The sequence below is a fragment of the Oncorhynchus gorbuscha genome, linkage group LG13 (genome assembly GCF_021184085.1).
Source record: "Oncorhynchus gorbuscha isolate QuinsamMale2020 ecotype Even-year linkage group LG13, OgorEven_v1.0, whole genome shotgun sequence".
Lineage (NCBI taxonomy): Eukaryota > Metazoa > Chordata > Actinopteri > Salmoniformes > Salmonidae > Oncorhynchus > Oncorhynchus gorbuscha.
This window is the reverse complement of record NC_060185.1, coordinates 45,372,664-45,439,540: the sequence shown is the minus strand read 5'-3', so window position 1 is coordinate 45,439,540 and position 66,877 is coordinate 45,372,664. Positions and strand designations below refer to the sequence as shown.

General features: G+C 45.6%; 3 protein-coding genes across 3 annotated transcripts; 2 read left to right on the top strand and 1 right to left on the bottom strand.

Annotated features, from left to right (window-relative positions):
* The first annotated feature begins 19,261 nt into the window (after positions 1–19,261).
* On the top strand, positions 19,262–45,948 carry LOC123993977 (smoothelin-like protein 2). Its single transcript, XM_046296463.1, has 10 exons — positions 19,262–19,400; positions 19,788–20,658; positions 40,176–40,257; positions 40,367–40,609; positions 40,751–40,813; positions 40,925–40,991; positions 41,146–41,289; positions 41,952–42,075; positions 43,695–43,846; positions 44,952–45,948. Exons 2-10 carry the CDS (start codon positions 20,116–20,118, stop codon positions 45,076–45,078), a joined length of 1,545 nt encoding a protein of 514 aa, XP_046152419.1. The 5' UTR covers positions 19,262–19,400; positions 19,788–20,115; the 3' UTR covers positions 45,079–45,948.
* Positions 45,949–48,570: 2,622 nt separating this feature from the next.
* On the top strand, positions 48,571–49,711 carry LOC123993059 (homeobox protein SEBOX-like). The gene is made up of 2 exons (XM_046294814.1): positions 48,571–48,759; positions 48,866–49,711. Exon 2 carries the CDS (start codon positions 49,010–49,012, stop codon positions 49,484–49,486), a length of 477 nt encoding a protein of 158 aa, XP_046150770.1. The 5' UTR covers positions 48,571–48,759; positions 48,866–49,009; the 3' UTR covers positions 49,487–49,711.
* A 6,258-nt stretch (positions 49,712–55,969) lies between these two features.
* LOC123993976 (transmembrane protein 199-like) lies at positions 55,970–58,202 on the bottom strand. Its single transcript, XM_046296462.1, has 6 exons — positions 57,597–58,202; positions 57,443–57,516; positions 57,257–57,346; positions 57,080–57,122; positions 56,822–56,934; positions 55,970–56,572 (listed from the first exon to the last, which is right to left on the bottom strand). The coding sequence occupies exons 1-6, from the start codon at positions 57,778–57,780 to the stop codon at positions 56,477–56,479; spliced, it is 600 nt and encodes a 199-aa protein (XP_046152418.1). The 5' UTR covers positions 57,781–58,202; the 3' UTR covers positions 55,970–56,476.
* Between the last annotated feature and the right edge of the window lie 8,675 nt (positions 58,203–66,877).

The window sequence follows — 66,877 nt, the reverse complement described above, 5'->3', positions numbered from 1 at the left end:
CAGGCAAACGACTATGTAAAATGAATACATATTGAAGGATGATTTAAGCGACGAGGGACAGAAGTTGGAAAACCTCATGATGTCGTCACATCAGACATCACTCTCAGACTCGCTGGAACTGTAATTGAGATAGAGTTGAGGTTCAATTGTATTACTTGTATATAGATAGATAGGATGGAAAACATTATTAACCCCCAAAGGACAAATTTATTTAATTTGTTAAGGGCCAATGTGGGGGTCACAGATCAGGATCAGACCACCTCCCCTAAAAGCATGACACGGGAAAGGTCAGGGGGGGCAGATTCCCAGCCAGTAAAACACCCTGAGTGGAAATGTGTGTGTGTGTGTTCTCCTCTCCTCTACCACTCAACGGATTACTGTCTATCCATCCTCTGGCTGCAGCAACAGGAAGTGAGGCCATGCAGACAGTGTTTTATCAGGCCTTCTGGGAGCCAGTTAATCAGTTCTGTCTGTCTGTGTGTGCGCGTGTGCGTGCGTACGTGTGCGTGTGTGTGCGTGCGCAGTCAGGTCATACAGTGCATGACCCCAAAAGATACATTGTGTACTCTGTGTGTGTACTCTCTGTGTGAGTGTGGGCCTCTCCTAGCAGCAGAGATCTATCAGTTATGCGGGAGTATGTGGGAGTCCTCTGCAGTGAATTATCTTGGCACCTCAGCAAATAAGACACAACTCATCATCGTCACCCAAAGAACCAGCAGTTTCCCCTTCTCTTTCCTCTCTGTTTGTTTTTCCCTCCATTGTCTTCACTCTTCTTTCTTTAAGAGCTTAATAAATCTGTGAAGAATCCTAGCACCACTAGGACTGCGTTCCAGAGCTAGGCATGTCCAGTTGCGCTCTATCCCTTTTGACTGGTACTGTAAATAGGTCAAGCAAGTCACTTTCTCTTATTGCTGTCCTTTAGTAGTGGTTTCTTTGCAGTAATTCGACCATGAAGGCCTGACTCACACAGTCCCCTCTGAACAGATGTTGAGATGTGTCTGTTACTTGAACTCTGTGAAGCATTTATTTGGGCTGCAATTTCTAAGGCTAATAAACTTATCCTCTGCAGCAGAGGTAACTCTGGGTCTTCCTTTCCTGTGGCTGTCCTCGTGAGAACCAGTTTCATCATAGCGCTTGATGGTTTTTGTGACTGCATTTGAAGAAACTTTCAAAATTCTCGACATTGTCTGTATTGACTGACCATGTCTTAAAGTAATGATGGACTGTCATTTCACTTTGCTTATTTGAGCTGTTTTTGCCATAATATGGCCTTGACCTGTAAACCACCCTTACCTTGTCACAACACAACTGATTGGCTCAAACGCATTAAGAAGGAAAGAAATTCCACAAATTAACATTTAACAAGGCACACCTGTTATTTGAAATGCATTCCAGGTGACTACCTCATTTAAGCTGGTTGAGAGAATGCCAAGAGTGTGCAACACTGTCATCAAGGCAAATAGTGGCTACTTTGAAGAATCTCAAATATAAAATATATTTGTTTAACATATTTGTTTAACACGTTTTTGGTTACTACATGAATCCGTATGTGTTATTCCATAGTTTTGATGTCTTCACTATTATTCTACAATGTAGAAAATAGTCCAAATACTTAAAAAACCTTGAATGAGTAGGTGTGTCCAAACTTTTGACTAAGAAGCATACTTAGAGGCTGCTCAGAAGCTGGTTGGGTTTCTTCCCCATCCCAAGGCTGGTATAGCTCTACCAGTGTTGCCAAATTCTACTGACACTTTCTAGCACAATTGGAACCAAAATCCTGCCCAATCCACTCAAAAGTAGCCACATCTGAACAGTTTGCTCTGTGAGCTGGGTGTGAGGGGTTTGTGTGTTTTCTTGCATTCCATTTTTTTGGGGGTCTGGCAACACCCGAGCTCTACCTCCAGGACCACCAGTGGTAGTGAGGGTCTGGGGGAGGGGATAGTAGGGAGGGGCCTGGGGTGGACACGGAGGGGAGGAAGCAGAGGTCGTTGTGGTTACTGGTGCTTCTTCATTTGAACAGAGGTGTGTTCTCCTTGATGGCTTTCTCACACTCCTCTCTCTGGACTGTTGAAGCACATTAGGCCCTGATCTCTCGCCCTGCCTTTCTTTTCACTCCTCCTCTCAGACCAACAGCCCTTCACCTCTGTGTTGGTCTTCAGCTGTGACAGACGCACAGAAGGGTGTCTCCCCTCCTCTAAAAGCTCAGACACACGGGTAGGATTGTCAAACGTTTGCCTGCCGACAGTACTTAGCACCTCTGTTACAGAGTGTTGGCAGTCTATCTCTTATGTGTTCACACTGCAAAGCCCTTCAGCTACTCAGCCTTGCTAAAATACTCCAAACCAGAAGGTGGCAGTAGCGTTGTTTGGCAATGCATATATGTGCGTATTGCTCATGGTCTACGTTACAACGTTATCTGCGCTAATGTTGCTATTTTGTAGAAAGCCCTTGTTGATACGAGCCAGATGGTCTCAGCTAAATAACTACCTAGCAGGATAAAGAAGAAACCATTTAAGTCACTCTTCATGGTCCATCGCCTACATTGCATATGAAGTGTGAATGGCTCATCTGTGGATGTACGCAGAAAATGCCATCTTTATAGTATATATATTTTGTTGGCTCACCCATATGGGGGTTTGTGCTCTCTGACTGGCTCAAAGTATTGGCCACTGACGAGCATTGCTATTTGACAAGTAGAATCGGTAGGTTCGTTGCTACTGAGTCGGCACGCAGCAGGCACCGTTTTCGTTCTAGCTAGAGAAGGAACGGCCTCCCACTGTCATGGCCCAGTACTAAATGAATTTGTGGAGTGGTGTGATGAATCACACTTGGTCCTCAATACCAACAAGACCAATGAAATGTGCATAGACTTCAGGAAGCGAACAACACCTACCTCTGCAACATCTATCAGAGGTCATAACATAGAGGTTGTAGAGGAACACAAAGATCTGAGTGTCCTCTTGGACAATAAGCTTGAGTAGAGTAAATGTACATACCTGATCTACAACAATAGTCAAGCAGAGACTGTACTTTCTCAAAAAGATGGGATCTTTTAATGTTGACTGTACTATACAGACTCTTTTTTTACATATCTTTCATTGAGATTATTTAAACGTTTTGCATTGTTTGTTGGTTTGGCAATGCCACTGTCAATCAGAGAAACATGCTGAGAAGGATTATCACCACAGCAAGCAAAGTGATGAGATCTTTAAGTTCAGGGCCCTCAGCAAGGCTCACAAAACCTTTTAGACTCAAGCCAAACCAGCGAACAATGCAAAAAGGGAAAATACTCTCAATAAAAATGTGTAAAACAAAGTCACTATAGTACCTTAACTTTGAACTACTCCCCTCTGGGTGCAGGTATAGGGCCCCCCCCCCCCCCCCCAGCAGGAAAAACAGAACTAGACAATCATTTGTGCCAGGTGTGATATCCCTCCTAAACAGCTTGGGCTAACGTTCCTGTCCACCAGTAAGGCCAGCAGGCTAGTCCCTTTCATTGGTATATACTGTATGTAGCTGTTATTACATTTACATTACATTTAAGTCATTTAGCAGACGCTCTTATCCAGAGCGACTTACAAATTGGATTAATTTTGTATTGTCAATTTGTTGTCTACTGTATTTAAACGCCACTTTAAAAATGTACATGATACTGCAACAAAATGCTCCCATGGGGACAATGAAAGTAAAGTAAAGTAAGTACCTATCGGCAGTATGTCGGCAGTGAGATTCTCAGTGTGTTTCATGCTTAACAGCCCCACCACGGTGTCAACAACACTGTCTGACCACAGTGCTTCATCTCTGTAGGAACCTCATTCAGACCTAAGGCCTCTATAAATGTAGAAAGCTCAGTGATGTGGCAGTAAGACACATTCCTGTATTTCATTACAAACTGTAGTTTATTGTCAAATTTCAGATGAGTTTTTTCTAGTCAGGCTGGGCTAGATCCTGGAGCTCTCATCTGTGCCACAGGCAGATGTCATGTGTTCATCATACCCCACTCCCCCCCCCCCCACCACACACACACACACACACACACAAACACACAGGTGAGCTGAGGCACATCTGTCTCAGAGTTATCACTCTCCTCCTCAGTAACGCATTCATTAGGAGTTGGCAGGGGCAGCCTGCTTCGTGTGCACACACACACACACACACACACACACACACACACACACACACACACACACACACACACACACACACACACACACACACACACACACACACACACACACACACACACACACACACCACTGGATCCACAGCAGCTCAAAAGCCTTTTCTGGGAGTGTGAGTGAGGAGGGATCTTTGGGTTGTCCGACACTCCTAGCAGCCTGTCATTCATCACTCAAGCTGTTTTTTAACTCTGCTTCATGCGTTGCCAAAAGAAGTCGCTCTGTTTGTGCTCAGACAATCCAACATTTCACACACGCACACGCACACATACACACACACACATACAAACACACACACACGCACACATACACACACACACACATACAAACACACACACACGCACACGCACACATACACACACACACGCACACGCACGCATACACACACACACATTCACCTGCATTGCACAAGCCCCAGAAGCACTGAGAATAGTGGGCCTCATTTGGCTCTCTGTCACTGCAGCAAATAGCTGACGCCATAATGAAAGGCTTTTGATATGAGTAGCTGTTTTCCCCTGACGTGTCTTCGTCGAACTGTGGAAGTTTATTTAGTGGTGAAAGTCACGCTCAATCATTTTAACGTTCAACTGTCTCGGTAATTAGCAGGTTCACTGCAGCGGAGGGGTGTTTTGGAATGACACCGTCCATTATATGGTGTGCAAGGACTGAACACCCGATGCTGCGCAACAGAATGTACAGAGATAGAGAGAGAGATTTTGGAGGTCTTTCTGCCAACAAGGGCTCCCGAGTGGGTCAGCGGTATAAAGCACTGCATATCAGTGCTAGGGGCGTCACTACAGACCCTGGTTCGATTCCAGGCTGTATCACAACCGGCCGTGATTGGGAGTCCCATAGGGCGGAGCACAATTGGCCCGGCATCGTCCGGGTTAAGGTTTGGCCCGGGGTAGGCCGTCCTTGTAAATAAAAATTTGTTTTTAACTGACTTGCCTAGTTAAATAAAGGTCAATAAAAAAATGTAAGGTGTGATTCCAGAGTTTCTATAGTGTTAAGTAGCCTTAAGTAGGTTATTTTAAGGACCTATCTTGTGCATCCTCGCCACAGTGCTCCTATGCCCTCAAGCAACTCAGAGAGAGAGGGAGAAGCTGAAGGGTTTTTAAAGTGGACAAATTCAATGAAAACTATTCTCTTTTTACATGAGTGTTCCGGAGGACAGACCTTCATTGCCAGGACAAATAGTGATGTTGTTTCCAAACCACACTTCAGGGTCTTTAAGTGAAAAATGTTAGGTTTGACAGACAGACAACCTTTATTGTCCTGTTGATGTGTGTGTGTGTGTGTGTGTGTGTGTGTGTGTGTGTGTGTGTGTGTGTGTGTGTGTGTGTGTGTGTGTGTGTGTGTGTGTGTGTGTGTGTGTGTGTGTGTGTGTGTGTGTGTGTGTGTGTGTGTGTGTGTGTGTGTGTGTGTGTGTGTGGATGATGTCATGCTGAATCAGGGATCGTCTGGTTGCCAGAGGAGGGAGGCCTGGGAGAAGGTTGTGAGGTTTCGATATAGGAGAGCAGATTGTGGGGAACAATTGATGGATACGACAGAGATGTGTTTTGGCTCGGCCTGGGAGTATGACATCAGCACTGCTCACTTCCTTGAGAATCCATCATCACTGAAGTATCAGTTTTTGTTGAAGCTGCACACAGACTGATAGTTCTTGGCACATGGGAAAGTTTCAGCGTGTCTGTGCGCGCGCATGTGTTCTTGTGCGTGTGTCACAATCTTTCACATGCACTCCAGCTGTGAGGAGTGCATGTGGGGTTAGTCTGTTTCCCACCTTCCTCCTAGTGCAGGCCCAAGGAGGTGACTCATCTCTCATTCATAATTTGCCACTTTCCACAGAGCCAGTGTGTGTCTGGTCATTGTCTTTTCAATGTAATTTCCTGTCTCTGAGGATATCTTAAACGTGGTGTATGAGGATGACAGAGCTACACGACGTGTGTGTGTGTGTGTGTGTGTGTGTGTGTGTGTGTGTGTGTGTGTGTGTGTGTGTGTGTGTGTGTGTGTGTGTGTGTGTGTGTGTGTGTGTGTGTGTGTGTGTGTGTGTGTGTGTGTGTGTGTGTGTGTGTGTGTGTGTGTGTGTGTAACAGACGTCTTGCTGCCTGGTTAGCGCTTACCACTTCCTCCATTCAGCTCACATCGAGGCTCGAACCCCGTACCTCTGCTTTGCTAGCACACGTGACCGCCCTCCAAAAGCATCTTACCAGTCAATGCAACCGAAAAGTGAACAATTCAACTGTGCAAGTGGCCACACTTCATGCTGAGGAGAAAGTTTCACACATTCCCATGCGCTACATGTGCGTGTGTCTCTGCTTGTGTGTTTGCTTGCATGTCAAATATAATAAAATTGTATTTGTCAAATGTGCCGAAAACAACAGAGTGTGTTTGCACGAATGTGTGTGTGTGTGTGTGTGTGTGTGTGTGTGTGTGTGTGTGTGTGTGTGTGTGTGTGTGTGTGTGTGTGTGTGTGTGTGTGTGTGTGTGTGTGTGTGTGTGTGTGTGTGTGTGTGTGTGTGTGTGTGTGTGTGTGTGTGTGTGTGTGTGTGTGTGTGTGTGTGTGTGTGTGTGTGTGTGTGTGAGGACATGGGCCCAGCCCATCCCGACTCTGGGAGCTGGGGGGAGCAGGGCTGTAATTATCCAGAGCCAGTGATCTCAGTAGGTTAGCTGGGGTTTGGGGAATGTACCCCCTCCCCCTCTCCACTCTCCTCCCATCCTCCTCTCCCCCCTCTCCTCCACTCCTCCATCACTCCTTCTACTTTCTCTCTGCTAGCTATAATACAATACTAGCCCACTTGTCTTTGGGCTATGTATGGCAGATATGTGACAGTATTTTTCAGTTTAGATTAAGTTAAACTCTCCTATAGGGTGCATCAGCGTGCACTCTGGGAAGTCAGCGGAGAGTGGAAAGGCAGCTTGCCAGTAACAGCAGCGTGTTCTCTGAACGATAACGAAGAGGTAACGTTAATCGAGAAGCCTGACCACGGAGACGGGGGTGAGAAGGTGATGAAGCGTACTTCATGAGCTGCAACCGAAAAACAACTGTCATTTGGAAAGTTTGAGGCGACGGAGAAAGTGTGGTGGAACAAGAATGGTTGATGCATTGTTAAGAATCTTGCCAGCTGGATCGAATTCTCCGTTAGCTAGCCAGAGAAATGTTGAGCAACATGAGCCAATTTCTCTGATCAAAATTAGCTGTCTAATAAAGTCAGACAGCTACAACATCAGATGAGCTAACATTAGTAACCAATTCGCAATAGTATTAACTGGTATACGACTCCTTGCGGTTCCTTAGGTTATAACGCGTTAGTTGCTTACTGGACCCTGGCAACCTGTGTGAAATGTTAACCAGTCAACTAGCTAACGAACCTACCACTATCTGTGAAAGAATTTTCCCTCTACAGTGTGGGGTTAGTTTTCAGAATGAGAGAATTAGGTGTAAATGAGGCGTTGCTTGTTAAACAAGTGTGGCTGGAGCTGGGCCTGGCTTTAGCTGGATGCCACTACAGAGGTGAAAGGAACACCACACACTATCCCTCTGTCATACTTTTTCAATACAGTGGAGAAAAAGGGGGTATGCCAGGTGTACTCTATACCTGAAAGAGATCAATTATGCCAACAAGGGGTATCATGCTCTGCTGGGCACACTGTAGAACAGATGTCCACAGGCAGAAAGTGACTTTCACCACTAAATAAACTTCCACAGTTCGACGAAGACACGTCAGGGGAAAACAGCTACTCATATCAAAAGCCTTTCATTATGGCGTTAGCTATTTGCTCTAGTGACAGAGAGCCAAATGAGGCCCACTATTCTCAGTGCTTCTGGGGCTTGTGCAATGTGTGTGTGAGTGTGTGTGTGTGTGTGTGTGTGTGTGTGTGTGTGTGTGTGTGTGTGTGTGTGTGTGTGTGTGTGTGTGTGTGTGTGTGTGTGTGTGTGTGTGTGTGTGTGTGTGTGTGTGTGTGTGTGTGTGTGTGTGTGTGTGTGTGTGTGTGAGGGGGATTATTACATGTTTTACTCAGTGAACGTTATTTTTGCACATGTAGCCTTGTGCACTTGATCAATGTCTACTATAGTGGCCACTATAATAGAGCAAAAATAGAATGTCTGTTTGTTTCATTCTATTTCTACTTTAAGATGTTTTTTCCCCCAAGTGCAATATTTACACATGTGTGGTCACAAGTGTTCTGTTATAAAGGCTGTCATGGCCAACTGCAATATTAGTGCATTGTTTTATCTCAAGACTGTCATTTGCAGTAAAGTCTAGGCAACAATAGCTTTCTTTACGTTTTTAGCTGTGAGTTAGGTTCACATGAACCATGTTTTCTTTTACAGAAAGAGACTGATCATGTAGATCATATTATTTGTTGTTTAATGCAGTTAGAACCTGCATTTCCCCTTAGCAGGGATTTTTTGCATGTTTCAGTGCAAAAAAATAAATAAAGTTTCACCTTTTTGGGCCCTCACCAGTTTGCATCCCTGGTACGTTCAGTGTAGATAGTGTTTTGCAGGGTTGGATTTATGCAACCCCTGCCGTAAAATGGTAATTATCAGCCTTCTCACCTTGAGCAAACCTCTCAATCCACCTCATCACGGGATGTCTCTGCACGTACCTCAGAAACCGTGCCAAAAACGCTAGTAACAAATACATTTTATTAGCATACTTCACTCTCTCTCTCTCTCTCTCTCTCTCTCTCTCTCTCTCTCTCTCTCTCTCTCTCTCTCTCTCTCTCTCTCTCTCTCTCTCTCTCTCTCTCTCTTCTCTACACTCTCTTATAATAAAAGGGTTTCAAATGGGTTCTTCGGCTGTCCTAATAGGAGAACACTTTTTGGTTCCAGGTAGAACCCTACCTGGAAACAAAAGGGTTCTACCTGGAACCAAAAATGGTTCTCCTATGGGAACAGCCGAAGAACTCTCTCTCTCTCTCACACAGTCTTGGCTCCATGTGCACTTCATTAAATTGACTTTGAAGTGACGATGACATCATCAGCTGCCTGTTATTTTTTGGGGGGCTGCAGGGTTTCCATGGAAACATTGATGTCATCACATCCATGCAGGCTTGTTTTTGGGGAAACCACAGCGCAGTCGACATGTGGTAAAGAGAGAGAAATGGGCCTTTGTTTTGGAAGGATCAGCAGGTTTGTCAACGGGCTGTCTCGGTGGGCGAAAGCCAGCAGGTATTCTATCTTTTCCCAGGAGACAGGAGAGACAGCCGAGGCATTCCTTCACTCTCTTCCTCCCTCCTAGTGAGAGTGTTCTGTCCATCCCTCAATCAGACGTCTGGGGCACGTTCAGTAGGCAAACGTTATGGAACATTGCCGATGGAAATATCATGAATAGAGCTGGCGTGAGCCCTTACGTATCAGAGAGCCATGTTTGTTCATATATACTATTTTGGTCTGAACGTTCCACAATGTTGTGCCCTGCTAAGTGTATGCAGCTCTGGGCCTGTATTCACACAGCATCTCAGAGTAGGAATGTTGATCTAGGATCTGTTTTTTCTTGTAAATTATAATGAATAAGATGGGAGAGGGGGGGGGGCTGATCCTAAATCAGCACTCCTACTCTGAGATGCTTCGTAAAGACAAAGAGGTGTTTGCATGGCACTTGCTCTGGCTGAGGAGTGCTTGTTTAGTACAGAGACTAGTGCTGGCCTCCACGTGAACACTGGGAGTTTTAATGGGAGGTTGAGTGCAGGGAGAGAGAGAGAGAGAGAGAGAGAGAGAGAGAGAGAGAGAGAGAGAGAGAGAGAGAGAGAGAGAGAGAGAGAGAGAGAGAGAGAGAGAGAGAGAGAGAGAGAGAGAGAGAGAGAGAGAGAGAGAGAGAGAGAGAGAGAGAGTGGACAGACATGTTTGTGTACAGTTTTAATAGTGTAGTGACGCAGCCCTGCTCTGTGGGCGAGCTTCAGGGCTCCTTGTTAATGTACACAGCTCAAAACCATTAGTTGGAGGAGAAATTACAGGGGACATAGGAATGGGGTTTAGTCTGGCACCCTCTGAAGAGATGAATAATGTTGACCCTACATGCAGATTACTATACTTACTAACTTCAACGTATTAATGGGCAGACTACGTAAACATAAATGGTACGGTAGATCTGTCTTTATACGATGGACACTGATAGCTAAACGAGCAGCAATAGTTCCGGTGCTTGGGTTTTTCTGTCACTGGTTATTTGTACAAATCACGGCTTCGCTTGTGTTAGCATCTTTCGAATTTCAGAAAGGGGCAGGGACATTCGGCCCCTAGACTTACCCGCAGAAAGAGAGAGGTGGTGGAGCTCCTCATTACAGTTCCGCTCCTGGTTCTAGCATCTCTTCTCTTAACACGTATGGGCCCCGAACTTCATTTAGCAGCTGACTAATTACGCAAGACTTTAGTTCTGGGTTAACAAAGGTTATTACTAACTTAACGAATCAACAGTTTTGATCATCTGTTGACTGATATATTGACGTGTTGAAGTCAAGAATAGAATAGCAAAGGTACTGTAGCAACTGACCTGCTTCCAGTACTCTGAGGTCAGAGGTCACCATACTTTACCCCTCACAACACACAACCTCTTTCCTCTGTCTTCTCTTACTGATCCCCAGACTGACATGGAATCGGAATCTTGACTATTTCTGCTCCTGCTACTGAATCCATGCAACATTTCACTATTGTTTCACTAATAGTGTGGACTCGGGTTTGGATTCCAAAGCTAACTGAAATTCTGTGTGAAGACCTGGTGTAGCACTTAGAGTAGCTCTGGATCCCACTATCTGTATAGCATCAACGAGAGTTGGTGTCATCATGTCATGTGCGGCCCAACACAATTCCCTGAAATGAAGCCAGAGTAGAGTGTAGGAACAGGCGTGTGACTATGCGTGCGTCATGCTTTTTTTATCTCTTTGACTTCCTGCTTTTGTGTCACTACTACTTGATTGCGCAATACATAACTTATCGCTATCATGGATCTCAGTTTTACATCAAAAGAGCCCTTTCTTCAGCAGCCCGTTGAGGTCCAGAGCTGGACCACGAACCACAAACATCCGTGAGTTCATTTCGTCACGCGTCATTAGCCACTCTTCACAGCAGACTAGAGTGTTAGACGGTTAGGGATTCAATTACAATAACAAACACTTGTTGTAGATAGGCAGAGCACAACAAAGTCTGTGTACTCCCCTGGTTCGTCCCACTAATCATGTCCGACATTTACAAGTGTCGAGTGGTGCAACATGGCTGACGTCACCCCAGGAGCTCAATCATATTTATTCATTATGAAAACACTGAAAGAAACAGCTGCTCTTGGCCCAGCGACTCAGGGAGTGAGAGACATTGTTTGGAGGATGGCAAGTGGATTTAGCTCATTACCAGCCCACAAATACAATTTTAAGTATCGGTGAAGTAAATGTATTTGCCATGATTTATCCAGATATTCAATTAACACACATTGACAGGATAGGAGTTGTTGTGAGTTCTCTTCCTTCTCACCCCTGTAGATCTAGCCTGGTTAAAGCAGTCTGAATGCTGCTTTAACACTGAAGCATGCATGAGAGAACCAGCTGTTCCGGACATCTGTGTGATCACGCTCTTCGCAGCCGATGTGAGTAAGACCTTTAAACAGGTCAACATTCACAAGGCCACTGGGCCAGACGGATTACCAGGACGCGTACTCCGAGCATGCGCTGACCAATTGGCAAGTGTCTTCACTGACATTTTCAACCTCTCCCTGTCTGAGTCTGTAATACCTACATGTTTCAAGCAGACCATCATAGTCCCTGTGTCCATGAAAGTGAAGGTAACCTGCCTAAATAACAACCGCCCGTAGCACTCACGTCGGAAGCTATGATGTGCTTTGAAAGGCTGGTCATGGCTCACATCAGCACCATCATCCCGGAAACCCTGGACCCACTCCAACTCGCATACCGCACCAACAGATCCTCAGATGACGCAATCTCAATCACACTCCACACTGCCCTTTCCCACCTGTACAAAAGGAGCACATATGTGAGAATGCTGTTCATTGACTACAGCTCAGCGTTAAACACCATAGTGCCCACAAAGCTCATCACTAAGCTAAGGATCCTGGGACTAAACACCTCCCTCTGCACCTGGATCCTGGACATCCTGACGGGCTGCCCCCAGGTGGTAAGGGTAGGCAACAACACATCTGCCATGCTGATCCTCAACACAGGGGCCACTCAGGGGTGCATGCTTAGTCCCCTCCTGTACTCCCTGTTCATCCACGACTGTGTGGCCAAGCACGACTCCAACACCATCATTAAGTTTTCTGACAACACAACGGTGGTAGTAGGCCTGATCACCGACAACGATGAGACAGCCTATAGGGAGGAGTTCAGAGACCTGTGTCAGAGGAAGGCCCCAAAAATGGTCAAAGACTCCAGTCACCCAAGTCATAGACTGTTCTCTCTGCTACCACATGGCTTCTACCCCCAAGCCATAAGACTGCTGAACAATTAATCAAATGGCCACCCAAACTATTTACATTGACCCCCCTTTGTTTTTAAACTGCTGCTACTCGCTGTTTATTATCTATGCATAGTCACTTTACCCCTACCTACATGTACAAATTCCCTCAACTAACCTGTACCCCCGCACATTGACTCGGTACTGGTACCCCCTGTATATAGCCTCATTATTGCTATTTTTTTTTTTTTTTTTTTTACTTTAGTTTATTAGGTAATTACATTTACATTTACATTTAAGTCATTTAGCAGACACTCTTATCCAGAGCGACTTACAAATTTGTGCATTCACCTTATGACATCCAGTGGAACAGTCACTTTACAATAGTGCATCTAGATCTTAAAGGGGGGGGTGAGAAGGATTACGTATCCTATCCTAGGTATTCCTTAAAGAGGTGGGGTTTCAGGTGTCTCCGGAAGGTGGTGATTGACTCCGCTGTCCTGGCGTCGTGAGGGAGTTTGTTCCACCATTGGGGGGCCAGAGCAGCGAACAGTTTTGACTGGGCTGAGCGGGAACTGTACTTCCTCAGTGGTAGGGAGGCGAGCAGGCCAGAGGTGGATGAACGCAGTGCCCTTGTTTGGGTGTAGGGCCTGATCAGAGCCTGGAGGTACTGAGGTGCCGTTCCCCTCACAGCTCCGTAGGCAAGCACCATGGTCTTGTAGCGGATGCGAGCTTCAACTGGAAGCCAGTGGAGAGAGCGGAGGAGCGGAGTGACGTGAGAGAACTTGGGAAGGTTGAACACCAGACGGGCTGCGGCATTCTGGATGAGTTGTAGGGGTTTAATGGCACAGGCAGGGAGCCCAGCCAACAGTGAGTTGCAGTAATCCAGACGGGAGATGACAAGTGCCTGGATTAGGACCTGCGCCGCTTCCTGTGTGAGGCAGGGTCGTACTCTGCGGATGTTGTAGAGCATGAACCTACAGGAACGGGCCACCGCCTTGATGTTAGTTGAGAACGACAGGGTGTTGTCCAGGATCACGCCAAGTTTCTTAGCGCTCTGGGAGGAGGACACAATGGAGTTGTCAACCGTGATGGCGAGATCATGGAACGGGCAGTCCTTCCCCGGGAGGAAGAGCAGCTCCGTCTTGCCGAGGTTCAGCTTGAGGTGGTGATCCGTCATCCACACTGATATGTCTGCCAGACATGCAGAGATGCGATTCGCCACCTGGTCATCAGAAGGGGGAAAGGAGAAGATTAATTGTGTGTCGTCTGCATAGCAATGATAGGAGAGACCATGTGAGGTTATGACAGAGCCAAGTGACTTGGTGTATAGCGAGAATAGGAGAGGGCCTAGAACAGAGCCCTGGGGGACACCAGTGGTGATAGCGTGTGGTGAGGAGACAGATTCTCGCCACGCCACCTGGTAGGAGCGACCTGTCAAGTAGGACGCAATCCAAGCGTGGGCCGCGCCGGAGATGCCCAACTCGGAGAGGGTGGAGAGGAGGATCTGATGGTTCACAGTATCGAAGGCAGCCGATAGGTCTAGAAGGATGAGAGCAGAGGAGAGAGAGTTAGCTTTAGCAGTGCGGAGCGCCTCCGTGATACAGAGAAGAGCAGTCTCAGTTGAATGACTAGTCTTGAAACCTGACTGATTTGGATCAGGAAGGTCATTCAGAGAGAGATAGCGGGAGAGCTGGCCAAGGACGGCACGTTCAAGAGTTTTGGAGAGAAAAGAAAGAAGGGATACTGGTCTGTAGTTGTTGACATCGGAGGGATCGAGTGTAGGTTTTTCCAGAAGGGGTGCAACTCTCGCTCTCTTGAAGACGGAAGGGACGTAGCCAGCGGTCAGGGATGAGTTGATGAGCGAGGTGAGGTAAGGGAGGTCTCCGGAAATGGTCTGGAGAAGAGAGGAGGGGATAGGGTCAAGCGGGCAGGTTGTTGGGCGGCCGGCCGTCACAAGACGCAAGATTACATCTGGAGAGAGAGGGGAGAAAGAGGTCAGAGCACAGGGTAGGGCAGTGTGAGCAGAACCAGCGGTGTCGTTTGACTTAGCAAACGAGGATCGGATGTCGTCGACCTTCTTTTCAAAATGGTTGACGAAGTCATCTGCAGAGAGGGAGGAGGGGGGGGAGGATTCAGGAGGGAGGAGAAGGTGGCAAAGAGCTTCCTAGGGTTAGAGTCAGATGCTTGGAATTTAGAGTGGTAGAAAGTGGCTTTAGCAGCAGAGACAGAGGAGGAAAATGTAGAGAGGAGGGAGTGAAAGGATGCCAGGTCCGCAGAGAGGCGAGTTTTCCTCCATTTCCGCTCGGCTGCCCGGAGCCCTGTTCTGTGAGCTCGCAATGAGTCGTCGAGCCACGGAGCGGGAGGGGAGGACCGAGCCGGCCTGGAGGATAGGGGACATAGAGAGTCAAAGGATGCAGAAAGGGAGGAGAGGAGGGTTGAGGAGGCAGAATCAGGAGATAGGTTGGAGAAGGTTTGAGCAGAGGGAAGAGATGATAGGATGGAAGAGGAGAGAGTAGCGGGGGAGAGAGAGCGAAGGTTGGGACGGCGCGATACCATCCGAGTAGGGGCAGTGTGGGAAGTGTTGGATGAGAGCGAGAGGGAAAAGGATACAAGGTAGTGGTCGGAGACTTGGAGGGGAGTTGCAATGAGGTTAGTGGAAGAACAGCATCTAGTAAAGATGAGGTCGAGCATATTGCCTGCCTTGTGAGTAGGGGGGGAAGGTGAGAGGGTGAGGTCAAAAGAGGAGAGGAGTGGAAAGGAGGCAGAGAGGAATGAGTCAAAGGTAGACGTGGGGAGGTTAAAGTCGCCCAGAACTGTGAGAGGTGAGCCGTCCTCAGGAAAGGAGCTTATCAAGGCATCAAGCTCATTGATGAACTCTCCGAGGGAACCTGGAGGGCGATAAATGATAAGGATGTTAAGCTTGAAAGGGCTGGTAACTGTGACAGCATGGAATTCAAAGGAGGCGATAGACAGATGGGTAAGGGGAGAAAGAGAGAATGACCACTTGGGAGAGATGAGGATCCCGGTGCCACCACCCCGCTGACCAGAAACTCTCGGGGTGTGCGAGAACACGTGGGCGGACGAAGAGAGAGCAGTAGGAGTAGCAGTGTTGTCTGTGGTGATCCATGTTTCCGTCAGTGCCAAGAAGTCGAGGGACTGGAGGGAGGCATAGGCTGAGATGAACTCTGCCTTGTTGGCCGCAGATCGGCAGTTCCAGAGGCTACCGGAGACCTGGAACTCCACGTGGGTCGTGCGCGCTGGGACCACCAGATTAGGGTGGCCGCGGCCACGCGGTGTGGAGCGTTTGTATGGTCTGTGCAGAGAGGAAAGAACAGGGATAGACAGACACATAGTTGACAGGCTACAGAAGAGGCTACGCTAATGCAAAGGAGATTGGAATGACAATCCAATCTCCTTTGGATACGTCTCGAATGTTCAGAAAGTTAAGCTTACGTAGCAAGAATCTTATTGACTAAAATGATTAAAATGATACAGTACTGCTGAAGTAGGCTAGCTGGCAGTGGCTGCGTTGTTGACTTTGTAGGCTAGCTGGCAGTGGCTGCGTTGTTGACACTACACTAATCAAGTCGTTCCGTTGAGTGTAATAGTTTCTACAGTGCTGCTATTCGGGGGCTAGCTGGCTAGCTAGCAGTGTTGATTACGTTACGTTGCGTTAAAAGAACGACAATAGCTGGCTAGCTAACCTAGAAAATCGCTCTAGACTACACAATTATCTTTGATACAAAGACGGCTATGTAGCTAGCTATGTAGCTAGCTATGATCAAACAAATCAAACCGTTGTACTGTAATGAAATGAAATGAAAATGTGATACTACCTGTGAATGCGACCGGGGTGTTGAGTCCTATTCGGAAGACGTTGGCTAGCTGTTGGCTAGCTAGCAGAGTCTCCTACGTTAAGGACGACAAATAGCTGGCTAGCTAACCTCGGTAAATTAAGATAATCACTCTAAGACTACACACTCTAAACTACACAATTATCTTGGATATGAAGACAGCAAAGACAGCTATGTAGCTAGCTAACACTACACTAATCAAGTCGTTCAGTTGAGTGTAATAGTTTCTACAGTGCTGCTAATCGGTGGACGTTTGCTAGCTGGCTAACTGCTGGGCAGAGCAGTGAAGACTACGTTAGGACGACGAAATACGATAATTACGCAATTATCTTTGATACAAAGACGGCTATGTAGCTAGCTAAGAAGAAATTGCTAAGATTAGACTAATCAAACCGTTGTACTATAATGAAATGTAATAAAATGTAATGAAAAAGTTATACTACCTGCGGAGCGAAGTGCCGATGCGACCGCTCGCTCCAACCCGGAAGTAATTATTTTCTTAACTCTATTTATTGAACTGCATTGTTGGTTAAGGGCTTGTAAGTAATGATTTCACAGTTACCTGTTGTATTCGGCGCATGTGACAAATAAAATGTGATTTGATTTGAATTGAAACATTGGTGAGCACAGCATTCTGTCTGGTTTAACCAGGCTACTGTAGACTGTGGTCCCTGTGGTAGCTGGCTGTCTCAGCCAGGTAGACTTACATAAGGCCTGGGGTATGAAGGGGGGAGGGAATTAGGGATGGAGGGAGGGAGGGAGGTACAGTCTATATGCCATCACATATCCCCCCCCCCAAACCCCCCTGTGTTTACAGTAAACAGTGGGGTGGAATGTAAAGGTATTTGTGTCTGTCCGTCTGCTCTCATCGTGATGGTGGTGCAGGGCAGTATTGGTCTGTCAAGCACTGTGCCCCCCCCAACCCAGCCAGACCCCCACTCACTCACTCTCCAATCTGATATGGAATGTTTGTTCTGCTAGGGTCCTGTTACGCGGGGGAGGGGAAGAGAAGAGGGGTGCAGCCCTTCACCCTTCACTCACCAGGCTCAAACCCAGCTTTTATCGCTACCCACTTTGACAATACAATTTGGTCAATAGTTGTTCACGTCACAATACAACTATACAATGGAATTCTCACAGAGACGGCCCTTTTCCACTACTTGAATGTACTGAATTTCACAGATTTGTTCACAGATTACCCGAAGCCAGTCATTATCTTGCCTGTAAATCTCTCTCTCATTAAAAGTAATCTCACAAGTTTATTTGTCCGGTCTTATCTCTCTTATCTTGTTAGCCCACCTATAATAATACCATTAGAGAAAGAGAGAGGGAGGGAAAAGAGAGAGGTATGGGGGGGGGAGAAAGCATCCGTTTCCCCCCTGATGTATGACAGCACGGCTAAAAGAGGGAGGCAGCCAGTGTGATTGACAAGACTTGGAACCAAGAGAAATGAGATCAGAGAGAGAAAGACGGAGAGAGAAAGAATGTCTTTATTCTTTTGGAACTTTTGTGAGTGTAAATGTTAACTGTAAATTTGTATCGTTTATTTCACTTTTGTTTATTATCTAGTTCGAGAGAGAGAGAGAGAAAGAGAGAGAGAGAGAGAGAGAGAGAGAGAGAGAGAGAGAGAGAGAGAGAGAGAGAGAGAGAGAGAGAGAGAGAGAGAGAGAGAGAGAGAGAAGAGAGAGAGAGAGAGAGAGAGAGAGAGAGAGAGAGAGAGAGAGAGAGAGAGAGAGATTGAATGTCCTGCTGTTAGAAGTTCCCTTGGTGAGAGAGTGACACAAATACACTAGGAGGAGAAGGAAAGGAAAGGGGGGACACCTTCAACTGAAATGTACCTTCCGCATTTAACCCAGCCCGTCTGAATCAGAGAGGTGCGGGGAGATGTGGAAAGGGGAAAGGCAACATGAACACAGATGATTCCTTTCAACAGAGTGCTGGGAGGGCTCTGTTCACAAACAAACCCAGCAGAGCCACAGAACAGCAACACAATTAGACCCAACTAAATCACGAGAAAACAAAAAGATAATTACTTCACACATTGGAAAGAATCAACAACAAAAAAACAGAGCAAACTAGAATGCTATTTGGCCCTAAACAGAGAGTAGACAGTGGCAGAATACCCGACCCAAACTTAAGGAAAGCTTTGACTATGTACAGACTCAGTGAGCATAGCCTTGCTATTGAAAAGGCCACCGTATGCAGACCTGACTCTCAAGAGAAGACAGGCTATGTGCTCACTGCCCACAAAATGAGGTGGAAACTGAGCTGCACTTCCTAAACTGCCAAATGTATGACCATATTAGAGATAGATTTTTCCCTCCGGTTACACAGATCCACGAAGAATTTGAAAACAAATCCAATTTTGATAAACTTCCATATCTATTGGGTGAAATACTACAGTGTGCATCACAGCAGCAAGACTTGTGACCTGTTGTCGCAAGAGAAGGGCAACCAGTGAAGAACAAACATACAAACCATATTTATGTTTATTTATTTTCCCTTTTGTACTTTAACTATTTGTACATAATATGACATTTGTAATGTCTTTATTCTTTAGGAACTTTTTTGTCAGTTTAATGTTTTCTCTGTCAATTATTTATTGTTTATTTAACTTCTGTTTATTATCTATTTCACTTGCTATGGCAATGTAAACATGTGTTTCCCATGCCAAGAAGGCCCTTTGAATTGAATTGAACTAATGAGGAAATCTAGCCTGCCTCTCTCTCTCTCTCTCTCTCTCTCTCTCTCTCTCTCTCTCTCTCTCTCTCTCTCTCTCTCTCCCACTGTATCCCTGCTCCCTCCCCCTGACCAGTAGAGAAGAAGGAGATTAACCTGAGTGAGTGTGTGAGAGAGAGGAGTGTTTTAAAGCAGTGTGCCGGGCAGAGCAGAGCAGACACTCATAGCTGTCCAGCGCTGAGGGGGAATACTATACCGGAGCTCCAGAGGTGAACTTAGGTATGGGTTCCTACTATCTCTCTCTGTCTCTCTCTCTGACACACACACACACACACACACACACACACACACACACACACACACACACACACACACACACACACACACACACACACACACACACACACACACACACACACACACACACACACACACACACACACACACACACACACACACACTGTACACTCGCTGAAACTAAGTTACAATTACCTCACTGGTTTAATTCACAACAGCCTTGTCACATGCCTGGCTTCAACACAGATTGTCATTTTACTTATCTACTGATTCACTTCACTTATTTTAGAGTCTGTCATGTTTGCTTTTCGATAGACCTCAGTACTGTCATTCGGAGCAGGCTTGTAAAAGTGTGCTTTCACTCTGCAGGATAGAGGACACCCTGAGGGATTTCCTGGGACAGATGGGATCTGAAAGGTTCGGCTGCAGCTGACAAGACTGACTTCTCCCAAATCTCCATTCAAAGTGGATGTGTCTGAGACACTCAGACAGGAGGAGTAGTGTGGAAGGAGCAGCCCCAGACAGAGCAGAGAAGACCCAGTGAGAGCAGAGAAAGACACAGTGAGAGCAGAGAAGACCTAGTGAGAGCAGAGAAGACCCAGTGAGAGCAGAGAAGCCCCAGTGAGAGCAGAGAAGACCCAGTGATAGCAGAGAAGACCCAGTGAGGAACACAGGGACTGGAGGCAGTGGAGCAGAGATGGACACAGGTCCTCTGACAGCCGAGGGAGAGGGCTCCTCTCCGAAGGGCGAGACGGTGTGCGCTGCGCTCGCCCGCTACGAGGCCACACTGAGAGATGCCGTGTGTGAGATCCACGTGGACATGAGCGCCTTCAAGCAGGGTGTGGAGCGTCGTCTGGAGGAGGCGACAGCCCACCCCAGCGAGGGCCCCCTAGGCCGGGCTGTGGTGCAGCTGCAGCAGGAGAACCGGCAGCTCCGGAGCCAGTTGGAGGCCCTTACCCGACAGGTAGAGCTCCTCACTGGGACAGTGTGCGACAGAGGCGCCCTGATGACAAACAACAACAACAACCACCACCAGCACCAGCTAGCATCCATCCAGGCCCAGACATACAGCAGCAGCCAGGAGAGGGCGAGCCCCCGGTCCCCCTCCACCTCCCCTACCAGCCCTGCTGGTGGCCCCAGCATGGGAGCAATGACCGGGTCAGCCTCGGGCTCAGCCTCCAGCCCCACTGCCGCCCGCTTCTCCAGCCGAGCTACCTTCGCTGTGTCCAGCAAGACTAACGTGAGTAGCCTTATACAGTGGGGAGACTGGGTTGGGGTCATGGCGAACATAGATACATTAGAGCAGTAGACTATGTCATGAACCTCCAAAACTCTAGAAGGGGATGAGAATGGCAGCCATCTTGGTCAGGGATAAATGAAAGTGTTTTATTTGATTCTGTGATGGTGACTGTATGTGGATCTGAGAGACTGTCAAGATTGTGCAATGATTCATCCAGAGTGTGTCTGAACTAAATCATGATATGGGGGTTGAATAGACTTTCTTGAACATGTCACAGGGATGATGTCAGAGCTTTCACAGCGGTGGGGAAACTCGGGTCATATTCAACTTAATATTTAGACACGTGAGCAGAGTAGATACCAGATGAAAGCAATCAGGATCATTTCCTATCGCTGAACATTTTTGGGAGAAGTAATTGCTTATTTTAATGTCCGTCCAGCCTCTGCAGTCTGAGAAAGAAGCTGTTCTCCTGGCATTGGACCACTCTTTCCTGAGTGTGATAGATCATGTGAAGAGTCTCTCTTTCTCTCTCTCTCCCTTTTTCTCTCTCTGCGGTGAATGGTTCTTTTGCACTCATATACTGCTATCCAGTGCTGGAAAAAGTACTCAATTGTCATACTTGAGTAAAAGTGAAGATACCTTAATACAAACTTACTCAAGTAAGTAAGTGAAATTTACCCAGTAAAATCCTACTTGTCTAAAAGTATTTGGTTTTAAATACACTTAAGTAAAAATATAAATAATTGAAAATGCCTTAAGCGAACCAAGTGTTGTCTTGTTTTTTACATTTACGGATAGCTATGGGGCACGCTCCAACACTCAGACATCAATTACAAACGAAGCGTTTGTGTTTAGTGAGTCCCGCCAGATCAGTGCCAGTAGGCACGACCAAGTTCTCTTGATATCTGTGTGAATTAGACCATTTTCCTGACCCGCTAAGCATTCAAAATGTAACGAGTACTTTTGGGTGTCGGGGAAAATGTAAGGAGTAGAAAGTACATTATTTTCTTCAGGGATGTAAGTGAAGTAAATGTAAAAGTTGTAAAAAATGCCTGTAAAATACAGATACCCCCCAAAAACGACTTAAGTAGTACATTCAACTATTTTTACTTAAGCACTTTTACACCACAGCTGCTGTCATGTTGCTGACAACTTGTTGCTCATGAATCTTCTCCCACTATACTCTTTGTTGAGTGGCACCACAGCTTGCGCAACATTTTAGAATGGATTCAATCATGTTCTTCAGGTTTACCAGTAACAAATATAAACACAGTACATTGTTTCTTACTTATCTCTATCCGGACTGTCATTGGGACATTTGACTAACAAGCGAGGGACTGAAAGACAAACACGTGTACTTTGGTACAGCTGATGAGAAGCTAATGCTGTGGTAGTTGGTCAGTTCTAAGGTCCAGTACAGTTTGACACTTGTCGATGAGGTTATCATCTCATCTCAGTTCTTGGTGTATTGTAAACCACAGTACTGTCTGTTTGAAAAGACCAGAGGTTTCTCTTGACTGTATCCCAACACAAGGCCCTTATGGCTACGCTGCTATGGAAACTACAACGGTTACTTTCATCTTTCATAAGGTCTATAATTCCGATTGTCACTTTATTTGATTCTCAGTCTTTCCTCTCAACACTGAGATCCTTTGCTGTGTATTTGGTTGTAAACTCACAGCTGCTTTCTGTAGCAAACTGACCCTTGATAGTCTGGCACGGATGTTGACTGTTAACTGTGACTGCTCACACACAGCCATAGACGCAACAAACGCACACACACACATACGCAGGTGCACACACACACACACAAACCCAAAAACACGTATGCAAATGAGTGATGTCATACGCCTCATCTTAACAAAGTATGTTGTAAAGCATCTGAGGATTCTTATCTGATGTAAATATGTCGGTTAGTATGAAACAGAAGTCCTTTGTTTCTCATAATACATTGCTGGAGATCCCCTTTTCGTAGCCAAAACTTTTTTCTCCACATTCTCCAAATTTCCGAACAACCAGACAGAGATTGGATCATAATACTGTAGAAAACTAATGTGAGTTCCTCATCTATTGATCCAACGCAAATCTATTCATTGGTGTGTGTGTGCTTGTGTGTGTAAATCGAATCTAATCCGGGAACAGGGAAACGCTATCCTATTCAGATTTCCCTTACTGCCACATCTACACCTTTCAGCCTCAATGGCCATGTCTACACTTGACACTTACATCGGACTTCTGCTATCAGAGTACGAAGATCACATTGAAAAGACAAGTGTAGACGCACAAAGTTCGCTTTGTGGCCTGATTGTGTTCAATCAGGAGGTGGTCAGGGACTGATTGTTTGTGGATGCAATCAGGCTACCAAAGCGCATACAGTGGGCGACGTCATCAGCTCTCTGACCACAAGTCTCTAGAAAAAGTGTGTTATGGGAGTGAAAGGCAACGTTTTTCACTAAACGTTGGATGAAATACATTCCTAGTGTGTGAGGAACGGGTTTGCTGACCTCATAAATGCTAGCTAGCTAGCTTATTTAAAAGGGGGAAAAATGGCTTGGCAAGAGTTATGCTAACATGTTAGCAAACGCTCTAGCTTTGCTAGATAGCTTGCTGGTTAGTTTCAGAGGTTAGCTGGCTAGTTAGCTTCTGTAGTTGGCTACCGCCATCAAGTTGTTGTCGTTGTGTTATCAGATTTAGCCTGTTCCACCGTTTGCAGAATGCATACTACATTTAAATATAGTGCGGGAAAAGGGAATCCGGACATAGACACATTTAAATGTAGGCCTAGACGTGTTCGGATTTCCATGACCAGAACTCCATGACCAGAACTCCATGACCAGAACTCAATTACCAGAACTTCATGACCAGAACTCCATGACCAGAACTTCATGACCAGAACTCCATGACCAGAACTCAATTACCAGAACTTCATGACCAGAACTTCATGACCAGAACTCCATGACCAGAACTTCATGACCAGAACTCCATGACCAGAACTCCATGACCAGAACTTCATGACCAGAACTCCATGACCAGAACTTCATGACCAGAACTTCATGACCAGAACTCCATGACCAGAACTTCATGACCAGAACTCCATGACCAGAACTTCATGACCAGAACTTCATGACCAGAACTCCATGACCAGAACTTCATGACCAGAACTCCATGACCAGAACTCCATGACCAGAACTTCATGACCAGAACTCCATGACCAGAACTTCATGACCAGAACTCCATGACCAGAACTCCATGACCAGAATACAAAATCTACATGAACTGTCAAGTCGAGACACAGCCAACGAGAGATAGAGAGAGACTGTACAGAGACTGTATGCTGACCTCATAAAGTCAGATGGGGCTGTTTCAGCAGGTCTGAGGGAGGTAGCTGATTATGCTGGGGACCTCCAGGCACATCTGAAGATGGTTTTGCAGCCCTGGAGTTAAGCGTCACCGTACTGAAAGAGCACAGCCAATTGGGATGTGTGCGGGCCTGCCCTGGGTCTGCACTTTCACTATAGGGTTGCTTACAGTACATCTCCACCTGTGCTCGACTGTGCCTGGGACACCTGACACTCTGATGCAGATATGAGTCTCTCTCTCTCTCTCTTTCTCTCTCTTTCTCTCTCTCTCTTTATCTCTCTCTTTCTCTCTCTCTCTCTCTCTCTCTCTCTCTCTCTCTCTCTCTCTCTCTCTCTCTCTCTCTCTCTCTCTCTCTCTCTCTCTCTCTCTCTCTCTCTCTCTCTCTCTCATGTGCAGAGCCTCTATAGAGCCCTCTGGTCCTAACTGGGCCCTGTTTTTATTGAGTCTTACTTGGCTGAGCACAGTTCATCACAAGTTCCCCTCAGTCCCTTCTAGCACACACCAGCTCTCCCAGAGCCTGAGGAGGACAGGCAGTGGGTTTCACTGGGCTTTTTGATACTCAAATCAAATGTATTTATAGAGCCCTTCTTACATCAGCTGATATCTCAAAGTGCTGTTCAGAAACCCAGCCTAAAACCCCAAACAGCAAGCAATGCAGGTGTAGAAGCACGGTGGCTAGGAAAAACTCCCTTGACAGGAATCCTCCTCCTCCCCCATCCTACACCTCCTACCCCCCCCTCCTTCTCCTCCTCCTCCTCCTCCTCTTCCTCCAACCTCCTCCTCCCTACTTTTCCCTATTCCTCCCCCTCCTTTCCTTCTCCTCTTCCTCCTCCTCCGTCCTCCTTCTCATCCTCCACGGCCACCTACGTCAGTCAGTCTGTCCGGTCTCTGCCGAGGAGTCACACAATGCTGCCTGTTGCCAATTACTCCAACATAGCTGTGGTCTCAAAGGACTATTGTGTCGACATTCTACCTCATTTGAAGTACATTGACTGAGGAGGGGATTAGAGGAGAGGGTCACACAAGACCCAGCCATCCCCAGACTCCACACGCCTTCTCTGGGCTTCAGGAGTGAGTCAGGGCCCCCTCTTCCACTCCCCCATTCCCTCCTCTCACAGACCTCCTCTTCACATCTGTTCCCTTGTAGCATGCGGTAGAATTGTCATGTTTTGTCATTGATTATCATGTCTTGTCCCTGTGCTTCCCCTTCTATTCGTTTCCCTCTGCTGGTCTTATTAGGTTCTTTCCCTCTTTCTATCCCTCTCTCTCCCCCTCCCTCTCTCACTCTCCCGCTCTCTCTTCTCTCTATCGTTCCGTTCCTGCTCCCAGCTGTTCCTATTCCCCTAATCAATCATTTAGTCTTCCCACACCTGTTCCCGATCCTTTTCCCTGATTAGAGTCCCTATTTCTCTCCTTGTTTTCCGTTCCTGCCCTGTCGGATCCTTGTCTAGAATTCACCGTGCTGTGTTTGTGTATCGCCCTGTCGTGTCGTGTTTCCCTCAGATGCTGCGTGGTGAGCAGGTGTCTGAGTCTGTTTGGTTCAAGTGCCTTCCCGAGGCAACCTGCTGTTCAAGATCGAGTCTCCAGTCGGTTCTCGTCATTTCGAGTGAAAGTTGTGTTTTTTTGATTGTATTTTACTTTACTGGATTAAAGACTCTGTTTTCGCCAAGTCGCTTTTGGGTCCTCATTCACCTGCATGACAGAAGGATCCGACCAAGGAATGGACCCAGCGACTACAGACGCTCGTAACACTGCCGTCGAGATCCAAGGAGCCATGCTCGGCAGACACGAGCAGGAATTGTCTGCTGCTCGCCATGCCGTGGATAACCTAGCCGCTCAGGTTTCCGACCTCTCTGGACAGTTCCAGAGTCTTCGTCTCGTGCCACCTGTTACTTCCTGGCCTGCCGAGCCTCCAGAACCTAGGGTTAATAACCCACCTTGCTACTCCGGGCAGCCCACTGAGTGCCGCTCCTTTCTCACCCAGTGTGAGATTGTGTTCTCTCTCCAACCCAACACATACTCTAGAGAGAGAGCTCGGGTTGCTTACGTCATTTCACTCCTTACTGGCCGGGCTCGAGAGTGGGGCACAGCTATCTGGGAGGCAAGGGCTGATTGCTCTAACAAATACCAGAACTTTAAAGAGGAGATGATTCGGGTTTTTGACCGTTCAGTTTTTGGTAGGGAGGCTTCTAGGGCCCTGGCTTCCCTATGCCAAGGTGATCGATCCATAACGGATTACTCTATTGAGTTTCGCACTCTTGCTGCCTCTAGTGAGTGGAACGAGCCGGCGCTGCTCGCTCGTTTTCTGGAGGGACTCCACGCAGTGGTTAAGGATGAGATTCTCTCCCGGGAGGTTCCTTCAGATGTGGACTCTTTGATTGCTCTCGCCATCCGCATAGAACGACGGGTAGATCTTCGTCACCGGGCTCGTGGAAGAGAGCTCGCATCAACGGTGTTTCCCTGCTCCGCATCGCAACCATCTCCCTCCTCTGGCTCAGAGACTGAGCCCATGCAGCTGGGAGGGATTCGCATCTCGACTAAGGAGAGGGAACGGAGGATCACCAACCGCCTGTGCCTCTATTGCGGAGTTGCTGGACATTTTGTTAATTCATGTCCAGTAAAAGCCAGAGCTCATCAGTAAGCGGAGGGCTACAGGTGAGCGCAACTACTCAAGTCTCTCCATCAAAATCCTGTACTACTTTGTCGGTCCATCTACGCTGGACCGGTTCGGGTGCTACATGCAGTGCCTTGATAGACTCTGGGGCTGAGGGTTGTTTCATGGACGAAGCATGGGTTCGGAAACATGACATTCCTTTCAGAGAGTTAGAGAAGCCTACGCCCATGTTCGCCTTAGATGGTAGTCATCTTCCCAGTATCAGATTTGAGACACTACCTTTAACCCTCACAGTATCTGGTAACCACAGTGAGACTATTTCTTTTTTGATTTTTCGTTCACCTTTTACACCTGTTGTTTTGGGTCATCCCTGGCTAGTATGTCATAATCCTTCTATTAATTGGTCTAGTAATTCTATCCTATCCTGGAACGTTTCTTGTCATGTGAAGTGTTTAATGTCTGCCATCCCTCCCGTTTCTTCTGTCCCTACTTCTCAGGAGGAACCTGGCGATTTGACAGGAGTGCCGGAGGAATATCATGATCTGCGCACGGTCTTCAGTCGGTCCAGAGCCAACTCCCTTCCTCCTCACCGGTCGTATGATTGTAGTATTGATCTCCTTCCGGGGACCACTCCTCCTCGGGGTAGACTATACTCTCTGTCGGCTCCCGAACGTAAGGCTCTCGAGGATTATTTATCTGTGTCTCTTGACGCCGGTACCATAGTGCCTTCTTCCTCTCCGGCCGGGGCGGGGTTCTTTTTGTTAAGAAGAAGGACGGTACTCTGCGCCCCTGCGTGGATTATCGAGGGCTGAATGACATAACGGTTAAGAATCGTTATCCGCTTCCCCTTATGTCATCAGCCTTCGAGATTCTGCAGGGAGCCAGGTGCTTGACTAAGTTGGACCTTCGTAACGCTTACCATCTCGTGCGCATCAGAGAGGGGGACGAGTGGAAAACGGCGTTTAACACTCCGTTAGGGCATTTTGAGTACCGGGTTCTGCCGTTTGGTCTCGCCAATGCGCCAGCTGTTTTTCAGGCATTAGTTAATGATGTTCTGAGAGACATGCTGAACATCTTTGTTTTTGTCTATCTTGACGATATCCTGATTTTTTCACCGTCACTCGAGATTCATGTTCAGCACGTTCGACGTGTTCTACAGCGCCTTTTAGAGAATTGTCTCTACGTAAAGGCTGAGAAGTGCTCTTTTCATGTCTCCTCCGTTACTTTTCTCGGTTCCGTTATTTCCGCTGAAGGCATTCAGATGGATTCCGCTAAGGTCCAAGCTGTCAGTGATTGGCCCGTTCCAAGGTCACGTGTCGAGTTGCAGCGCTTTTTAGGTTTCGCTAATTTCTATCGGCGTTTCATTCGTAATTTCGGTCAAGTTGCTGCCCCTCTCACAGCTCTTACCTCTGTCAAGACGTGTTTTAAGTGGTCCGGTTCCGCCCAGGGAGCTTTTGATCTTCTAAAAGAACGTTTTACGTCCGCTCCTATCCTCGTTACTCCTGACGTCACTAGACAATTCATTGTCGAGGTTGGCGCTTCAGAGGTAGGCGTGGGAGCCATTCTATCCCAGCGCTTCCAGTCTGACGATAAGGTTCATCCTTGCGCTTATTTTTCTCATCGCCTGTCGCCATCTGAGCGCAACTATGATGTGGGTAACCGTGAACTGCTCGCCATCCGCTTAGCCCTAGGCGAATGGCGACAGTGGTTGGAGGGGCGACCGTTCCTTTTGTCGTTTGGACAGACCATAAGAACCTTGAGTACATCCGTTCTGCCAAACGACTTAATGCCCGTCAAGCTCGTTGGGCGTTGTTTTTCGCTCGTTTCGAGTTTGTGATTTCTTACCGTCCGGGTAGCAAGAACACCAAGCCTGATGCCTTATCCCGTCTGTTTAGTTCTTCTGTGGCTTCTACTGATCCCGAGGGGATTCTTCCTTATGGGCGTGTTGTCGGGTTAACAGTCTGGGAATTGAAAGACAGGTTAAGCAAGCACTCACGCACACTGCGTCGCCGCGCGCTTGTCCTAGTAACCTCCTTTTCGTTCCTGTTTCCACTCGTCTGGCTGTTCTTCAGTGGGCTCACTCTGCCAAGTTAGCTGGTCATCCCGGTGTTCGAGGCACTCTTGCGTCTATTCGCCAGCGCTTTTGGTGGCCGACTCAGGAGCGTGACACGCGCCGTTTCGTGGCTGCTTGTTCGGACTGCGCGCAGACTAAGTCGGGTAACTCTCCTCCTGCCGGTCGTCTCAGACCGCTCCCCATTCCTTCTCGACCATGGTCTCACATCGCCCTAGACTTCATTACCGGTCTGCCTTTGTCTGCGGGGAAGACTGTGATTCTTACGGTTGTCGATAGGTTCTCTAAGGCGGCACATTTCATTCCCCTCGCTAAACTTCCTTCCGCTAAGGAGACGGCACAAATCATTATCGAGAATGTGTTCAGAATTCATGGCCTCCCGTTAGACGCCGTTTCAGACAGAGGCCCGCAATTCACGTCACAGTTTTGGAGGGAGTTCTGTCGTTTGATTGGTGCGTCCGTCAGTCTCTCTTCCGGGTTTCATCCCCAGTCTAACGGTCAAGCAGAGAGGGCCAATCAGACGATTGGTCGCATACTACGCAGCCTTTCTTTCAGAAACCCTGCGTCTTGGGCAGAACAGCTCCCCTGGGCAGAATACGCTCACAACTCGCTTCCTTCGTCTGCTACCGGGTTATCTCCGTTTCAGAGTAGTCTGGGTTACCAGCCTCCTCTGTTCTCATCCCAGCTTGCCGAGTCCAGCGTTCCCTCCGCTCAGCGTTTGTCCAACGTTGTGAGCGCACCTGGAGGAGGGTGAGGTCTGCACTTTGCCGTTACAGGGCACAGACTGTGAGAGCCGCCAATAAACGCAGGATTAAGAGTCCAAGGTATTGTTGCGGCCAGAGAGTGTGGCTTTCCACTCGCAACCTTCCTCTTACGACAGCTTCTCGTAAGTTGACTCCATGGTTCATTGGTCCGTTCCGTGTCTCCCAGGTCGTCAATCCTGTCGCTGTGCGACTGCTTCTTCCGCGACATCTTCGTCGCGTCCATCCTGTCTTCCATGTCTCCTGTGTCAAGCCCTTTCTTCGCACCCCCGTTCGTCTTCCCTCCCCCTCCCGTCCTTGTCGAGAGCGCACCTATTTACAAGGTACATAAGATCATGGACATGCGTTCTCGGGACGGGGTCACCAATACTTAGTGGATTGGGAGGGTTACGGTCCTGAGGAGAGGAGTTGGGTTCCGTCTCGGGACGTGCTGGACCGTTCACTCATTGATGATTTCCTCCGTTGCCGCCAGGATTCCTCCTCGAGTGCGCCAGGAGGCGCTCGGTGAGTGGGGGGTACTGTCATGTTTTGTCATTGATTATCATGTCTTGTCCCTGTGCTTCCCCTTCTATTCGTTTCCCTCTGCTGGTCTTATTAGGTTCTTTCCCTCTTTCTATCCCTCTCTCTCCCCCTCCCTCTCTCACTCTCCCGCTCTCTCTTCTCTCTATCGTTCCGTTCCTGCTCCCAGCTGTTCCTATTCCCCTAATCAATCATTTAGTCTTCCCACACCTGTTCCCGATCCTTTTCCCTGATTAGAGTCCCTATTTCTCTCCTTGTTTTCCGTTCCTGCCCTGTCGGATCCTTGTCTAGAATTCACCGTGCTGTGTTTGTGTATCGCCCTGTCGTGTCGTGTTTCCCTCAGATGCTGCGTGGTGAGCAGGTGTCTGAGTCTGTTTGGTTCAAGTGCCTTCCCGAGGCAACCTGCTGTTCAAGATCGAGTCTCCAGTCGGTTCTCGTCATTTCGAGTGAAAGTTGTGTTTTTTTGATTGTATTTTACTTTACTGGATTAAAGACTCTGTTTTCGCCAAGTCGCTTTTGGGTCCTCATTCACCTGCATGACAAGAATTCCCACACAGGCATGCTTTCTCAGACAGACCACACCTGCACGCCTCAAACCTCACGTTCGCTGCGTTCCTCAGTGTACTCAAATTGAAGAGAGAGTGGCTGTGCCCTGTTATAAGACGAACTAGATAGATTCCACCCAGGTCACAATGTTATCTTTGACAGTTAATGTAACACAACTACATAACACAGGACCACAATGTGAATCCTTAGGTCCCTGCCCTGTCACTGCCCTGGGCTGGGTTGTGTCATGTGGGCTGTGTGTGTGTGTGTCTTCTCTCAGACTGAGGCATCTCCAGGCCATGTGAACCGACAGGAGGGGAGGGGTGGGGGGATAAGATGTGTGTGTGTGAGGTGTTATCAGTGGAAACTCCGTCAGAGCACGCTCACACTGTCACTGTGAGCAAACACAGACACACACCTCACACATACAAACACATACTGATATAGAGTACAAGCAGAGAGGACTAAAATCCTATTATCAAGAACCCTAAAATCAGCTGACAGCTGACAACCAATCCTCCCTGTCACTGCCACACGTAAAATCCCTCTCACACACACACACACACACACACAGGACCCCGACTCGCACTGTTAACATTACTTAACCTCTGTCTTCTGCACTGCTGCTCAAACAGGCAATTTACTAACAGACTGCTCGGCTTACGTTGCAGTGCCGTGGGTGCGTGTTCGTCACGGTCTAGTATAGTCTGATGGATAGACTGTATGAGTGGGGGGAAAGTACTCATTCTGCTCCAAGCCAGATTACTATTTGTGATCATTGGCTCGCGGTGTGCACGTACAGTGGTAAGACAAAGTATATGAACCGTTTGGAATGATCTGGATTTCTGGATAAATTGGTTATAAAATGAGATCTGATCTTCATCTAAGTCACAACAACAGACAAACACAGTCTGCTTAAACTAATGACACACAAATTGTCTATATTGAATACATCGTTTAAACATTCACAGTGTAGGTTAGGAAAACTATGTGAACCCCTAGGCTAACAACTTCTCCAAAAGCTAATTGGAGTCAGGAGTCAGCTAACCTGGAGTACAATCATTGAGATGAGATTGGAGATGTTGGTTAGAACTGCCCTGCCCTATAAAAAACACTCACAACATTTTTGTTTGCTATTCACAAGAAGCCTAGTCTGATGTGAACCATGCCTCGAATAAAAGAGATCTCAGAAGACCCAATATTAAGAATTGTTGAGTTGCATAAAGCTGTAAAGGGTTATAAAAGTATGTCTAAAAGCTTTGACGTTCAACAGTCCACAGTAAGACAAATTGTGTAGAAATGGAGAAAGTTCAGCACTGTTGCTACTCTCCCTAGGATTGGCCATCCTGCAAAGATGACTGCAAGAGCACAGCGCAGAATGTTCAATGGGGTTAAGAAGAGAGTGTTAAGATCTTAGAGTGTCAGCTAAAGACTGGAATATGCTAACGTCTCTGTTGACGAGTCTATGATACGTAAAACACTAAACAAGAATAGTGTTCATGGGAGGACACCACGGAAGAAGCCACTGCTGTCCAAAAAAAACATTGCTGCACGTCTGAAGTTCGCAAAAGAGCATCTGGATGTTCCACAGCGCTACTGGCAAAATATTCTGTGGACAGATGAAACTAAACTACACACAACACTATGTGTGGAGAAAAAAAGGCACAGCACACCAACATCAAAACCTCATCCCACTGTAAAGTATGGTGGAGGGAGCATCATGGTTTGGGGCTGCTTTGCTGCTTCAGGGCCTGGACAGCTTGCTATCATCAACGGAAAAATGAATTCCCAAGTTTATCAAGACATTTTGCTGGAGTATGTAACAGGCTGACTACACCGCTCGCTTGTTCGCTTATTCAATTATTGCACGCACAACACTCGTGCGTGTCAACGAGCATCTGCGTTGCCAAGGCTTAAAATAGAAGTCAGTTCTATTTGTGCCGCAGATCGCACTGCAAGTCCTGCCTCTCCCATCTCCTCAATGGTTTATAGAAGCAGGTACCCACGTGCCATCTCCTCATTGGTTATACCCACGTGGGTGATTGAAAGACGAACTGTGTTGCCGGTCATCGTTGTAATGTTTATATCCCAGGACAAATTAGCTAGCAACCGCAAGCTAGCTAAATAGGACAAATTAGCTAGCAAGTGCAAGCTAAATTGCCATAAATGTTCAATGTTTTTCAACCTGTCCCCAAATTAATGCAATTGGTTCAGAGTTTGTTTTGATATTTTAACCTGCGTGTCATGATTGCGTTAAATTGATGCACGATGGCACACGCACGTAGCCGGTTCGGGTTCCGTGTCAGGCAAACTGTCCGGCAATTGAAGCTCAACAGAAGTTGGGTGATGCAACAGGACAAAGACCCAAAACACAGAAGTAAATCAACAACAGAATGGCTTCAGCAGAACAAAAAACGCCTTGTGGAGTGGCCCAGTCAGAGTCCTGACCTCAACCCGATTGAAATGCTGTAGCATGATCCCAAGAGAGCGGTTCACACCAGACATCCCAAGCATATTGCTGAACAGTTTTGTAAAGAGGAATGGTCCAAAATTCCTCCTGACCGTTGTGCAGGTCTGATCCGCAACTACAGACATTTGGTTGAGGTTAATGCTGCCAAAGGAGGGTCAACCAGTTATTAAATCCAAGGGTTCACATACTTTTCCCACCCTGCATTGTGAATGTTTACACGGTGTGTTCAATAAAGACATGAAAACCTATATTTGTTTGTGTTTTATTAGTTTAAGCAGACTGTGTTTGTCTATTGTTGTGACTTAGATGAAGATTAGATCCAATTTTATGACCAATTTATGCAGAACTCCAGGTAATTCTAAATGGTTCACATACTCTTTCTTGCCACTGTATGCACCCAGCAATGGAGGCTGCTGAGGGGAGGACGGCTCATAATAACAGCCGGAACGGAGCGACTGGAATGGCATCAAACAAAATGGAAAGCGCGTGTTTGACGTATTTGATACCATTCCACCCATTTCGCTCCAGCCATCACCACAAACCCATCCTCCACAATTAAGGTGCCACCAACCTCCTGTGGCACACACACGCGTAAGTTGTGCAAGCATGCATACACGCACGTACACACAACCCCTCCCTCTCCCCACACACACACGCGCACACAGTGCAAATGTGAGCTCTCCGTTGTTTTCATCACTCTAGTGGATGGTCCAACACACACCTCAGGAGTCAGATCAGCTCCACCTGCTTCTCTGTCCTCCGTCCTCATCTATCCCACCAGACAAGCTATTCTCTTCCGTGGTGCCCAGAGGAATGCATCTTGACCTCACACTCCTCTCCTGATGCGGATCTTTGGCCCACCACAGGAGGTTGGTGGCAACTTAATTGGGGAGGATGAGCTCGTGGTAATAGCTGGTGTGGAATGAGTGGAATGGTATCAAATACATCAAACGCCTGGTTTCCATGTGTTTGATGCCATTCCATTTACTCCATTCCAGCCATTATTATGAGCCGTCCTCCCCTTCCACTGTGGCCAACATTGGGTAATCATCTGTTTCTCAGAGATTCAGAGATGTGATCTTGCCCGGCATGGCATCATTGACCCCTTCTTGCCCCCAACACCAGATCTCTCCACTCGGGCCCTTTAAAAGCGAGAAACATGATGGGAGCAACTCAGCAACATCAAACAGCTCCAACTCAGCTTCTTTTCCCTATTAAAATGGTCACATTCTCAGACAATGTCTTGGGAACTTAATTAGACCGGTGTATGCTTTCTACTTTACGTGCCAGAGTTGGAAGTTCCCATCACAAGTCTTTCAAGAGCACTTGTGTGTGTGAGTGTGAGTGTGTACGTGCGTGCGTGTGTTGTCTGTGTGCGTTCAAGCCTGTGTGTGTGCGTGCTTGTGTGCGTCTGTGTTTATCCCCATGATAAATACGCTTCACATTTCCAGCACAGCCACAGAGACTCCCCTCCCAAATTCATAGCTTTCCCACAATGGAGCAGGGTCTTTTATTCTCTGCCTGTCTGTGTGTCCCCTGCCTGGGCCAGGCCATCCACCCATCCAGCCCAGGGATCCAGATTCCTGGCACAAACCCCTCAGCATGGCTATTAATACAGTGGAGCTCAGCCTGAGAGACAGACCCAGGGAGGGAGAGAGAGAGGGAGAGAGAGAGAGCGAGAGAGATTGAGCGAGAGAGAGCTTGAATGAGAGAGAGCTTGAGCGAGAGAGAGATTGAGCAAGAGAGAGCTTGAACAAGAGAGAGCTTGAGCGAGAGAGAGCTTGAACGAGAGAGAGATTGAGCGAGAGAGAGCTTGAGCAAGAGAGAGCTTGAGCGAGAGAGAGATTGAGCGAGAGAGAGCTTGAGCAAGAGAGAGCTTGAACGAGAGAGAGATTGAGCGAGAGAGAGCTTGAGCAAGAGAGAGCTTGAGCGAGAGAGAGATTGAGCGAGAGAGAGCTTGAGCAAGAGAGAGCTTGAGCAAGAGAGAGATTGAGCGAGAGAGAGATTGAGCAAGAGAGAGCTTGAACAGGAGAGTGAAAGAGAGAGAGGCCAGGGTCAGGGGTGAAGGGGGATTGAGAGAGGCATGCGAGCCGGGCTTGGCTGGCTGGCCGCTCCCCTCCAAGGCTGCCCCTGGCTCTCCTAATTACTTCCATACAATGCCCTGTATTTCCATCGCCGTGGTTACAGGTTAATAATTCACTGTTTAGTGGACGACCTCACCGCCCTCTACGTTCATCGTTCTAGAGGGCCCTGGGCCCTCTACATTTGACATTTTCCAAACAGACAGACAAGAACAGCAAATGTATAGTACGAATTAGGGGGTTGTATTAGACTTGTGCGGTGGTTTGACTCCACGCTTTTCATGCAGCCACACTGTATGGACTAGAGAGGGTAAGCGTCAGATCGGAGCATGTGTCCTATCACCTCTAACTTAACTGATTGAATCATCAGACAGCCGTATTATATCACCAGGTTTTATTGATTTGTTTTGGTGTTGGGAGGCTGGTATACCCATGTCTTCCACAGCTGGTGCCTTGTAACCCGAGAGCAGACTACTAAACCTCTCAGATCTTGGAGATGTCAGAGTTCTTAGGTGCCAACTGCTGTGCTGTCCTGGGGAGTCGGGAGACGGTCCCATCTCCCTTCCCTCACACCCTCCCTCCCCGTCCCCCTACCCCAGAGCAGTTTAAACTTTATTTCTGACCCCCTGACCGTTCCATAGCCAGCAGGAGAGACGGAGAGGGGGACAGACAGGACAGGAGAGACGGAGAGGGGGACAGACCGGACAGGAGAGACAGAGAGGGGGACAGACCGACAGGAGAGACGGAGAGGGGGACAGACCGGACAGGAGAGACGGAGAGGGGGACAGACAGGACAGGAGAGACGGAAAGGGGGACAGACCGGACAGGAGAGACGGAGAGGGGGACAGACCGGACAGGAGAGACGGAGAGGGGGACAGACCGGACAGGAGAGACGTAGAGGGGGACAGACCGGACAGGAGAGACGGAGAGGGGGACAGACAGGACAGGAGAGACGGAGAGGGGGACAGACCGGACAGGAGAGACGGAGAGTGGGACAGACCGGACAGGAGAGACGGAGAGGGGGACAGACCGGACAGGAGAGACGGAGAGGGGGACAGACCGGACAGGAGAGACGTAGAGGGGGACAGACCGGACAGGAGAGACGGAGAGGGGGACAGACCGGACAGGAGAGACGGAAAGGGGGACAGACCGGACAGGAGAGACGGAGAGGGGGACAGACAGTACAGGAGAGACGGAGAGGGGGACATACCGGACAGGAGAGACGGAGAGGGGGACAGACCGGACAGGAGAGACGGAGAGGAGACAGACAGGACAGGAGAGACGGAGAGGGGGACAGACAGGACAGGAGAGACGGAGAGGGGGACAGACAGGACAGGAGAGACGGAGAGGGGGACAGACCGGACAGGAGAGACGGAGAGGGGGACAGACCGGACAGGAGAGACGGAGAGGGGGACAGACAGGACAGGAGAGACAGAGAGGGGGACAGACCGGACAGGAGAGACGGAGAGGGGGACAGACAGGACAGGACAGACAGTGTGTCAAAGAAGGCTGCTCAAGTCATCATCCCACTCTCTCACTGCAAATGTAAATAATGCAGAATGTGGTCACATATTCTCAGTGGTACATGGTCTTCCGTGACATCCAGCCGGGAACATAAGGTTGTCTTATCTGTATGTCAGTGAAATTTTAATATATCTATTCTTAACCTTTGACAGCATTTTATGGTCCCTGCCTTGTGACTGAAACCCTGGAAAACCCCAGTAACAGAGGAGTGATCCTGAAGCAGGTGTAGAGGGGGAGTAGAGGAGAAAGGGTATGCGTGCCCAGTGAATTTAATACAAGGGCCTGTGTGTGAGTGCTTGCGCACATGTGTGTGCGTGCTCGGCCAAACAGCCTAGCTCCCACACACCCCCATCAGATAAGGCAGGGGCCCCCCGTAGTCAGGTGATGTAAAGAAAGTGTTCAAAGGGCCCCCTCCATTTCTGTAGGACCAAGGCGCCGGCCTGGGTCTCCCTGCTAAATTGCAGGCTTTGTGGGTCTTTTGAGGAACAGGTGTTTTTTTTAATGTGTCTCTCCCTCCGTGAGGATTTCCCTGTTCCTGTGTGCAAATTACAGAGCAAAGACCTTTATAACTGTGTGTGTGTGTGTGTGTGTGTGTGTGTGTGTGTGTGTGTGTGTGTGTGTGTGTGTGTGTGTGTGTGTGTGTGTGTGTGTGTGTGTGTGTGTGTGTGTGTGTGTGTGTGTGTGTGTGTGTGTGTGTGTGTGTGTGTGTGCGTGCGTGTGTGTGTGTGTGTGTGTGTGTGCGTGCGTGTGTGCGTGCGTGCGGGTTTTTCACTTGATTTCAGAAGGGGTTGCGGAGTTAAAGTTAAATATGTGATCATGTATTGTACACGCCTGAATGAGTACTGTTCCTTTTAGACACCATATATTTCTATCCCTCTAATTGTCTTATTAAATCATCGTGATGGTACATTGAAAGCATGTGTTTGCATGCTGTTTACCGTAGACTACAATAGCATAGCAGATATTTCCTTCTCTTGTGTTTGCTTGTGTGTTTTTTTTTTGTGTGGAAATGGTGACTGAGACAGCGATGTTGTGAAGCGTTCAAAGAACAAAGGATTCGTATGTGATCAGTGGAAAATGGGGAAAAGTTGTACTAGTGAGGCTCGTTGTATGGCAGGGTGGTGTTGTTGTCCATAAGAGCTGTCTATCTCTGTTTCTGTGCCCAACATTCTGTCATACCCCCCACTCAACTCCCCAGGCCCAGTGTTCTCTCACAGCATGCCTCCATTGTTTTCACGTTCCATTCCACAACCACTCAATGTTCCAAGAATGTCAAATGTCATCCCGGGAAACAGGCTTGAATATCCTCTCATCTAATCGTCTCAAAATCAACCGCCTCATCTCCAACTCCGTCCCGACTGGACTTCACCTGGCTAACGCGTGTTACATGGCATGTCAGCCTTGTAACACGCTGCACCCCTTCATTGAAACTTCATCGAAAACTGCAAGACTCGCGATATAACAATCCACTTAGATTATCTGGTGTTTGCACATCAACATTTCTATGGCACGTTGCCAGGTAGGAAAAATTCCCACCCATGGCATTTTTAGCCAAGGTCACATGGGACAGCAGTGATAGTTAAACCCATATGAAATAGCCATGTGCCTGGAAGAACCCACTGTCCCACTCTACCCCACTCTACCCCACTCTACCCCACTCTACCCCACTCTACCACCACAGCCTATATTAGTTTCATTCCTTTGAATGCTGTGTTGGCCCTGATGCTTTGTGTCTGTACTGTGCTGAAGCACGTAAGGGGGAGGGAGGGAGGGAGGGAGGGGGAGGGAGGGAGGGAGGGAGAGAGAGGAGAGAGAGAGAGAGAGAGAGAGAGAGAGAGAGAGAGAGAGAGAGAGAGAGAGAGAGAGAGAGAGAGAGAGAGAGAGAGAGAGAGAGAGAGAGATGCAGATGTATTGTAGTGTTTAAAGGTGGGGTTACAGTCCTGCTGAGTAGGGCGGAATGGGGAGATTCTAAGGTAGAGATCCTCTCTCAGGTCAGGTGTGCCTCACTAGGGAGAAGAGAGAGTAGAGGCTCCTAGAATGGCTACATTGGTGTGTGCCCAGCAACACTGCTTCTAAAACAACACAAATATAGAAACTAAACACACAGGACAGGGGGTTTCATCTTTCATTCAGCCCTGCAGGCTAAGACTGACCCCCCCCTCTCTCTCTCGTGAGTCTGTGTAGCAGACTGAGGGCTTTTCCACATTTTCTACTTAATTTCACGATTTCCTCCTAATATTTTATAGTTCTCCACTGATAATTCGATGACGCACTCTCAGGGTTGGGGGATTTGTTGTTCCAGGAAAGCGGATAAAGGGGCTTTTGTGTGCTCCTGCCTGTGCGTGTGCGTGCATGGGAGCGAGTGTTGGTGTTGCACTGTGGGGTTTGCTTTGATTCCGGGTCATCCTCTTTAATATAGCATTGTATCTGGGCAGCTCATGACAGCAGATCTGACTGAACACACTGGGTTGAGCTCCACACTGTTTTAAGATGATCTGAAATGCACAAACACAATAGAGATGATTTGAAAGGTGCCTTCCCTCCGTTCTCAATACAGTTTAGCTGCAGAACTATTTCTGAGATCTGAGATCAGATTCAACATTGCCGGTGGTACACTCTACGTTCGATCCTTTATACCCGAAAAGATTGACCTACTTTTATCTTCAGGCCCAGAGCACCACAGTCTCACACACGTGTCTGGTGGCTCATTCAGACAAGAGGAGAAGTGTGACTTAGTACAGAAAGTTTCCATGGCTGGGACACACCATGACAGGAGGAGCTTTGAGTTTCAGCCAGAGCATCAGGGTTGATTGGGGCTCAGGGGCTTCCATGGTTGAGCGGGGGAAATTTGTCTCCCCCTTATCACCTTCTCCCAGTGGGACAGCCAGCTGTTCCCAGCTCTCTGCTCCCATCGGCCCTCCTAATGCTGTAACACACACACACGCACGCACGCACACACACACAACCCAGCAGCAGCATTCCTCTCTGCTGAGGTCACCTGGCTCCTCTCTCCCCTACAGCTCAATTACTGACTTTATTTTCACTGGGAGGAATGTACAATTTCTTTGACAATAACTGTATACAATAACTTGTATTGCATGTGTGAGTATGTGTGAGTATGTGTGAGTATGTGTGAGTATGTGTGAGAGAGAGAAAGAGCAAGAAGGAACCAGGCAGATACGTGACACATCCTCCACAGACAAATCACACAGCCCTCGGTCACTTCCTGGTTGTCTTCCTGAAAGGCTCCTCTGTGGATTGGCTGGTTAGTCTGGCACACAGTGTACTGAGCCCCAGTCACTTACTAATGAAAGTCATAGATGTGGCGTGGTAGTAACACGGTCAATGAGATAAAAACGGAGAAAATGGATGCCATTAATGGGAAGTTGAAACATGTCTGCACTCTGAAATGACTTGATCTGATGATGTCTCAGATAACATGCATATTATGTCATCCGAGAGATATTCATATGTTTAAAGGGCCTGTCTTCAAAAGACTGTTGTTGAAGATATTGTGACACCTGAGCACTGTGGGGTGGGGTGTTCATGTGGTTCTCTCTGTTCCCTGTAGAGTATTGAACGTGAGGAGCCGATAGAGGTGGATCCAGACCTTGTATCCCCTGGACTGGAGAATGGACACTTTACTACCCCAGGTAATGCCTGTTCTATTCTCTCCCATCCCAGCTGCAGTAGAAATACAACCATACACACCGTCCATGTACTGTATGAGGGGATTTAATTTCTCAATGCTTGTCCAATCAGAAAACTCGACAGTGGCACATGGAACGAGCTCGCCAGCCAATAACAACGTCCCTCATGAAAGCACGGCCCCTGTTGCCATGCGGATGCCACACCTACCCATCACCGCCACAACCAAAACGGCTGACCCCTCAGTTATGAAGTGCGAGTCTCCCGCCAGTCCCGTACGCTCTAAGCCCTCGCCTGTATCAGAGCATACTGCCAACAACCAGCCTCAAGCCATCCAAGAATCCCCAATTCAACCAGGTAAGAGGGACCAGACATTAGCTAAAAGCTGTCCAGACCAAATATTTGAACTCTCGACTTTCATATCTTTCTATGGTTCTTCTGCTCCGTAAGCATTAATATCCTTTGATTTGTTGCACTCTTTGTCCTTTTGTTGTTCAGTGTCGTCTATGAAGACATGGACCCCCAGTCTCAGCCGAGGTCTGGGCTCTCCACGACTGTCAGGTAAGAGGGATCTATCAACTCGGGCCTGTTTCTAGAACTGGAACTAACCAGACTCACACCATGTTTTATTCCCACAGTTTCCTTCTCTTTTCTTTGATTTGTCATTTGCAGAAAAGTCCTTGTCTGCTCCCCCGAAGTCAGTGACTTACTCTGGCCTCATCCAACACAACACAGACGGGTGAGTGAACTATTCTTTACTCAGTCCTAGAGAAGTGAGATAGTCCATGCTTTAACCCACATGCCAGAAGCCACTTGCCATTTCGAATGGCCTCATTGTGGCCCCATTGTGGCCCAAGTTGATGTGTGACACTCCTCCGTTCTCTGACCCGCAGGGTGGAAGATGCGGGCGGGGACCTGCCTTTTGGAAGGGGAGTGGAGCGGAGGCGGGAGCTGGTGAGGTCACAGACGTTGCCGCGCAACCTTGGAGCTCAGGCCCGCCGGTCCATCTTTGAAAGGCTGGATTCTGAAGCCAGCAGGTAGCAACCTCTCTCCTCTCACCATCATTTCTCTTTCCATGCCATCCGTCCCTAAACTGATAGGTCCTCTCCTTTTCCCTTATATTATCCCTCCTTTCGTCTGGGTAATTCTTAACTCGCACAGTACTACATAGAGCCATGACTAAATGGAACTCCATTCCACATCAAGTAACTGACGCAAGCGGTCAAATTAGATTGAAAAAACAGATAAAAAGACACATTATGGAACAGCGGAGACTGTGAAGCAACACGAACATAGGCACAGACACATGGATTTTGCACCGTAGATATGTGGTAGTAGAGTAGGGGCCCGAGGGCACACAGTGTGTTGTGAAATCTGTGAATGTATTGGAATGTTTTGAAAATTGTATGAACTGCCTTTATTTTCCTGGACCCCAGGCAGAGTAGCTGCTGCCAAGGCAGGAACTAATGGGGATCCATAATAACTATTAAATACAAAATAAAACTCATACTTCGGGTTGCATTACAATTCTCTACACTTGCACACTCTCTCATAGGGGATTTAACAATGGTGGAAAACCACCGCCTAACCAAAGGCAGTGTGCTTGTGTACACTTGGGGAGAGACAAGAGCGAATGGGGACACGACGTCTGTCATGTTTGCTGGCTCATCGTGTTGACCCCTGTCCCTGATCCTCTCAGTAGGCCCAAGCCCATGGACTCCAAGCCCAAGCTGAAGCGTTCTCAGAGCTTTGGTGTGTCCAGTGCCAGCAGCATCAAGCAGATTCTTCTGGAGTGGTGCCGTTCCAAAACCATAGGATACCAGGTGAGACCGTGGTGACAGAACACGGCTACACACCGGAGCAGAGTCCTGGGCCGTATTCACAAACCACCTCAGACTAGAGGCTGATCTAGGATCAGGTCCACCCATTATGAACACAGCTCTATAGCAGCCAGGAACAAAGATAATGAATATGGAACTGTCATCTGTTCACCTGAAATGGACCCACTACACAGGAGCAGTCTGTGTCGTTTTTGCTAGTTCCTGAACAGGGTAGTGAAATGACTCCCCTAGTTCCTCCATGGCTTAAACCATTAGCATGTAGCGGAGCGTTAATGTGCTAATGAGATGCACCTTGCCATGGTTATGCTGCATACTGAACTTAGCGTATTATTGTATTATATTGAATGTTTGTGTGTGCATTTGTGCGTGTGCATGTGTGTGTGTGCATGCGTATATGTGTCTGTGTGTGAGCATGCATATCCTTGTCTGTGCATGCGTATATGTGTCTGTGTGAGCATGCATATCCTTGTCTGTGCATGCGTATATGTGTCTGTGTGTGAGCATGCATATCCTTGTCTGTGCATGCGTATATGTGTCTGTGTGTGAGCATGCATATCCTTGTCTGTGCATGCGTATATGTGTCTGTGTGTGAGCATGCATATCCTTGTCTGTGCATGCGTATATGTGTCTGTGTGTGAGCATGCATATCCTTGTCTGTGCATGCGTATATGTGTCTGTGTGTGAGCATGCATATCCTTGTCTGTGCATGCGTATGTGTCTGTGTGTGAGCATGCATATCCTTGTCTGTGCATGCGTATGTGTCTGTGTGTGAGCATGCATATCCTTGTCTGTGCATGCGTATATGTGTCTGTGTGTGAGCATGCATATCCTTGTCTGTGCATGCGTATGTGTCTGTGTGTGAGCATGCATATCCTTGTCTGTGCATGCGTATGTGTCTGTGTGTGAGCATGCATATCCTTGTCTGTGCATGCGTATGTGTCTGTGTGTGAGCATGCATATCCTTGTCTGTGCATGCGTATATGTGTCTGTGTGTGAGCATGCATATCCTTGTCTGTGCATGCATGAGTGTTTCAGTTACGGCTCAGCGCTAGGGCTGTTGGCTTCACTCTGTAGCAGCAGCTGTGCCAGTCTGTCCATGTGGCTCTGGTTAAACAGAGAGCTGTCATGGGCCAAGGCCGGCCCAGCAAGCAGCACCGGCCGCTTCCCGCAGGCTGCTCCTCCTCACACTCAAACTAGAGACTCGCCTGGCGTTCGACAAACATGACAAGCTGGATTTTCCCACTGACACGCTGAGGCTTTTATAGGCTAGTCTAAGGACACCAAAAAAAGTGAAATGACACAGTTCTGAAAGCATGTCCAATTGGAGAGAAAGGAACGCAGGGAGAGGAATTGAGGATAGAGAACCATTCAGCAGACCTCTTCTGTTTCCCCAGTTATGACAATGGGACCGACAGAGAAACCTGGGAGAGATCATTTCATAAAGTTAGAATAGGTAGCCAATCATCTTTATAGGTCTTTCTCGTATGTCTGGTCGTGCAAATACACCACGCACACTCAGAGACATTTTACAGTCCAGACACACACGCCCACGCGCACGCACGCGCAACCACACACTCCTAGCTCTGTCTCTCCGTCCCCAGAACATAGACATCCAGAACTTCTCGTCCAGTTGGAGTGACGGCATGGCCTTCTGTGCCCTGGTCCATTCCTTCTTCCCCACTGAGTTTGACTACAACGTGCTGACGCCTGTCGACCGCAAACACAACTTTGAGCTGGCCTTCGGAACAGCGGAGTAAGTGACTTTTACATTGTAACAAAGTTATCCATACATCCTGTATAGTGTATCTCAGCATTATGTGCTGAGAAATGGCTTAACTTCTCCATGCACTCCTGTCATCTATTCATTATGTAGACTAGAGTAGTATCCGCCTATTCGTTTGCACTTCCAATGTCGCTCTCCTCAAGTTACCTGCGTAAATACATAGACTCACAGTGTCCCTGGCCACCATACAAATAGAAATAGCATAAATGGTGTTGATACATAAAACGTTGTACCACTGAGATGATCTTACAATGTTCCTGTTGCATCTTGGTGAAGAGTGTCTGTAGCCCACACGTTACGCCAGCGAGGCAGCCGCTGCCAGAGAATACCCTCTCCTCTCCCCGGGTCCCCGCAGTAACCGCCTCTTCCTTTCCCTCTGGTCTGCTTCCATCCTCTCCTCTCACATTCCTCCAGCCTGACCTCACTACTAAGAACACCACTGCTGCAACACAGCCTCCCAAACTCCTCCTGACACATGGATACATCCAGAGCACAGACAAAATAAAGATCAAAACCGTGTGTGCATCCAACCACATACAGAGATAGTTCTAACACATGAGCTTCTGTACTATGCCACAAATTATAAACTGGGTGGTTCGAGCCCTGAATGCTGATTGGCTGGCAGCCTTGGTATATCAGACCGTGTACCACGGGTATGACAAAACACTTATTCTTACTGCTCTAATTACTTTGGTAAAGAGTTTATAATAGTAATAAGGCACCTCAGGGGTTTGTGGTATATGGCCAATATACCACGGCTAAGGGCTGTGTCCAGGCACTCCACATTGTGTCGTGTTTAGAACAACCCTTAGCCATGGTATATTGGACGTATACCACACCCCCTCGGGACTTATTTCTTAATTAGTCCACATTGTTCCATGTGATCTATTAGTCTGGTCCTGGGTCTGTTTGTGCTGTCTTGCCAACAACATCGATTGACCATAGATATGAGTTGGGAAAACAGTTCAAACAGATCTGGGATCAGGCTAATGACCTATCAGCCCCGTTGACTAAGGAATGACATAGATAGGCCTAGACTCCTCCTGACTTGTACTGTGCTCTCTGTCTGATCCAGGGAGAAGGCGGGCTGTGACCGGCTCATCGAGGTGGACGATATGATGGTGATGGGGCGCAAGCCTGACCCCATGTGCGTCTTTACCTATGTCCAGTCCATGTACAACCACCTGCGCAAGTTTGAGTGATGAACGATGACCTGGCAGCTACTCGACTACATCACCGCCCCACCACCACCATCACTCTCTTGCTTTCAGGGACAGCAGCAATGCACACTGAGAGACTACACTTCCCCCTGCTGGAATGGACAGAGTATTACAAGTATTTCTTCAGTTTGAGAGATGTTTCACTCTGCTATGTTGAGTGCTCACAGCTATTCACAAATAGAAAAGGCTATATTATTCCTGTTTGTGTATGAGTGGCTGGGTTTTTATTCCCTGATAGTCTGTGTTACATTTCAGAGAGAGGGGAAGGATCTTTCTTCCTTTTTTTTGGTGACCGACCATTTTTAAGACTTATATTGGCACAGTTGCTGTTTGAGAGAATGGAAGATTCAACTCTTTGCTGGGGAGAAAAAGTAGTCCCATTGAAGAAGCTGCAAGAGGTCTTGCACAGTAGGCCTATAAGACTGGACAAAGGACTGAGGATCCTGAGGATTGACACAAATCAGTCTAAATAGGATGCTATCATCATTTGGTTCCTTCTAGATAGGTATTTGTTCAGGCTTCATTTACTTTATTGTCCCACTGTGGTTTCTCAGACCCGAATGTGTCTACAAAAGGCCTTGCATTGCAGCACAAACTAAAAGCTATTCCAAAGTTAGCTTTTTCATCAGAGGAACTCAAGTACACTCACTATAAAGTTGAATGGTTTGCTATTTAAAGAGCTAGAACTGCAAAGATGAACTGCACATATGCATCAACTCGGTGCAAAGGTAAAACGGTCTATATTCTTACAGTGTTCTTGTTATGGTTGTGATTTTATTTGATTTTCATAGACAAAAAAAAAAGACAAAAATAAATCCTAAATAAATTGTCACTTGTTTCACACACTCCTAACTTTTTTAATGTCATTATTTTATAGTAGGCCTGTCAGTTAATTCATTGACTCGAGTTAACTTTTCGTAATTTTGGTCCACTATTCTTTTTAAATGTGATTAATCGTCTGAAAGCATTAAAAATAAACTAACCTCCCCCCTCCCCCAACACCATGCTGCACTAACTCATTTTTATTCAGATATTTGGAACACAAATAGATAGATATATATAAAATAAGACTCATAAATATAAAAACGAGGTAAGAAAAAACACAAATAAAAATATAATTTAAAAAAAGACTCAAATATAAAACGAAGTAAGAAAGACAAATAGAAACAGATTTGTGTTGATTTGTCAGTCGAGCATCGATACATTACCCATCCCTCAACTATTTTTATATAATTCTGAACGATTTCGCACAAACCAGAAAAAAAGGCAACAATATGTCTGACACGGTTAATTGACCCACAGTTACACACGGTGACATGATATCATTGAAGTGGTGTGTAAATGAGCGATAGAAAACCGATCGCGCAAATGTCACCATTCCAAATGTTTTGGTGCGGGAGCCCCGTGCCGCCCTGGGCGGCTGCCCATGTTGCCTATACCTAAATCCACCACTGCTTTGGACAAAATCAAGCCCTTCACACTGGGCACAGAAGTCAGATCAACATGTAGTTTTGATTTATATTTGGTTGAGTTGTCAACTAACGTGAATTCAACGCGAATTCAACAAAACATTTCACCATGTCATTGGATTTAGGTTAAAAGTTGGGTGAAAAAAAAAGTGAAATTCCCTTACATTGATTACTTTTTGCAAATCCAATCAGTTTTCCACAACATCATCACAGATTTGGGGGGTTGAAATGACTTGGAAACAATGTTGATTCAACCAGGTTTTGCCCAATGGGTTGTAATACTTCTTGTATTTAAAAAAAATCTTACATTTCAGCTCCATTTGAGCAAATTCTGAATTTGTGATTAATTAACCGTGATTAATCGACAAAATCTTAGAGTTAAATCGACAAAATCCTGCAATTAACTTGATTGCATTTTTTATTTTTGATATCACTATTTAATATATATTTAATGGTCTTCAGGATTACTTTAGCAATAAATGCACACATTTGAGGACAAAAATATGATGATTATTTAGCATGATCTCTTCACAAAAAAAGGAAAGGGGTAGGGCAGGCCAATATAAATCATTACTAATTGGCTCATTAAAAAAATAGAAGATAAAGAGTTGGTTCTTGTACAATGTGTATTCCTCGAAACCCTTACAGCTTCTTTCAGAAATGTAAATTCGGGGATCTGTGTACGTTGGCGCATTTAGAGCTTCACTCAGAAATTGAACGGGTGTTCAAGGGAATGTAAATCGACCACAAGGCTAATCGATTTCAATACACAGGAAGAGAAAGTGTGAAACCAGCTTTTGAAGTTGTCAGGCTTTTTCCTTGCATAAGATAATAGTTAGGCTATAGTTTACTTTTCGTTCATCCTAATCGCCCCGAAAAAAAACATCAAAATATTGTAATGAATAGAGAGAGAGAGAGAGTAAGCAAGTACCTTTTTATAGGCCCAACTCAACAAATCGATTTGGGAAGACAGTGTAAAAAAAATAAAAAATAGATAAAGCACAATTTGGCACTTAATTTTTAGTAGGCATATGCCAAATGACAGGACAGCAAATGATTGCTGAATAACAAATATCACTCTCGCAGCGAACGTGGTAGGATACAGTAGGCCTATGTAGATTGACTCTGCATGTCCAACAAAGTCTGCCTGCCCTGCTCGCCAATCTCCACGGGGATCCTCTTTGCAGTCGATTGCCCCGGGACGAGATCTGACAGTCTGACCCAGGGAGTGTCAGACAATAGCGACAGCGGAAACAGCGGGGTTATACACCATTGCCGCTTTCATCTGTTTCTTGCCGCTCATCATCTGCAATTCAGGATTAGAGAGGTGGGCACTGGGCACCACTATAGGCCTATAACACCTGAACGTGCCTAGATTAATTTGGTGCGGACCGTGGGCGGCATGGGATTGAAAGGGGAGTTCCCGCTTTTTAAGAGGGCACCGCTGCCCAGCGCTGAGCGCATCATTTACGCATCACCAGACCAAGCTGTAGAGGTACATGGAATTATGTCTCTCTTCATCAATCAAGAATTCACTGCACACAGACTGACTGACAATAAATATATGGATTTTACTGCACTTTTTGGAGACCAAGATCAATGTAAAGGTAGGCTAGTGAAGGTTATATTTGTCTATTGTCTTTTATAGTTTCCTTTAGGATGATTTTATTATGACTAGCATATATTAATTTAATTATCAATATTCTGTCTAGATTTTGCCGGACATAAATAGCGCACAAAAGAAACAAATAAAACCATAAGGTTATTATATATAGAAAGATATCTATTGATATAAACAGAAATGCAGATGAAAATAGAAGAAAATATATGGTACACTTCGTTTAGTAATTCCTCAATTGTCTTTAATAATTTTCAAACGCTACACCGGTATTTTAGGCTATTTAAATAATAATCTACCAACCATATGATTGGCCCAATTGTATTACTTTGATTTTCAATTCTCAAAAATGTTGTTTTTGTTGTTTTTTTAGACTTGAGGAATGACAATGGACCTTCATCACCCGAACCTGAGAGAAGCGCGTTTACAGAGGGCCAAAGGAAGCGCAAAAGAACCATATTCAGTCGCGCACAATTGTCTGAGTTGGAACAAGCTTTCGCTCTGACGCCGTACCCAGACATCACTCTCCGTGAACGCTTGGCCGCACAAACACATCTACCTGAAAGCAAGATACAGGTTCGTGTAGTGATACTAACTCAGGTTAGATATTTACACTTTCCGTATACATCTATGCATTGAGGCTACAACAACATATTTATCTGACTCCACTTATTGTTCACAGGTGTGGTTCCAAAACAGACGGGCAAGAAGTATCAAGAATGGAAGACTCACCAAATCTACCAATACAACTTTTGGAAGAGGAGGTGAAAAATGTCTACCTCGCCCAATCGTCCCCTCCCCTGGTCCCTCCTTCACCCCAACCGCAATGGGGGAAATGTTCCGACCAGACCAGATTCAGTGTGATGATGTTCAGCAGTTCTACTCCGATTGGATCCGTCTCTACAGCAACCCTGTGTCTCATCAGCTTACACCCGTCTCCCCAAACCTGGCAGAATCCCTGCTGTGGGAGGAAGACTCTCACCTGGGATCTCTTGCTACTACCACGGCACCCGTTGGAAGCCAAGCACACTCCTCACGGCCATACCGGGATGGGTTCAACCAGCCCTGCGTGGGAACCTCAGGGTATAGGAACTTTAAGCCACAGACTCTAGCCGTCTCACAGGCAAGATATGGTCATCAAACCTCAGTGGACCAGGTTGTCCCCTCCCATCCGCAGCAGATGTACTGGGATGTGACTCAAGGAGAGGGTCACCATCCTCAGGTGGGCCCCCAGACCTCCATCGGATACATCTCAGACCTGATCTATAATGCTGCTATTGTCACCAACTTCCTGGAGTTCTAATTTCCTGCCCCTGCTTACCTATTGTATAGCCTGGTGGTCCCAGCTCTGGTTGTGCTGTCTTGCCCAGGTATTGGCAAAACAACACAAACATATTTGGGACCACTAGCCTATACCGCTTGCCCAATACAGTGCCTTCAGAAAGTATTCACACACCTTGACTTTTCCACATTTGTTTGTGTTAGATCCTGAATTCAAAATGGATGGAATACTTTTTTTTCTCACCCATCTATGTGCAATACCCTCTAATGACAAAGTGAAAACATGTTTTTAGACATTTTAGGAATTTGATTGAAAATGAAATACAGAAATATTACATTCACATAAGTATTCACACCCCTGAGTCAATATACTGCATATTAGACTCAAATTTGGCAGTGATTACAGCTGTGAGTCTTTCAGGGTAAGTCTCTATGAGTTTTGCACATCTGGATTGTACAATATTTGCACATTATTCTTTTTAACATTCTTCAAACTCTATTAAGGTGGTTGTTGATCATTGCTAGACAGCCATTTTCAAGTCATGCCATATATTTTCAAGATGATTTAAGTCAAAACTGTAACTAGGCTACTCAGGAACATTCAATGTCGTTTTGGTAAGCAACTCCAGTGTACTTTTGGCCTTCTCCTTCTGAAAGGGTCTGTTGGAAAGCAGACTGAACCAGGTTTTTCTACAGGATTTTGCCTGTGCTTAGCTCTATTCTGTTTCTTTTTATCCTAAAAAACTCCCTAGTCCTTGCCCATAACATGATATACCCATAACACGATGAAGCCACCATCATGCTTCAAAATATGAAGAGTGGAACTCAGTGATGTGTTGTTGTGTTGGATTTGCCCCAAACATAACGCTTTGTATTCAGGACATAAAGTACATTTCTTTGCTGTATTTTTTGCCGTTTTACTTTAGTGCCTTATTGCAAACAAATGCATCTTTTGGAATATTTGTATTATGTACTGACTTCCTTCTTTGCACTCTTTTTTTGTGCTCCCCAGTGGTGCAGCAGTCTGGGGCACTGCATCTCAGTGCTAGAGGTGTCACTACAGACACCCTGGTTCAAGTCCCGGCTGTTGATCCATCAGTTTTCTCCTATCACAGCCATTAAACTCTGTAACTGTTTTAAAGTCACCATTGGCCTCATGGTGAAATCCCTGAGCAGTTTCCTTCCTCTCCGTCAACTGAGTTAGGGAGGATGCCTGTATCTTTGTAGTGACTGAGTCTATTGATACACCATCGAAAGTGTAATTGATAACTTCACCATGCTCAAACAGATATTCAGTGTCTGCTTTTTTCTCTCTCATTTTTTTTCATCTACCAATAGGTACCCTTCTTTTCGAGGCATTGGAAAACCTCCCTAGTCTTTGTGAAATTCACTGCTCAACTGAGGGACCTTACAGCTAATTGTATGTGTGGGGTACAGAGATGAGTTAGTCATTCAAAAAATCATTATAAACACTATTATTGCACACAGAGTGAGTCTATGCAACTTATCATGAATTGTTAAGCATATTTTTACTCCTGAACTTATTTAGGCTTGCCATAACAAAGGGGTTAAATACTTATTGACTCAAGACATTTTAGCGTTTGTACAAATGTCAAAAAAATATAATTACACTTTGACTTTATGGAATATTGTGTGTAGGTCAATGATACATCTCAATTTAATCCATTTTAAATTTAGGCTGTAACACAACAAAATGTGGAGAAGGTCAAGGGGTGTGAATATTTTCGGAAGGCACTGTACTTGTGTTTTGTGACCAATTGTAACATTTTGTTTCTTTTTTTATTTTGTTGTTAAATGTGTGGATCTTGTATCTTTCATTAGCTTGTGAATAATTGTAATATGTATGTTTACTTCATCCAAGGAGTAATACATTGAGTTAATTTCACCATGGTAATGATTGATTAGAAGTTTAATATGACATTGTTAACCTTTGTGTGGTGTTCGGGTCTGTGGGACCCATGTTCAGTGTTTACTAAAAGAAAAATGATACAATTAATCATTTTTCCAACTCGACACTCATTGGCCTTGGCTCATTTTCTGTGAAGAACTTGTAAAATAACACATTTTCATTGAGTGCATCCTGTGCACCCCCCTGCACACAGTGGTGGAAGAAAGTACTCAATTGTCATACTTGAGTTAAAGTAAAGATACCTTAATAGAAAATGACTCAAGTAAAAGTGAAAGTCACCCAGTAAAATACTACTTGAGTAAAAGTCTAAAAGTATTTGGTTTTAAATATACTTAATTATCAAAAGTAAATGGAATTGCTCAAATGTACTTAAGTATCAAAAATAGATTACAAATCATTTAAACTTCCTTATATTAAGCAAACCAGACGACACAGTTTAATTGTTTTATTTTATTGACGGATAGCCAGGGGCACACTCCAACACTCAGACATAGTTTACAAACGAAGCGGAACAAGGGATGACCAGGGATGTTCTCTTGATAAGTGTGTGAATTGGACCATTTTCCTGTCAACAAGTAACGAGTACTTTAGGAATGTAGTGAAGTAAAAATAAAAGTTTCCATAACTATAAATAGTAAAGTAACTTACAGATACCCCCAAAAACTACTTAAGTAGTATTTTAAAGTATTTGAACTTAAGTACTTTACACCACTGCCTACACATTTCTATTACATATGTGGTGTTCGGGTCCACTGGACTCGAGGGTAATAAAAATGTGGAAAAGTGTGTGTGTAGGTGAAAACAAGAAAAAATTAAACAAAAAGGTTTGCTGTGTGCCTTCACTCTGTCTTCCTCCTCCCTGGGCCTGCTGTTTCAACATAGCACCAAGAACCTGTCTGTCACCCTGCCTGTCTGCCTGTCTCCTGCTTTTCTTGCACTCTTTACCTTTTGTAGTGTGTGAAGCTACAAAATGTCTTGTGGGAACCTGCACAATGTTATTACAATACATTGTAAAAAATTCAGTATTTTACCACACCCTACCCCAGCCAGGTGCAAATTAGGGGAGGGACACAACAACAAATAACTTTGCATGTGTGGCTCCTTACCACAATCAATCAGTATGGTAAAAATAATCTTTGCTCAGAGGGCCTTGAATATCATTTTTTAAGAGAGAGAAGCTAGTGTGGAATGAGCGTCTTCCACTTTTGAAGATGAATAATTTTCAGAATATGAGGATCATGTCTCTGTCAATTCGAAGTCTGACAGTGAGTTGGAAGAAGAGGTTGAAATTGACCCTCAGCCAACCCCAGGACCAGCCCGTCAGCAACCAGCTCATCTGCAGCCTGCAGGAGAAATATGCATGTCAAAAAATAGTGAAATTAAATTGTCTTCTTACCCAAGGAACGAGCCACCTCGCATGGCTGCCAATGTGATAAGGATGCAACCAGGGCCAACGAGGATGGCGGTTGCTCATGTGCAGGACATAAAGTCTGCTTTTGAACTGTTCATTCCAGACATCATCCAGAAAATCATTCTGGACTGCTCTAATTTGGAGGGAAGGTGTGTTTTTGGAGGGAGATTGAAGGAGATGAACCAAACTCATTTACATGCATACTTTGTTTTTTTTTATCCTTGCTGGTGTTTTCAAATCCAATGGGGAATCCACAGAATCGATGTGGGATGCAGAAACTGGCAGAGAACTTTTCTGCGCAATAATAATGTCTCTGGAAAACTTCCACATTATCTCTAGGATTATCCGCTTTGATAACCGGAGACACCAGACCAGCTCGGCGGCATTGAGACAAGCTAGCTACAATCAGGTCAGTGTGGGAAAGGTGAGTGGACTGCCTTCCCCTGTTTTACAACCCTGGACCCAACGTTACTGTTGATGAGCAGCTTAAGCCATTTAGGGGCCGCTGCCCCTTCAGACAGTACATACCCTCTAAAAAATATGGAATCAAGATCTGGGCTGCCTGTGATGCTGCTTCATCATAGGCATGGAACTTGCAAGTGTATACAGGGAAACCAGATGAAGGAGCCCGAGAGGAACCAAGGGATACGGGTCGTCCTGGACGTAACACAGGGACTCCGTGGCCACAACATCACATGTAATAACTTTTTTATTCGCACTGGCTGGGACAGGAGCTCCTCAAGAGGAAGCTGACGATGGTATGAACAGTATGAAAAAACAAGCCATAGCTCCCACCTCAGCTGTTGAATACACGTAACTGGCCTATCAATTCCTCTAGGTTTGTGTTCACGGCCGACACGTCCCTAGTGTCCTACGTGCCAAAGACAGACAAAACTGTGGTACTCATGAGTACGCTGCATAGGGATGGGAGAATCTGTGGCCAGGAACTTCAAAAAACAGAAATCATAATGAATTACAATGCCACAAAAAGAGGGGTGGACAACTTAGACAAGCTGGTGACTGGCTACAGGTGTAAAAGAAGAACCCTACGCTGGCCACTTGTGATATTCTTCAACATCTTAGCGTACAACGCGTTTGTCATCTGGATGGTGTTGAACCCAGATTGGATAATTGTGATCTAGCAGAGGTAAATGTCAAATATTAACCATGCTGTCTATGAGTCAACACCGAAGTATGACATATTTTTGCATAAATTGTTATAGCTGTATTGTTTTAAAAAACCCGCAAACAGTGGGTGAATAACAAAAACATGAACACAAGGGTTAAAACAGTCAAATAATACTACATGGTTACAGAGGTGGGGTTATAGGATAGCCCTCTCATAGTATTGTTTTGTAGGGTCTTTGATGGGCAAGCAGCTTTCTGCTATGAGAACAAGAGGACAAATATGCATAACATAGTATAACATTACATACAGTAGTTGTTGTCTGAGGTATTAGGTATTCTACCTGACATAGAATCAGCCTCGGCCGATTTGATTCAACGTTTCATGTTTCCGGGAGTATTATCTTTCAAAATATCCGGATTAAAATGATTCCTTGTGGCCAGATACCGTGACAGATATAATTATTTTCCAAATAAAAAATATTTTTCTCCATATATATGGGAAGGATAGAGGAAATACATGAATAATAAGAAATATATTAAAACTGAAGCTCAGGGTCTATCAGCTTACCAACTCTTTAATTCTAGCTGGGTTTAAGGTCTCCAGTGAAGTATTACATGTGAGTAATACAGTCAAGATGTGACAGGAGCACTATGACAGTTCAACCTGGCCTGCTGGACAGTGATCTCTGCATATCATAATCATCTTTAATCCCAAATAATCTTTCAATAAACCCTTAATACCGGTGTCAAATCTCGGATCTTTCAGACACGTTTTTGTCTTGCAGATGCAATTACATCCTTTAATCTCTCAACTGATATGAAGGGACAGAACTAAAAGGAAATTGTCCAGATATACAGTATAGGTGGGGGAAGTCATAACACAAGCCAAATAGTCAGATATCCTATTAAAGTTGTTTTGAATCATGAAAACAGATATGTGTTGTCATGGAAGGGATTTAAGTACTACACAGCTTCCAGGGTATCTGTAATTGGTTGTTTGCTTCTGGCCTGTAAAATCCATCTTGCCCTTTAATTCACCTCAAAACAAATGAATGCCGATCGGCAGTCGAAGACAATACTGTCTGCCACATCTGGCAGCAGGTAGCTAGCTCTATGCTAAAACAGGGTTTCCTAAGGTATCTTTACTTTTACTCAAGTAGAACAAATTGGGTACCATCAAGTGCTATGATGAAACTGTCTCTCTTGAGCACTGCCACAGGAAAGGAGGACCCAGACTTACCTCTGCTGCAGAGGATAAATTCATTAGTTACCAGCCTCAGAAATTGCTGCCCAAATTAAGTAACAGACACAACGGTTCAAAAGAGACTGCATGAATCAGGCCTTCATGGTCAAATTGCACTTAGTGGGACTATCATGTTTTTCAACAGGACAATGACCCAACACACCTCCAGGTTGTGTAAGGACTATTTGACCAAGAAGGAGAGTAATGGAGTGCTGCATCAGAGGTTCTGGCCTCCACCCAATTGAGATGGTTTGGGATGAGTTGGACCAGAGTGAAGGAAAAGCAGCCAACAAGTGCTCAACATGTGGGAACTCCTTCAAGACTGTTGGAAAAGCATTCCTCATGAAACTGGTTGACAGAATGTCAAGAATGTACAAAGCTGTCATCAAAGCAAAGGGTGGCTACTTTGAACAAGCTAAAATATAGATTATGTTTCATGGAAACATGGCTCTCTCAGGATATGTTGTCGGAGTCGGTACAGCCACTGGGTTTCTTCTTGTGTCGTGCCAACAGAATACACATCTCTCTGGGAAGTGGGTATATGTTTCATGATTAACATACAGGAACTCAAGTTCTTCTGTTCACCTTAACGATAATTCCTTTTTCAAATGCCAACCATTTGCTTAACAATTTTGGTTACTACATGATTCCATGTGTAATTTCATAGTTGAGGTCTTCACTATTATTCTACAATGTAGAAAATAGTCAAAGTAAAGAAAACCCCTTGATTGAGTAGGTGTGTCCAAACATTTGAATGGTACTATATATTTATATTGAATTAAACTGAACCCAGTTGAATTACCTGGGCGCTAATTTTATTGAATAGACAAACAATACCAACTATACAGACATACTGAAGGACCGTGAAAGTACAGTATGAATAAGCTATTGCATGAGAAAAAAAAATCCCTGTTCCATCTAAGTAGGAAATTATGAGACAAATGTTATGAAGGGGGCTAATTTAACAGGCCCTATAAAAGCATCATGGATGTAAATAAATAGATAAATATCCCAACTTTGTTAGTCCACATTAGTAAATGAGTTGTGAAACATGGCGATAACTTCATCATAGAGCAGCGATGGTAAAACACAAACAACTTTTACATCTGGGTCACATTCAAGATCTTGACACTAATCCTTTTTCAATATGCGAACGACCTGGGACAATTCTTATCAATAGTTTTGTGGTCATGTCAACTTCCACTCAACCCCTTTGATTTCTGTTTTGAAGTCCACTGGTGGGTCAGATAAGGGATTGTTCTCCAGGAAAGTCTTTTGTTGATAAGAACACCGACTGGTGCTATGGTTCTCCTAGCTCTCCCTCCATGGTCCGTACCAGAACATACAGCTCTGCCAGGCCGACGACGGACGCAGCAATCACTGCAGATATCACCCTCTGAAACACACAAGCAAACATGTCAACAAAGATACTGATTCTTAAACAGGGTTAAAGGGTTTTGAAATAAAGCTTACTTCTTGATTACATTTTCAAACAATATTTTTGTCCATGTACAACACAACGCATTACTAGCTTAACCCTTGCTTATCATGCAATCGAGGTTAAGTGACACGATTAATCTCGTCAGGCAATAGGGGTTTATACTTGCCCAGCTTGTAAGAGAGAGATTTTTGTATGGATTCTTACCGCCGCTGTCTCTGTGAAGAGGTATTGACTGCCGAGATAGGCGCAAGCGAACGTCGCCGCCACTGTCACTAGGAAGTTTAAGACAGTCACAACTGCAGCTTTGGCAGAGCGCACTAGACAGACCACACACACACACACACACACACACACACACACACACACACACACACACACGGAGGGTTGAGGTAAAGGTAGATGATGAGGATCGTAAGAAACTTAAGAGACAGATTGCATGCAAGTGTTTGTAACCATAGCAACCTTCTCTCCCAAAGTCTGCCAGTGTCTCACGACGATGAATTTGCTGGGGGAGAGAAGTACTCGCATGAATCAACAACAACCCAAACATTAAACACTACCATGTATTTAAGCTGGCTGCCATATGTTACTCGAATACATACAGTAGGCTACATTTTGAGTGTGCACTGTGCAATTCACCTGAGTGTTTACATTCCGTGTGATCCTGTTGTATTCTTCATTGGCCAACTTGGCTTTGATTCGTTCCAGACGAGCCACAAGCATAGGGTTCTGTCACAAAGAGGGTGTACGACTTTAATGTTGTCCTCGTGATGGAGACAAAATGAGGGGACTGAAGGAATAACCATACATCGAGGTCTTACTTACTCTGGGGGGCATTTCAACCTTAGGCAGGTGCAATGAGCTGTCCTCCAACAACTCATGAAGGTAGAAAGGTTGACCTGAGAAGAAGGAAAAGCACACAGGCTAGTACTTAATTCATGAAATGCAAGATGTGTGTTGTATAACTGTTTATACATACCATTGTCTGTCAGACATTTATTAAGTTTTCTAGCAGTTCTGAAGGACAGAGTTGATGGTGGTTCCTGTTGAAGAATATCCTCCACTTCTTTCTGTAGCTCCGTTGGAACTGAAAACTCATCGTTCTCCAGCAAGTCTCTTACCCTCTCTCGAAATGTGTTTCCAATCACAAAAGACGACGCCATTCTCTTTAGATAACGTTAACTGTCAAACTGATGTAGCTAACTACAATGAACTGTGCTGACAAGTGGCTGTATTAGCTAATTGCTATTCTCCCGTAGCTGGCTGAGCCGAGTTTGCCAGCTGATCTAGCTAGCTGCAAGCGGAGAAGGCTCTAGCTACAAGGCTAGCAAGCAGCTAACGTCTTTAGTTAGTAAACCCACGACCAGGAGGAAACGTTGACAGTTTATACAGATGATCCATTGCCAATTCTTCACAAATTGATACATTTAGCATTCATCTAATCATCGTATCAACTACCCATTTTAAGTTGTCCGACAATGATGACCGTTTCGTTAATTTTACAAGCTAGCAGTAACGACAACAGAAAGAGGAAGCAGCCAGAGTTGACTTTGAAGCATCTATGTTTACCTTGTGACAGGATCTGACGTAAGAGCTACTGCCACTCAAAAATAAATACAAAAAATACTAATAAATAAATAAATAAAAATACCAAAAATACTGTACTTTCAAACATAGTTAATAATATAGTGTTTGTACACAATGGAAATTATTATCGTGTTGATTTTTGTACAAGTATCGTTTTCAAATATAGTTATTTCAATTGATTTATTTATATTTCTTTACCGCTTTGCATTGTGGTTAATGAAATGGGAAATAAAATAATGATGTAGCTAGTTCAATGACAATGCTTTGAAATGAATACATAATAATTGCAGCCCCCAGGTAGTTTAATTTTTTTTAAACATATTTTATGTTTATAAATCACTGTGTGTGTTATTTAAAAAATATATAACTAAAAAATATATTTTTCTTAATCTATTTCACTGAGCTCAGTCCAACAGTGTGGGCACGGGATACAAATGTTAATATATTTGCATATATAGCCCTGATTAGCTGACAGAAGAATCTAGAGACCACTTTTAATTTTATTTATTTTACCTTTATTTAACCAGGCAAGTCAGTTAAGAACACATTCTTATTTTCAATGACGGCCTGGGAACAGTGGGTTAACTGCCTGTTCAGGGGCAGAACGACAGATTTGTACCTTGTCAGTTCGGGGTTTTGAACTTGCAACCTTCCGGTTACTAGTCCAACGCTCTAAACACTAGGCTACGCTGCCGCCCCCTTAACACTTAAAAAAACAAAAAACAAAGGCACGTGGTGTGTGTACTCCTTTGTTTTTTTCTTCAAAACAAAAGGCTTAATTTGCTATATCATTGTTGTACTGTTTTTAATAGGTCACCAGAATGCCCTCCAGGACATATACAGCACCCGGTGTCACAGGAAGGCCCAGAAGATCATCAAGGAAGCTCAGCCACCCCAACCACAGCCTGTTCACTCCGCTACCATGTAGAAGCCGGAGACAGCACAGGTGCATTAAAACTGGAACCAAGGAACTGATACACCCCTTGTATATCCAGGCCTTCAGACTGTTAAACAGTTATCAGTACTCTACCCTGCACCTTAGAGACTGCTGCCTTATGTACAATTGAAGTCGGAAGTTTATATACACCTTAGCCAAATACATTTAAACTCCGTTTTTCACAATTCCTGACATTTAATCCGAGTAAAAGTTCCCTGTCTTCGGTCAGATAGGATCACCACTTTATTTTAAGAATGTGAAATGTCAGAATAATAGTAGAGAGAATTATTTATTTCAGCTTTTATTTATTTCATCACATTCCCAGTGGGTCAGAAGTTTACATACACTCAATTAGTATTTGGTAGCATTGCCTTTAAATGGTTTAACTTGGGTCAAACGTTTATTTTTATTTTTATTTTATTTCACCTTTATTTAACCAGGTAGGCAAGTTGAGAACAAGTTCTCATTTACAATTGCGACCTGGCCAAGATAAAGCAAAGCAGTTCGACAGATACAACGACACAGAGTTACACATGGAGTAAAACAAACATACAGTCAATAATACAGTATAAACAAGTCTATATACAATGTGAGCAAATGAGGTGAGAGGGAGGTAAAGGCAAAAAAGGCCATGGTGGCAAAGTAAATACAATATAGCAAGTAAAACACTGGAATGGTAGTTTTGCAATGGAAGAATGTGCAAAGTAGACATAAAAATAATGGGGTGCAAAGGAGCAAAATAAATAAATAAATGAAATACAGTTGGGAAAGAGGTAGTTGTTTGGGCTAAATTATAGATGGGCTATGTACAGGTGCAGTAATCTGTAAGATGCTCTGACAGTTGTTGCTTAAAGCTAGTGAGGGAGATAAGTGTTTCCAGTTTCAGAGATTTTTGCAGTTCGTTCCAGTCACTGGCAGCAGAGAACTGGAAGGAGAGACGGCCAAAGAAAGAATTGGTTTTGGGGGTGACCAGAGAGATATACCTGCTGGAGCGTGTGCTACAGGTGGGAGATGCTATGGTGACCAGCGAGCTGAGATAAGGGGGGACTTTACCTAGCAGGGTCTTGTAGATGACATGGAGCCAGTGGGTTTGGCGACGAGTATGAAGCGAGGGCCAGCCAACGAGAGCGTACAGGTCGCAATGGTAGGTAGTATATGGGGCTTTGGTGACAAAACGGATTGCACTGTGATAGACTGCATCCAATTTGTTGAGTAGGGTATTGGAGGCTATTTTGTAAATGACATCGCCAAAGTCGAGGATTGGTAGGATGGTCAGTTTTACAAGGGTATGTTTGGCAGCATGAGTGAAGGATGCTTTGTTGCGAAATAGGAAGCCAATTCTAGATTTAACTTTGGATTGGAGATGTTTGATATGGGTCTGGAAGGAGAGTTTACAGTCTAACCAGACACCTAAGTATTTGTAGTTGTCCACGTATTCTAAGTCAGAGCCGTCCAGAGTAGTGATGTTGGACAGGCGGGTAGGTGCAGGTAGCGATCGGTTGAAGAGCATGGATTTAGTTTTACTTGTATTTAAGAGCAATTGGAGGCCACGGAAGGAGAGTTGTATGGCATTGAAGCTTGCCTGGAGGGTTGTTAACACAGTGTCCAAAGAAGGGCCGGAAGTATACAGAATGGTGTCGTCTGCGTAGAGGTGGATCAGGGACTCACCAGCAGCAAGAGCGACCTCATTGATGTATACAGAGAAGAGAGTCGGTCCAAGAATTGAACCCTGTGGCACCCCCATAGAGACTGCCAGAGGTCCGGACAGCAGACCCTCCGATTTGACACACTGAACTCTATCAGAGAAGTAGTTGGTGAACCAGGCGAGGCAATCATTTGAGAAACCAAGGCTGTCGAGTCTGCCGATGAGGATGTGGTGGTTGACAGAATCGAAAGCCTTGGCCAGATCAATGAATACGGCTGCACAGTAATGTTTCTTATCGATGGCGGTTAAGATATCGTTTAGGACCTTGAGCGTGGCTGAGGTGCACCCATGACCAGCTCTGAAACCAGATTGCATAGCAGAGAAGGTATGGTTAGATTCGAAATGGTCGGTAATCTGTTTGTTGACTTGGCTTTCGAAGACCTTAGAAAGGCATGGTAGGATAGATATAGGTCTGTAGCAGTTTGGGTCAAGAGTGTCCCCCCCTTTGAAGAGGGGGATGACCGCAGCTGCTTTCCAATCTTTGGGAATCGCAGACGACACGAAAGAGAGGTTGAACAGGCTAGTAATAGGGGTGGCAACAATTTCGGCAGATAATTTTAGAAAGAAAGGGTCCAGATTGTCTAGCCCGGCTGATTTGTAGGGGTCCAGATTTTTCAGCTCTTTCAGAACATCAGCTGAATGGATTTGGGAGAAGGAGAAATGGGGAAGGCTTGGGCGAGTTGCTGTTGGGGGTGCAGTGCTGTTGACCGGGGTAGGAGTAGCCAGGTGGAAAGCATGGCCAGCCGTAGAAAAATGCTTATTGAAATTCTCAATTATGGTGGATTTATCAGTGGTGACAGTGTTTCCTATCTTCAGTGCAGTGGGCAGCTGGGAGGCGGTGTTCTTATTCTCCATGGACTTTACAGTGTCCCAGAACTTTTTGAGTTAGTGTTGCAGGAAGCAAATTTCTGCTTGAAAAAGCTAGCCTTGGCTTTTCTAACTGCCTGTGTATAATGGTTTCTAGCTTCCCTGAATAGCTGCATATCACGGGGGCTGTTCGATGCTGATGCAGAACGCCATAGGATGTTTTTGTGTTGGTTAAGGGCAGTCAGGTCTGGGGAGAACCAAGGGCTATATCTGTTCCTGGTTCTAAATTTCTTGAATGGGGCATGTTTATTTAAGATGGTTAGGAAGGCATTTAAAAAAAATATCCAGGCATCCTCTACTGACGGGATGAGATCAATATCCTTCCAGGATACCCCGGCCAGGTCGATTAGAAAGGCCTGCTCGCTGAAGTGTTTCAGGGAGCGTTTTACAGTGATGAGTGGAGGTCGTTTGACCGCTGACCCATTACGGATGCAGGCAATGAGGCAGTGATCGCTGAGATCTTGGTTGAAGACAGCAGAGGTGTATTTAGAGGGGAAGTTGGTTAGGATTATATTTATGAGGGTGCCTGTGTTTAAGGCTTTGGGGGGGTACCTGGTAGGTTCATTAATAATTTGAGTGAGATTGAGGGCATCAAGTTTAGATTGTAGGATGGCTGGGGTGTTAAGCATGTTCCAGTTTAGGTCGCCTAGCAGCACGAGCTCTGAAGATAGATGGGGGGCAATCAGTTCACATATGGTGTCCAGAGCACAGCTGGGGGCAGAGGGTGGTCTATAGCAGGCGGCAACGGTGAGAGACTTGTTTTTAGAGAGGTGGATTTTTAGAAGTAGAAGTTCAAATTGTTTGGGTACAGACCTGGATAGTAGGACAGAACTCTGCAGGCTATCTTTGCAGTAGATTGCAACACCGCCCCCTTTGGCAGTTCTATCTTGTCTGAAAATGTTGTAATTTGGAATTAAAATTTCAGAATTTTTCGTGGTCTTCCTAAGCCAGGATTCAGACACAGCTAGAACATCCGGGTTGGCAGTGTGTGCTAAAGCAGTGAATAGAACAAACATAGGGAGGAGGCTTCTAATGTTAACATGCATGAAACCAAGGCTATTACGGTTACAGAAGTCATCAAAAGAGAGCGCCTGGGGAATAGGAGTGGAGCTAGGCATTGCAGGGCCTGGATTCACCTCTACATCGCCAGAGGAACATAGGAGGAGAAGAATAAGGGTACGGCTAAAAGCAATAAGAATTGGTCGTCTATAACGTCTGGAACAGAGAGTAAAAGGAGGTTTCTGGGGGCGATAAAATAGCATCAAGGTATAATGTACAGACAAATGTATGGTAGGATGTGAATACAGTGGAGGTAGACCTAGGTATTGAGTGATGAAGAGAGAGATATTGTCTCTAGAAACATCATTGAAACTAGGAGATGTCATTGCATGTGTGGGTGGTGGAACTAATAAATTGGATAATGTATAGTGAGCAGGACTAGAGGCTCTACAGTGAAATAAGCCAATAAACACTAACCAGAACAGCAATGGACAAGACATATTGACATTAAGGAGAGGCATCCTTAGTCGAGTGATCAAAAGAGTCCAGAGAATGGAGTGGTTGGTTTCGGGGTCAAGGCGATTTAGACAGCTAGCCAGGACATCGGTAGCAAGCTAGCATAGGAAGGGGGTCTGTTTTTAGCCACCTCTTGCGTTCCGTCAGTAGATTAGTGGGGTTCCGTGTGGTAGAGGGAATTAGTCCAAATCACACAACAACAAAAATAAAATAAAAACAATAGATATAGTTATAGAGGCCCAAGAATAAACATAATAATAATAATAAAAATAAATAAATTGTCCGATTGTCTATTCTGAGAGCTGCCGGTAAGACAGCTAACGGTTAGCAGGCCGCAAATGGGCGTTCAGGTAACGTCGAGACGGAGGAGCCAGCCGGATCTCCTTCGGGTAGACAACGTCGGCAGTCCAGTTGTGAAGGCCCGGTGGGGCTCCGCGTAGGCAGTAAAACGGGTCCGGATAGGTGACTGCAGCCCAGGAGTGATTGACGGAGCTCAAGAGTGATTTACGGAGCTGGCTAGCTCCGGAGTAATTGATGTTTGCTCCGGAATCGACGAGAGCAGATAGACACACGGATAGCAGCTGGCTAGCTGTGAGATCCGGGAATGAATGTCCAGAGAGCAGTTGAAATCCAAGGACATGGAGAGAAAAATTGTTCCGGTATGTTCCGTTCCGAGCCGTGCTGCGCCGTACAAAACTGGCGATAGATTTTTTTGGGTAGCCTTCCACAAGTTTCCCACAATAAGTTGAGTGAATTTTGCCCCATTCCTCCTGACAGAGCTGGTGTAACTGAGTCAGGTTTGTAGGCCTCCTTGCTCACACACGCTTTTTCAGTTCTGCCCACACATTTTCTATAGGATTGATGTCAAGGCTTTGTAATGGCCACTCCAATACCTTGACTTTGTTGTCCTTAAGCCATTTTGCCACAACTTTGGAAGTATGCTTGGGGTCATTGTCCATTTGGAAGACCTATTTGTGACCCAGCTTTAACAGATGTCTTGAGATGTTGCTTCAATATATCCACATAATTTTCCTGCCTCATAATGTCATCTATTTTGTGAAGTGCACCAGTCCCTCCTGCAGCAAAGCACTCCCACAACATGATGCTGCCATCCCCGTGCTTCACGGTTGGGCTGGTGTTCTTCGGCTTGCAAGCCTCCCACTTTTTCCTCCAAACATAAGGATGGTCATTATGGCAAAACAGTTCTATTTTTGTTTTATCAGACCAGAGGACATTTCTCCAAAAGGTATGATCTTTGTCCCCATGTGCAGTTGCAAACCGTAGTCTGGCTTTTTTATAGCGGTTTTCGAGCAGTGGTTTCTACCTTGCTGAGTGGCCTTTCAGGTTATGTCGATATAGGACTCGTTTCACTATGGATAATAGATACTTTTGTACCTGTTTCCTCCAGCATCTTCACAAGGTCCTTTGCTGTTGTTCTTGGATTGATTTGTACTTTTCACACCAAAGTATGTTCATCTCTAGGAGACAGAACGCGTCTCCTTCCTGAGCGGTATCACGGCTGCGTGGTCCCATGGTGTTTATACTTGCGTACTATTGTTTGTACAGATGAATGTAGTACCTTCAGGCGTTTGGATATTGCTCCCAAGGATGAACCAGACTTGTTGAGGTCTACAATTATTTTTCTGAGGTCCTGGCTGATTTCTTTTGATTTTCCCATGATGCCAAGCAAAGAGGCACTGAGTTTGAAGGTAGGCCTTAAAACACATCCACAGGTACACCTCCAATTGACTCAAATGATGTCAATTAGCCTATCAGAAGCTTCTAAAGCCATTACATAATTTTCTGGAATTTTCCAAGCTGTTTAAAGGCAGTCAACTTCATGTATGTACACTTCTGACCCACTAGAATTGTGATACAATTAGTTATAAGTGTAATAATCTGTCTGTAAACAATTGTTGGAAATACGACTTGTGTCATGCACAAAGTAGATGTCCTAACCGACTTGCCAAATCTATAGTGGAGTGGTTGAAAAATGAGTTTTAATGACTCCAACCTAAGTGTATGTAAACTTCCGACTTCAATTGTACATAGTCATTGAACACTGGTCACTTTAATAATGTTTACATACAGTTCTACCCACTTTACATGCATATACTGTATTCTTGTCATGGCTCATCCTATATAACTATTGCTGTACAGACATTTTCTATTTACCATTGACATACACACAGAAACTTCATAAAGTATTCAGACCCCTTGACTTTTTCCATATTTTGTTACGTTACAGCCTTGTTCTAAAATGGATTCATTAAATAAAAATAGTCAGCAATCTACACACAATAAATACCCCACAATGACAAAGTGAAAACAGGTATTTGATCTTATTTACTTAAGTATTCAGACCCTTTGCTATGAGACTGGAAATTGAGCTTAGATGCTTCCTGTTTCCATTGATCATCCTTGAGATGTTTCTACAGCTTTATTTAACTAGGCAAGTCAGTTAAGAACAAATTCTTATTTACAATGACGGCCTACACCAGCAAATCCCGGACGATGATGGGTCAAATGTGCGCCACACTATGGGACTCCCAATCACAGCCGGTTGTGATACAACCTGGATTTGAACTAGGGTGTCGGTAGTGACACCTCTAGCACTGAGATCCAGTGCCTTTAACCTCTGTGCCACTCGGGAGCCCATTGGACAATGCAGTGGCCCAGCCAGAGCCTGAACCCGATCGAACATCTCTGGAGAGATGAAAATAGCTGTGCAGCAACACTCCCCATCTAACCTGACAGAGCTTGAGAGGATCTGCAGAGAAGGATGAGATAAACTCCCCAAATACAGGTGTGATAAGCTTGTAGCATCATACCCAAGAATCAAGGCTGTAATCACTGCCAAATGTGTTTCAACAAAGTACTGAGTAAAGGGTCTGAATACTTATGTAAATGTAATATTTCAGTATTTTTATTTTTTATACATTTGAAAAAATATAACTTTTTGCCTTGTCATTATGGGTTATTGTGTGTAGATTGGTGAGGGGGAAAATGATTTAATCAATTTTAGAATAAAGCTGTAACCTAAAAAAATGTGGGGGAACATATCAAAGGGTCTGAATACTTTCCGAAGACACTGTATATATTTATATCACGGATTGTGGTCCAGAAGCTAACTTCCTGGAATTCTATCCATTTTGCCATGGTGTTTTGTACTGCGTATTTGAAAACTGTTTACTTAACATAGCTCATTCTATTATTTCTACTACTGTACATTGCGTTGATTTATTTGCCAGGTAAGATGACTGAGAACACATTCTCATGTACAGCAAGCACCTAGGGAATAGTTACAGGGGGATGAATGAGCCAATTGGATGCTGGGGATGATTAAGTGGCCATGATGGTATGAGGGCCAAATTGGGAATTTAGCCAGGACACCGGGGTTAACACCCCTAGAGTCCACGGAGAGACAGGATACCCGTTTAACCTCCCATCGGAAAGACGGGACTCTACACAGAGCAATGTACCCAATCACTGCCCTGGGTCATTGGGATATTTTTTATTTTAGACCAGAGGAAAGAGGGCCTCTTACTGGCACTCCCAACAGCATATGGTATCCCATCCAGGGACTAACCCTGCAAAGTTACAGAGGCAAGCCAGCAGTGGGATGCAGGGTGGTACTTTCTAAGAATGT

Excerpts from the sequence above, each read along its gene's own strand:
- LOC123993977 (XM_046296463.1), top strand. The coding sequence starts at position 20,116 with ATGGACACAGGTCCTCTGACAGCCGAGGGAGAGGGCTCCTCTCCGAAG. Across the intron at positions 20,659-40,175 it reads CTGTGTCCAGCAAGACTAAC|AGTATTGAACGTGAGGAGCC; the intron begins GTGAGTAGCCTT and ends TGTTCCCTGTAG. Across the intron at positions 40,992-41,145 it reads ATCCAACACAACACAGACGG|GGTGGAAGATGCGGGCGGGG; the intron begins GTGAGTGAACTA and ends TCTGACCCGCAG.
- LOC123993059 (XM_046294814.1), top strand. The coding sequence starts at position 49,010 with ATGGGGGAAATGTTCCGACCAGACCAGATTCAGTGTGATGATGTTCAG.
- LOC123993976 (XM_046296462.1), bottom strand. The coding sequence starts at position 57,780 with ATGGCGTCGTCTTTTGTGATTGGAAACACATTTCGAGAGAGGGTAAGA. Across the intron at positions 57,123-57,256 it reads CACGGAATGTAAACACTCAG|CAAATTCATCGTCGTGAGAC; the intron begins GTGAATTGCACA and ends TCTCTCCCCCAG. Across the intron at positions 56,935-57,079 it reads GGCAGACTTTGGGAGAGAAG|TGCGCTCTGCCAAAGCTGCA; the intron begins GTTGCTATGGTT and ends TGGTCTGTCTAG.